General features: G+C 48.5%; 1 pseudogene; it reads left to right on the plus strand.

The window, feature by feature from the left end:
- The first annotated feature begins 13,905 nt into the window (after positions 1–13,905).
- Positions 13,906–52,834, plus strand: LOC141022534 (uncharacterized; annotated as a pseudogene).
- The last annotated feature ends 19,255 nt before the right edge of the window (positions 52,835–72,089 follow it).

The raw sequence follows: 72,089 nt of genomic DNA on the forward strand, positions 1-72,089 counted from the left end.
GATGCTGGAGGGTCGGGTACCCCCACCGATTTGAACTAGCGGCCCTTTCGGCTCACGGTTAGAAGGGGGATTTCGCGTGTCCGGATTTGGCAGCTGGAGGGAGTTTTCGCGCCGTTGTAATTTCGGGATAGCAAGGCACGGGTTGTGAAGGCGCCAGTTTTGGGAGCATGATATCTAAATTTTCGTGATATAACAAGGCCCGGGTTGAATTTTAGGGACAAGCCTAATGTGTAATATTGTACTTGTACATACCAAATCAATTCGCACTTCCCTCAACGAAAAAAACGAAAAAATAAAACTATTCACACCACAAAAAGATAGAGTCGTGTCCCGTTTTACTATACGAATGCTATTCAAAGCTACTCCCTCCTTCCATCTATATAGGGCCTAATGCATTTTTTGAGGCTAACTTTGACCAAATATTAGAGCAATAATATATGGCATGCAACTTACACAAAGCACACCGTTAAATTCGTGTGTGAAAGGAGCTTTCAATGATATAATTTTCACATTGTCCATGTCATGTACTATTAATCTTGTCAATAGTCAAAGGCGGTCTTAAAAAACACATTAGGCCCTATATAGATGGAAGGAGGGAGTATGAATCCATGTTATGTCCAATAAAAAAAATTTGCTGGCTGTATAATGCATGTAACCTACTCATAGCAACATTTTCGTGCATTCCAAATGTCTATACTACCGCTGCAATTCGAACTGAATTTGAATTCGTTTCTCTATTTCAATAAGAATCTACAATCATGATTGTTGCCAACTTCAACCATCATTCGTGTATTACTTTAATAACACACCACATGATTACTATAGAGATAGATATGAACTATGTGTACTATATGAACTCGAATTCTATTTTTTGAATACACTTGATGTTGATTCCAAATAATAGTACATTTGATGTACTAACTATATATTCATAATCTAAACCATGTTGCATACGTACACCGTGTTTATCACACAAAGTATACTGCCCTGCCCCCTACATTATGACAAGTATTTAGCCCTGAGCTGCAAAAGCCACACATTAGCCCAAATTATAATCAATGTTCTACATTGTGATATCTTCTTCAAGTATTCGTATCCACTTTTTTTATAATGAATTATGATCTTTGTTCGTCTTTTACACCTTCACGATCCTCTTCTATTTGTAGCTAGCTAGCGCTAACTTTCTATCGTGCATGCACACGCCCGCCTCCCTCTCATCCTCCCTCAGCGTCCCCTCCATCGCGCACGTTCGTTATTTCTCTTTAGGTTGTTCACCCGCGGTGTGTGTAGGCCCCCCCGACTCCTTGTTTCTGGCACACACCGGTCGATATACTTCTCTAGCCAAGTGTGCCTACCACAAACACATATATACTTCCCCTCTTCTCTTCTCACCGTCCATGCCCCCTATGTCCAATACGGTTCCACGCAGGTGCACACTCCCGCCCCTCTTTTCATTGATCTCATACTCGCACACTCCTCCCCCTCGACATGGTAGGCCTCTCGCACCACCTCACCACTCTCCCCCTGTCTGTCTCTCCAGACCTTATTTGCTTCTAACACATGCATGCATGTATACGTACCAATCTCCCTACATATAGCCAGGTCGACTATAATTCGCTTCCCCCACGCACCGATACACTTACCTCACTAGTTATGTCTCTCCCTTTCTCAGACACACGACGGTTGATCTTCCTATATAGTTACGTATGCTTACCACAACCATATCGTCTCCCCTCATCATCCTCGCATACCTCCCGACCCGTCTCTCACAAGCGCGTGCATAGACAGACAAACATCCGCCGCCCTCTCTTATTGATATTGCACTCGTACCCTCCGTTTGTCTAGCAGGCCTCTCCCACCATTTGTGAGACGCCACTCCACCACCAACCCTCTGACACTCTACCTTTGTCTTTCTCCCAACCTTATTCCTCTGCTACACATATACATGGATGTCGATCGATCTCCCTCAATACATAGCTAGGTCTCTCTCCTTCCCCACACATATACTAGTCGATCGGTCTCTGCCCCCCCCCCCAAACACACACCGATAATCGAATGTTGTAGGTAGGTATCCATGCCATAGAGAAAAACTGCACCTCTGCCCACTCAAATTCCAGTAGGCCAGCCGCCCTGTATCTTTGACGTGGGCAAACACAAATTCGATGGCACTCTTTATCGATCGCGCAGCCACACACTTCATCCCTTATTTCAATTCTATCGATATCTCACATCCATGACTCCGTTTCACACACATTGCATATGTTACTTTTTTTTGTTTGAGACATCATCGACACATTGCCTCTGTTTCGCACAAACCATCTCTGTCTCACACCCACTCTCGTACGTACCTGCACCTAAAGAAGAGGTGCATGCAGGACGCACGTACTCACGTCTCGTTCCCGGCCACACCCGCGCGGGTACACGGTGGTGTTCGTTTATGTACGAAAAGGCAGCCCACTTGATAATTTGACGCGTGTAGCGGTTGTTTACTCAAAGGAGGGTCGGGTACCATGCCTAGACGGAACAAAGTTCGACTTGATGCGTTAGTATTAAATAAAGTTATATATTCCTCAATGGCACGTACAGAATATAAAACGATTGCCATGGGGAAAATGGAAAAATCCGCTCCACTATATAGAACAGAGCCTGCCTGTCGGGGTTTGTCTCTCGTCAGACCATCTCACACAAGGCGGGGGTGGCCTCTCTCTCTTACTGTTGGTCAGTGATCCGGCCGCATCCCGTCCGCCGGTGGAAAGGGAGGATGTGCATCGTTTCTTCGTTCGACGGCGTTGAGGCAGCACGTCCCGATCTGCGGTACCCGCCGTTCTCTCTGACAAAGCTCCGGTGCGGTAGGGCCTTCGCCACTTGCTCGCTGCTGCAGTATGGGCAGATCCCGGCCGCCGGCGCCCTCCTAGTAACATCCCGACGACCCTCAGGTACAGCTTCCTCCGGCCTTGCTCCACTGGCCATCTTCCCACATTGCTGCATGTGGATCTTCTTTAGTTGTTTGCTTAAAACGTATCTCGGCCGGCGTACATTCCATCTTGCAATCTTGTTCTCAAACCATTTTTGAGAAACCACCATGTGCTATCTTTCCCTTATTACATGGAATATGCTTCTTTTTTGTCGGCGTATGTGTCTTCAACTGGTGTTATTGGGCAGTAATTGTTTCCTTTCTACCTCCTCTTGCAAACATGGCTATCCATTTTCACCTCGTTGCTATTGCGACCTTTTGGTGAACTGTACAAATCATTTTCTTCTTAAGAGTGTTTTGTGCAGTTCCGCCAAAATGTCACACAAGCAACTTTTTTACATTTCTGTGGGACTATAGAAAGGGAGATTGGTTTTGCTATCCTCCTCATCCAACTCCGTGCCTAATCTTCTCCAACAAGTAGTTATTCCTAAAGAGAGATCGTAGAGGTGATTGGCTTCTATTTCTATGTGTTATTTTTCATCATCTAGTTCCACTATTATTGTAATCACACTGACTGGATATCTTTGCAAACAGGGATGGTCCGCTCGATTTTAGTGGAGCTGCACAAAATGATCGGATTGTGGTGTCCTCCATACACCTCTTTTTTGGCTACAGAGCTGGGTGAAACTAGCTGCCAAGCAATGAACACTGTGCCCAGGAAATGGAGCCATGCCTACGAACAACATCGATCAATTATATATTTTTCTTTATTTGTACACCTTCTCACAACTTTGTCTTCAGTTGTGATGTGAATATTGGCGTTGATCTGCGAACCATTGAGATGCATTAGCAGCCATGGTAGTTTCATTTGTATTTGATGGAATGTTGTAACGAGATAATCTTGAGGCAAGAGACATGAACCTAAGTTGAAACCTTTTTTTTTCCTGCGGGAACCAAAGTTGAAACCTTCATAGCATCACAGTACAATTTCATCAAAATTATGCGTACATATAAACAAATCCTGAGGATTAATAGCAATGCCAGAAACAATTGAACTTTGTTTCGCCGACATGTGGGACATCCTACATCCGGCTCCACCTGCCATGCAACAATATTGAGTGCACAACTACAGGGAAAGATTCACCCCGGTCGTTGCGCCGCAGTAGTAATGACTAGTGAGCAGTCAAATCACAGAGCCCCACCTTCGCCACAGTAAGTTGCTCGGACGAAGCAACCATCATTTCTCTGTTCCTTGAATCCGCTAGTACTCCCATATTCCCAGAGTAATAAGTTGCTCGAGCGAAGCAACCATCACTTCACCTTTCCCACAGTAAGTAGTAGTACCTCCTTTTTTTACTCTAGAAACAACCACACGCGAATATTGGCGGTAGTAGCACAACAACTGAATCAAAAATCGAAACCAACCAATGAACTACTACTAATGGTGAGCGTTTGCTAGTACGTATCATGTACTCCGTATGTCCATGTATATAGGGCTTAATGCGTTTTCCGAGACTAACTTTGGCCCTGTTTGGATCCATGGGTTAGAGTTAGTTTGAACTAGTTGGGGCTCAAATAGCCCTAAAGTATCATGTTATAGCCAACAACGGGCTATATTATTAACCATGCTCTAAGTTAGTACCACCCATTGTGACTAGTCTTACTTTTTCATCACTGTCTCCTCCACATAGGCAAAAAATGCCATGTAAGCGGGCTATAAGCCCACTATTATACTTGCGGGAGAGAGAGAGATGTGAAAAGTAAGGGGAGTGGGCTCTCATGCAAGAGCCTAGCTATATACGCATTCCTAGGTAAATGCAATAAATGTGAAGAAAGAGATAGAGAGAAGGGAAAAAAGTACTAATGTACTAATAGCCAACCTTATAGCCCACACTATTGCATGAGTGCATATAGATGATGGCCATAGCTAGATGACATGGCGGTTCCTTGTAGCCATCAGTTGGCTATATTATTAACCATGCTAAGGGGAGTGGGCTCTCATGCAAGAGCCTAGCTATATGCGGATTCCTAGACAAATAGAATAAATGTGAAGAAAGAGAAAGAGAGAAAGTTGAAAAAAGTACTACATAGTAATGTTATAGCCAACCTTGTAGCCCACACTACTATATGAGTGACTATAAATGACGGCTATACATGACATGGCAGTTTCTTATAGCCATCAGCTGGCTATACTATTAACCATGCTCTTAGGTTGGTCATAGTGCAGAGTAACTTAGACTAGTATTAGGCATATGACACTAGTCTAAGTTACTACCTCCATAATGCAAAGTAACATAGTAGTAGTGTCATACTAGTTGGCTTCATTTATTACCTTGTAGACTCATCCTCTCTTGGAAAGCGCTATGTTATGATACGTCTACAACGTATCTATAATTTTTGATTGTTCCATGCTGTTTTATTATCAATCTTCGATGTTTTATAATCATTTTATAGTCATTTTATATCATTTTTTGGTACTAACCAATTGACATAGTGCCAAATGCCAGTTGCTGTTTTCTGCATGTTTTTACATCACAGGAAATCAATATCAAACGGAGTCCAAATGCCCCGACACTATTTTTGTGATGTTTTATGGGCCAGAAGGAAGGCAATGGGCCCTGGTTGCACCTGCGAAAAGCCCCGAGGGGAGCACAATACACCAGGGTGCGCCAGGAGGCCCAGGCGCGCACTGGTGGGTTGTGCCCACCTCGGGCATCCCCCGCACCGCCTCTTTGCTCTATAAATACCCCAATATTCCAGAAACCCTAGGGGTGGCGAAGAAATATTCATCCAGCCGCCGTAGAGTCCAGAACCACCAGATCCAATCTAGACACCATCACAGAGGGGTTCACCACTTTCATTGGTGCCTCTCCGATGATGCGCGAGTAGTTCTTTGTAGACCTTCGGGTCCGTAGTTAGTAGCTAGATGGCTTCCTCTCTCTCTTTTGATTCTCAATACAATGGTCTCTTGGAGATCCATATGATGTAAGTCCTTTTTACGGTGTGTTTGTTGGGATCTGATGAACTTCGAGTTTATGATTAGTTATATCTTTTTATATCCATGAAAGTTATTTGAGTTTCTTTGATCTCTTATATGCATCATCTCTTATAGCCTCGTATTTCTTCTCCGATATTTGGGTTTTGTTTGGCCAACTTGATCTATTTTTCTTGCAATGGGAAGGGGTGCCCGGTAGTGGGTTCGATCTTACGGTGCTTGATCCCAGTGACAGAAGGGGAACCAACACGTATGTATCGTTGCTACTAAGGATAAAAAGATGAGACTAATATCTACCCCCATATAGATAAACGAATCTTGTCTACATCATGTCATTGTTCTTATTGCATTACTCTGTTTTTCCATGAACTTAATACACTAGATGCATGGTGGATAGCGCTCGATGTGTGGAGTAATAGTAGTAGATGCAGGCAGGAGTCGGTCTACTAATCTTGGACGTGATGCCTATGTAATGATCATTGCCTGGATATCGTCATGATTATTTGAAGTTCTATCAATTTCCCAACAGTAATTTGTTTACCTACCGTTTGCTATTTTTCTCGAGAGAAGCCACTAGTGAAACCTACGGCCCCCAGGTCTTATTTCTCATATATTTTCCTTGCAAATCTACTTTTCCTTTGCATTTTTATTCAGATCTATTAAACTAAAAAATACAAACATATCTTGCTGCACTTTTACTTATTTGCGATCTATTATTTCAATCTATTACAATTTACCTCACGTCCGTTTGCCTATCTTGAGGCGCCATACCCCGGAAGGGATTAACAACCCCTTTAACATGTCGGGTTGTGAGGCGTTGTTATTTATGTGAAGGTGCCGCTCACATTGTGATTGCTTGGTTCTCCTACTGGTTCGATACATTGGTTTCATAATTGAGGGAAATTCTTACTGTTGTTGTACTACATCATCATCTCCTCTTGGGGAAAACACCGACGTAGTTCCAGTGATCAATTACCAAAGGAATTTTTGGCACCATTGCTGGGGAGGATCTTCAACATAAACAGGTTCATTATCACAAATCTCATCTCCTCGCAATTTACATTATTTGCCATTTGCCTCTCGTTTTCCTCTCTCCCACTTCACAAAAATTTGCCGTTTTATTCGCCTCTCTTCTCTTGCCGTTTTTCCGTTGCCATGGCCGATTCTAAAAAGGCTAGGGGTTCACTCCCGAGTTTTAATGCTTTGGGTAGCCCCTCCGTCCTCTCCGAGCTCATAAACAATGATGCTGTGGAAGGACTTACTAGGGTTGTTAAGGAAAATCTTGACAATTTTGATGAAGACGATCCCGGAATTTCTCGTTACTTACTTGATGAATCTTTGAAAGATGCTTGGGATAGGCTGTTAAGAATTCGAGCTAGCTACGTGCCCCAATATCAGATGGAGATATACTTGAAAAGTTTTTATGCTGGTTTGCCTTCCTCCGTTAAGATAGTTTTGGATTCTATATTTGAAAATGGTTTTCTTGAAGGGGATGCCATTGATACTTACGAAAACCATATTTGGGCACCCCAAGGGAAATCATGTTGAGCCAACTACCCTTCTATGCTTTTATCAGAATGAAACAATCAAAGAGATGAAGGCTAGTTTGGATACGAATTTTCGCAATATGCTTAATCTTTCTTCTGCTATCAATGGCCATGTGCTTTCGAAAAATAGAAGATTAAATACCATTGATAGAAAATTATCTACTTGTCTTCAAAAGGACAAGGATGACAAAACTTAGATCCTTGCCTTATGTAGCGCTTGTTGGGAGGCAACCCAATGAATACAATTTGTTTTTTCTTTTTTCTTTTTGCTTTCTGTTTTTGTGTGTTAACACAATTATGCTACTGTTATGATTGTGTTTTTTGTGTTTTAGTTAGTGTTTGTGTCAAGTAAAGCCTTTAGGATCTTCTTGTGTGATAGTTGTTTGATCTTGCTGAAAAAGACAGAAACTTTGTGCTCATACAAATAATTTTCATAAGTCACAGAAAAGAGATTTTGCCCTGATTCTTTTTGCAGAAGATTAATATACAAATTAACCTGGTCGTCCTAATTTGGTAGAATTTTTGGAGTTCCAGAAGTTTTCGAAAGTTCTACAGACTGTTCTGTTTTGACAGATTCTATTTTCTTTGTGTTGTGTGCTTATTTTGATGGCTCTATGGTTTTCTTTAATGAGTTTTTGCCATAGAAAAGTTGGAATACAGTATATATAATAAAAAAACAAAATATTAATTGGCTTGACACAACACTTATAGTAGTGGTTTGCTTTCTTTTACTAATGGATCTCACGAAGATTTTGTTGAGTTTTGTGTGATTGAAGTTTTCAAGTTTTGGTTTATCTAACGATGGATGGAAGAAGGATAGAAGAGCCTAAGCTTGGGGATGCCCCGGCATCCCAAGCTATTATCCAAGAATGAGCAACCAACTAAGCTTGGGGATGCCCCCGAGTGGCATCCCCGCTTTCTTCCAACAACCATCGGTATTTTACTCGAGGCTATATTTTTATTCGTCACTATGTGTTTTGCTTGGAGCATCTTGTATGATAGGTGTCTTTGATTGTTTTATTTTGTGTTTTAAGTCATCAATCCTTGCTGGACACACTTATTTGAGAGAGCCAAAATTCTATCATGACTTGTTAGAATTGCTCTCTTTGCTTCACTTAAATCTTTTATGTGCTAGGACTTGCTCTAGTGCTTCACTTATATCTTTTTGAGCACGGTGTGCTTTATTATTTTTGAAGAAATGCTCTCTTGCTTCACTTAGATTTATTTGAGAGTTAGCAAAATTTTGAAGAAATTCTCTCTTGCTTCACTTAGATTATTTTGAGAGAAAGAAAATTTGTATTGCTCATGATCTTCACTTATATTTGTTTGAGCTTAAAAAAAGCAACACATAAAAATTAGTCCCAAAGTGATAGATATCCAAGAAGGATAAAGAAAAGAAAATGTCATGAAGATCATTGGACAAAATAAACTTGATTCTTAGTAATAGTTTTGAGATATGATGATGTGATATGTGAGTTATGTTGATGAGTAATTGTGCTCTACTAAGAATATTGGTGTTAAGGTTTGTGACTCCCTATGCATGCACGAAAGTCAGTAATCATGCAGTGAAAATTATATCCTACTTGTGGTGCATTATTCAGTGTTATTTATGCTTAATGCTTGCTTTCCGAAATTATTCGTTTCTTGGTTGGTCGCTTCTCAATCTTTTTGCTAGCCTTCATTTTGCACCAAGTATGATCTCTACTTGTCCATCCAAAATCCTTTAAACCAGTTTTGCCGCATGAGTCCGCTATACCTACCTATATGCGGTATTCTTTTGCTGTCCTAAGCAAATTTGCATGTGCCATCTCTAATTTTCAAAATAAACATCTCTTTTGTGTATTTGTTTCGCTCGCGGAACGGTAACGGGTGGCTAATATTTTCCATGCTAGATGTTTTATTCTCAAACTGAGTGTTTATTCACTTGTCATTGCATGAGAGTAAGGCAAAGGTTTTAGGGATGCCCAGTCCCGAAATGCAAAAAATATTTACTTTATGTTGTCAAATAATAAATAACTTGGAAAGTGTTGGTATGGAGGGCACCCGTGGATACGGTTAGCCATGGAAAGTGAAAGAAATAGTGGAAAAAGGAATAACCTTTATTTTCTGTTTGGGAACCGCCTATGGCATATCTAGCATGGAAAGTGTTCATAGCTCTACGTCGTTTTCGTTGGTGGGATGGATACACCCCCAAAATGTTTTTATCTCAAATTTTTTGCTTTGAGCTCTGGCACCTCTACAAATCCCTACTTCCCTCTGCGAAGGGTCTTTCTTTTACTTTATGCAATTTTTACTTTTGAATTTGAAGTCTCCATGTTCTCTTATAAACGCACCAACTAGGAGGCAATATGATCGTGAGTAAGTATTGGGTGTAGCTAATATGCGAGTGTGTTTCATGAATGGATCAACGTTTGAGCATGATGGGCCAGGGATAACTTATTTTAGCGTTGACATTTTGAAAGACATGGTTGCTTGTTGATATGCTTGAGTATCTAAATTATTATGTCAAAACTAGACTATTGCTTTGAATCACATAAAAGTCCAAATGTCCATGCTATAAAGAAAAGAATATGATATGACTTGATGAACAACACTCCACATCAAAAATTCTGTTTTTATCACTTACCTACTCAAGGACGAGCAGCAGTTAAGCTTGGGGGTGCTGATACATCTCCAACGTATCTATAATTTTTGATTGTTCCATGTTGTTTTACTATCAATCTTGGATGTTTTATAATCATTTTATAGTCATTTTATATCATTTTTTGGTACTAACCTATTGACATAGTGCCAAGTGTCAGTTGCTATTTTCTGCATGTTTTTACATCGCAGGAAATCAATATCAAACGGAGTCCAAATGCCCCAAAACTATTTTTGTGACTTTTTATGGGCCAGAAGGAAGGCAATGGGCGCTCGTTGCATCTGGGAAGTGCCCCGATGGGAGCACAATACACCAGGGCACGCCAGGAGGCCCAGGCACGCCCTGGTGGGTTGTGCCCACCTCGGGCACCCCTGCACCGCCTCTTTGCTCTATAAATACCCCAATATTCCAGAAACCCTAGGGGAGGCGAAGAAATATTCATCCATCCGCCGTAGAGTCCAGAACCACCAGATCCTATCTAGACACCATCACGGAGGGGTTCACCACTTCCATTGGTGCCTCTCAGATGATGCGTGAGTAGTTCTTTGCAGACCTTCGGGTCCGTAGTTTGTAGCTAGATGGCTTCTGTCGGATCTTGGGTTCCGGCAAAACCCTTAAGGTTCGAACACTGGGGTGCCCACGAAGATCTCCCCCTCGCAGATCACGCCCTCTCACGCTTTGTGATCTCTAGGCTAGCCCGACGAACTACCAACACAAGGGACACAAGATTTATACTGGTTCGGTCCACCGATGTGGTGTAATACCCTACTCCAATGTGGTGGTGGTGGATTGCCTCTTGGGCTGAGGATGATCAGTACAAGGGGAAGAACAACCTCCTGAGGAGAGGTGTTCTTGTGCTTGGTGAACTTGTGTGGGTGAGGATGATCTGAATCCAAGATGATCTGATCCCCTCTCTACGGTGGGTGGCTAGTCCTATTTATGGAGGCCCCGGTCCTCTTCCCAAACATTGAGCGGGAAGGGATCCCACAACGGCCAAGTTTGAAGGGGAACAACTAGTACAGCTTATCCTGACAGAAGCAGTCTTCGCCTGCCAAACGCTTTGGTGGTGACGCCGTCTTGGGCTCCACGGTGACCTCCGTCCTGCCGTCCTGCTGTTCTTGGTCTCATTGCACCGATAGGGAAACCTTTGGTTGACGCCTTGGTACTCCTCGCCTGAGCTTGCCCCCTTAGCACCAAAGAGGAAACAAGGACACTGTGCGCGCTGGCGCCCGCCTGGCTCCCGCCTGGTCTCGATCGTCATGGCTCTCGTCACAAGAACCTCGCGAGGTTTGCCTTGCCTTGATCTCTCCGCTCCTCCCGAGCCAGCCTACTGTGGTCGCTCCTGAGGAGGTCTTGTGTTGTCCGCCTCGCAAGGCTTGGCCCGTCTCAAGGGTCTTGAGTGCTTGCTGGTGAAGATGGGCCGTACGGGCCCGCTGGTGGAGCCATGCTGTGGGCCGCAGGAAGGCAAGTCTGGGGACCCCCGTTCCCAGGACGCTAGCGGTAGCCCCCGGGCCCAAGGCGCGCTCGGGCTTGGCTTCGAGGTGAAGCCAAAGGTCAAGTGCGGAGTGCCGCGGGCCCCAACAACCTGCGGCCTTGGTCGACACGTGGCGATTGATTGGACGTGGGCGTCTCCGCTTCCCCACGCTGCCTTGGTACCCGCCTGGCTAGGTGGCCACTGCAGTCTACACGGTTTCCTTCCCCTTGTTTCAAAGCGCTCCCCCAATTCTTCCGCTTCCCCGAAGCTCACCTCCTTCCCCTAATCCGATCTGAGCTCATCTCTCCCATCGCCATGGCGCCAGATCAGATGGAGAAAGGGAAGGAGCCCTGTCCTCTGCCGTAATACATTCGGCCATTGAGCCCACCGTTGGCAGGTCGCTGGTGCTCAACCAAGAAACCATGGACAAGGTGCGCCCCATGCTCGCCTCCAGCTTCAATGAATGGGGGAAAACGGCGGCCTGGCCTGCATCTCGAGCTCGCGTCGATAGGACGGCCACCGAGGTCCCATTCTTCATCGACGCCCTCTGGCCGGCCTGGTTCCTCCTTTTCCTGCCTTCCTGAACGTAGTGCTTGCCCATTACCAGATCCACATGTTGCACCTCAATCCTCAATCCGCGACCCTTCTCTCCGTCTTCGCCTTTGTTTGCGAGGCCATGGTGGGCATTGCTCCTTCCGTGGCACTTCTCCGCCACTTCTTCTCATTGCACCTGACTGATCCTCGACAGACCTCAGGATGCCTGAGATTCCAGGCCGTGGCGGCGACGGCGGGCGCGGGGATTGACTTTGAGCTTCCGCCATCCACGAGCGAATTCTGGACGCGGTGGGTATTTGTTGATGCCGGGGGGCGCAGCCCCTTGCTCTCTTCTCCGTCGGCGCCCGCCATTCCCAACTCCGGTTGGTGCCACCAGAGGCTCGCCGATCCTTGCCTGGCCCCCATCTGGCTCAAGTTGAAGAGGCTGAAGGACCGCGGCGTGACTGCGCCTATGGTGGTGCGGGAGTTCGTTCGGCGCCGAGACGCTCCACTTCAGCGACACTCTCGACCGATGTAGGCCTTGCTCAGCAGCAACGACCACATGAGACTTTAGGAATCCGGGCTCCACCTTGGGGCACGGAGAACGGTGCTCGAGCTCCTAACAGGCGTCCCGTTGCCTGACGACTTGCCAGGGAAGAGTTGTCTTCTGTACCGCTGCTTGAACAAGGCGCAATTGGTGGAGCACATGCCTTCCTTTGAAGAGTGGGGGCTGCGCCCAGTCGGCCTTGTGGGGCCACGTGAGAACCCCATCATTGTGGTCCCTCTTGTTGGTGTCAAAACCGGCGGATCTCGGGTAGGGGGTCCCGAACTGTGCGTCTAAGGCGGATGGTAACAGGAGGCGGGGGACACAATGTTTACCCAGGTTCGGGCCCTCTCGATGGAGGTAATACCCTACTTCCTGCTAGATTGATCTTGATGATATGAGTATTACAAGAGTTGATCTACCACGAAATCGTAGAGGCTAAACCCTAGAAGCTAGCCTATGGTATGATTGTTGTTGTCCTACGGACTAAACCCTCCGGTTTATATAGACACCGGAGGGGGCTGGGGTTACACAGAGTCGGTTACAAGGGAGGAGATCTACATATCTGTATTGCCAAGCTTGCCTTCTATGCCAAGGAAAGTCCCATCCGGACACGGGACGAAGTCCTCAATCTTGTATCTTCATAGTCCAACAGTCCGGCCAAAGGATATAGTCCGGCTGGCCGAGGACCCCCTAATCCAGGACTCCCTCAGTAGCCCCTGAACGAGGCTTCAATGACGATGAGTCCGGTGTGCAGATTGTCTTCGGCATTGCAAGGCGGGTTCCTTCTCCGAATACTCCATAGAAGATTTTGAACACAAGGATAGTGTCCGGCTCTGCAAAACAAATTCCACATGCCACCATAGAGAGAATAATATTTCCAAAAATCTAATCTTCCGACAGCTTTTCATAATGCGACGTACTGCCGTGGACTGGTCATGACGAACCGTATTTCTGAGCCTGCCATTGCACGCGTTGCGAGGCGGTTTTTATTGGCACGTCCTGTCAAAGCAGAGATCGTGTCCCTTTTTTCACGGAATTCTCATCAATACGGGTGTGGGTAACCCCATCGAGCATGTTGGTATGACTCCTCGATTTTAGGCAAGTCCCAAGCGGCCACACGGAGGACGCTTGATATTCATCCCCTTTATAAAGAGGCCTAGGCCTGTCCCCTTCTTCTCGCGCTCAATCGAATCCTTCCCCCACCTCGAGTTCCAACACCCAAGGCTCAGGTTAGGCGCTTCAGACCTACAATTATGTCCGGATCCAACCTTGAAGGTCGGTGGATGCCCTCCTCCGTTACAGAGGAGGACATCAAGAAGCTAAGAGAAGCTAGGTATTTGACCGGCGAAATCTCGCACAGGCTGCCTGCTCGAGGGCAGGTCATTCCCACTCCCGAACCTGGCGAGAGTGTCGTATTTGTCTCCCACTTCCTCTGAGGGCTAGGTTTCAGTCTAGATCCCTTTGTCAGAGGGCTCATGTTCTACTACGGGCTCGATTTCCATGATCTGGCTCCGGATTCCATCCTTCACATCTCGTCGTTCATCGTCGTGTGTGAAGCCTTCCTCCGCATTACCCCACACTTCGGCTTATGGCTCAGGAGCTTCAATGTGAAGCCGAAGGTGATTGAGGGGTGACACGCAAACTGCGGAGGTGCCGTAATAAGCAAAGGCGTTGATGTTCCATGGCCAAAGGGTTCCTTCCCGGAGGTGTCCAGTTTATGGCAACAGGAGTGGTTTTTATTTACAGCTCCCCGAGGTACGAAGTGGGTAGCCGCCCCTGCCTTTCGCTCGGGCCCCCCGCCACAACTGGCGTCATGGGTCAACAAGGGGCTGGACTGCTGGCCAGTAAATGATGTGCCGATATTGCAGAGCCACATCCGAGATCTCCTCGAGAGAGATGTCGGGCTTGTTAAGGTAATGCAAGTTATGCTAGTTCGTCGAGCCCTACCCTGCAAACGTCGACCTCTCCGTATGTGGGAGTTCAACCCGGAAGGACCGTGAACTATTCAGCACTTCTTCGGCGTGACGCTCGAAGAGATGTACAGATCATTCTTCGGATCACAAATAGAGTGTCCGGACACCTCCGAGGATGCGGGTTTGAACTGCAATCGTCCAGACACTCAAGTAAGTAATTCCGCGGCCGAACACGTTGTCTTTTAATTTATCACAACATCATTATGAAAAGTCGCCTTTTAACCAGGACTGGATAAAAAAAGGAGAAGATGATCAGGTGTCCGGCCCCCCTTCCCGAGGGCTCACCGGATCCTGTACTAGCCAGGATGCTTGAGCTTGCGCCTTATCAAGCGCCATCAAGGGGAGGTAAAGGGAGGAACAAAGAAGCCGAGAGCAAGCCTCACTTACTATTCATCCAAACCAGGGGAATTAGTGCCTCAGCGAAGGAGGATAACCGGGGGGAAGAATCTAAAATTCCCTCTCCCCAGGGAAGGAAGAGGACCGCCTCTGAAGACTTGGAAGTAATGGTTTCCAAGCGAGGGAAGAATCCTTTGTCGGAGGGTCCTACCCCGGAGGGCATCCTTACCGCACAGTACCCGCAAGCGGACCAACCCTCTACCGAGCTGTAAGTAAATGAAAGTACTTTATAGTAAATATATCCTGCTTTATTTCCGAGAACGATAACCGAGGTGTGTATCTTGTAGTTTGGATCATAGCCCTTCTCGACATAGTTCGTCTTCGGGGGATCTTCTTCTGGAGATGATGGAGAGCGAAACACCTCCCCGTGCCTCCCCTCCTCGTGAAGCGGGCGACCCTAAGGTGTCGTCACGGAGGATTTCTCCTGATCCGCCAAGCCCAGAAGGTAAACCTTCGGCCAACCGAAGTCCGGGTATTCGGCTCCTAAGGAGAGCAACAGAAAGAATCCGGAACCGTCCGGTGTGCGATCAGACGCACTGATGAATCTTCTGGAGCAAACGGCTATCTCAGAAACGCATCGTGCGCTAATGGGCACGGTGGTTGAGAGGATTTCATCCGCCGAAAGCGGGTTGCATGAAGCATCTATGAGTCTGCTGAAAGGCTTTGAGGTACGTGAAGTAATATATATTTTTTGGACGATACCGCACATGCTGCTAGGTGTGGCCTATGCAGATAGTAGCCCCTGAGACTCTGGTTGCTGTCAAAAAAGACGGCGAATAGAGGATCATAGTCCCAAGTACTAACCGTGCTGCTTTCATGTGCAGGTGGCTGCGGGTCTAGTGGCTAGCCGGACTGGTGAGTTTGCCGAACTGAAGCGACAACTTGATGCGGCAGATGCCGACATCGTGCTTGTAAACAAGCGGCTTGACGAGGCACAGGGTACGTATTCTCCTAGGATCAATACATATTAAGAGGAGCATGATGCTAGTATCTGTAATGTGCTGTGACTGTAGATGGAGCTGTCGCCGTGGAGACCCTTCGGGCAGAACTTGCCCGAGCCAAGGAAGAAGCCAGGAAGAGTGATGCGGCCGCCCTAAAGGCGGTCGAAGAGCTAAGAGCCGAACAGGCTGCCCATTGCCAGAGCAAAGACAAATAGCTAAGATGGCTATTGAGCTGAAAGATGCCGCCGGCCGGTATGAGCTTCTTGAAAAGGAAAGTCAAGTGAAGGCGGCGGAACTGAAGGAGGCCACGGAAACGGCCAAGGAAACCCGCTCGCAAATCAGAGCGGTGAAGGAAGAACTCCTTCAAGCCGGAGATATTGCGACTGGGAAGCCCTTTTTGTTGCGGACGAGGTTTGGAGACCCGAAGTATGCCCCTCTGGACAAATTATGGAGTTCTGCAGACGCATACTTGGATTTAGCGGCGAGTGCCGCTGATGCAACCAAGTTTTTCAAAGATCAGAAGGATCATGTAGTGGAAAGGTTGTTCTGGTCACAGTTCCGCACTCTGACGCGTCCGCTGCTGTTAAATGAACAAATGGCCGAGTGGGCCGAGCTGCATAGGTTCTCCGGACTTGCTATGAGGTCCGTCGTGGATCACCTTTGGCCGGAGGGACCGAGGCCGAATAGTTATTTTGTCCTAGTGCAACAATTCCTTGGTGCTGTACCGCGTATCGACGCTGTGAAGAGGTCGGCGTGCATAGAGGGTGCGCGGGTGGCTCTTGCCCATGTCAAGACATACTGGGCAGAGATGGAGGCCACCACTATTGCATCCCAGAGTTCGGCGGTAGGCCGGGTATCGGTCGAGCACTATTTTGAGGAAGTCTTAGAAGGCGCTCGTGTAATAGAGGCTCAGTGCATGAAGCGTATCATGTTCTAGTGACATGTATCTCAATTGTAAGAACAATGCTTATTAAATTATAAAGGTTGTGTTTATACTTTTGCCTGAAAGTATTATGATGCCTCCTGTGCGGCCGTTTGTGTATATATGTATATAACCTGAAAGTTTGCAGTCGTTGGCTTCAGCCCCCACGCATATAATGCAGGGGTGTTCGCAAAAAAACATGTATTCACACTTGATCCAACGCCTTGGTCCATTAAGGAGGTGATAGCGCAGCGAACGAGGCAATCTGACTATATTGCTTTAACACTTTCACTTAGCCATAGGAGTTTGACGGTGGGACTACTATATAGCCCCTGGTACCTCCGCGCTCATCCGAATACGGGGCGCGTACATACATGACCGGGAAATAGCCCTTCGTTAATGCGGAGGAATCCCGAAGATTCCGCTAAGTCATCGAGTGGTTGACCAGTCTCGCGCTTTATCATGATAGTCGGTTTTCGGCTTTCTCTACTGAGGTGCTCATCCGGATGAACCAGGGCACAATCGCAGTAGTTCTCCCGGTGCCACCTTAGCCGATAGAGCGGAACGTAAGGTAGCAAAACACGGGAGCCGGGCAAACCCAACATTTGACCGAAGACATGATTCAGAGCTGGTGCATATAAGGCCAAACTCGCGACGCCGAACACTCCCTAAGGTATTCGGTCTTTACAACATATGCTGGGCTGAATAACGCCCTGATGTTGATCCCTGAGTGTCCAGGTACGTGCATCGTTCTGACGTGGCGAAATGCCAATGACGTCAGCATCGCTCTCGGTTATGCTGAGTATCCGGAGGATGTGAATCAACAAGAGACAGTAAAAAAGGTTTACGCAACGTCTTAATCTAAAAAGAAGCCTTTGAGCGGGGCCCTGCTACACGTCTGCGCCTGTGTCTCCGTTGTGCCGTATCCTGGAAGGGTGTAGCACGATTACCATCTGTAAAAGAGAAGAACTTAGGTGAAAGTTGTCGTGCGAAAAAGTTGGTTATTCTCAATAAACCGTTATAAATCAAGATAAGTAAGGTCGAGCCGAACTATAGTCCTTTTACATGCGGGAAGCCTCTGGTACGGCCTATGAGGGTAAATCCATCGAACCAATCTTAGGTATATCTAAGCTGTTACAGCTAGTGATGTGCCCGACTCGTCTAGCCGTGTCTGCGGTCTTGACGACCGATCATTTATTCTGGTTGGAGAGGTCGTTTAGTGTTCGGCTGCTAAAGCCGCCGCACGTTCTTCCGCGCATAAGGAACGCTCGATATTTCCACTAATTGTGATGATGACACATGGACCGAGCATCTTAAGCTTAAGAGAAGCGTAATGCGGTATTGCATTAAAACGAGCAAAAGCTGCTCTTCCGAGTAGTGCTTGATAGCCACTTTGGACTGGAGCGATATCAAAGGTTAACTTTTTGCTTCGAAAGTTGTCAGGAGAACCGAATACAACCTCTAGTACTAGAGAGCCCGTGCAGCGGGCCTCTGGGCCTGGTATTACTCCCTTAAAGGTAGTATTACTGTGGCCGATTCTTGTTGGGTCTATCCCCATTTTGCGGACTGTGTCCTGATATATCAGATTTAGACTACTGTCGCCGTCCATAAGGACTCGTGTGAGATGGTATCCGTTTATTATTGGGTCTAACATCAGGGCAGCCAATCCTCCGTGCCGGATACTTGTCAGGTGATCCCTGCGATCAAAAGTGATCGGGCAGGCCGACCAGGGGTTGAACTTAGGGGTGACGAGCTCTACGGCGCGTGTGTCTCGGAGTGCATGTTTGCTTCTCCTCTTCGTCATGTGAATCATGTTCATTGTTTTGACCTCTGGTGGGAATTCTTTCTGTCCCCCAGTGCTTTGCTGGCGAGGCTCGTCCTCGTCTTTGCTTGGTGTCTCCCTCCCCTTGTGTTCGGCGTTTAGCTTACCGGCCTGCTTGAAGACCTAGTATTCTCTGTGGGTGTGATTTGCAGGTTTATCGGGGGTGCCATGAATCTGACATAATTTGTCTAGAATCTTGTTTAGGCTGGATGGTCCATCTCTGCTGCCTTTGAAAGGCTTTTTCCGCTGACCCGGTCGAGAGCCCCTGAATCCAGCGTTTACCACCGTATTGTCTGGGCTGTCTTCGTTATTTCGACGCTTGCTTTTACTGTGTCGTGGTTTTCCATTGCCATCCCTGACTTCGGATCTGCCTGGGTCGCTGGTGCTACTACGGGCTAGCCAGCTATCTTCGCCCGCACAAAAGCGGGTCATGAGGCTTGTCAGAGCTGCCATTGTTCTTGGTTTTTCTTGGCTGAGGTGTCTGGCGAGCCATTCGTCTCGGACGCTGTGTTTGAAAGCTGCTAAGGCTTCGGCGTCCGGGCAGTCGACGATTTGGTTCTTCTTAGTGAGAAATCTGTTCCAAAGCTTTCAGGCTGACTCTCCGTGTTGTTGAATTATGTGACTTAAATCGTCTGCATCCAGAGGTCGGACATAGGTCCCTTGAAAATTAGCCCTAAAAGCATCCTCAAGCTCCTCCCAACTTCCAATTGAGTTTTTGGGGAGGTTCTTCAGCCAGTGCCGAGCTGGTCCTTTCAGCTTGAGGGGCAAGTACTTGATGGCGTGGAGATCGTCTCTGCGAGCCATATGGATATGGAGGATAAAGTCCTCAATCCAGACCCCAGGGTCTGTGGTTCCGTCGTACGCCTCTATGTTCACGGGTTTGAATCCTTCCGGAAATTCATGGTCCAGCACCTCATCGGTGAAACATAGGGGGTGTGCGGCACCCCTGTATTTGGATGTGTCATGGCGTTCTGACGTTTGTAGTGTTTGGTTTTGGTTGTGCACTGGAGCGCGTTTCCTTGATCCGTAGATGGATCTGGTCACACCGGTCTTCTCATGCAAGTCCTCACGTGAATTGTGTGTTGAGTTATGTGCGGCCTTGTTAGCCGCTCTATCGCGGCCACGAGGTGGTTGATCCGACCGGTCGGCCGTTTTGTTTTTCGGCTGTGTGGGCTCTAAGGCCTCATCATCAAATTCAGGCAACAGCTTGCGCTTTGGATAGCTCTTTGTGTGGTAACTACCACCATACTTTTCTTCAGTGTCGAGCACTTTGTTCCATCTACTGTTGAGCGTATTCTGCGCGGCCTTAAGCCTTTGCTTCTGCTTCTTCAGACTCCTCGCGGTGGCAATAAGCCTTCTACGGAGGTTCTCTTGTTCCAAGTGGCTTTCCGGGATGATGTGTGCATCCTCGTCCAGACTGTTTTCCTCTCCGGAGGGAGGTTGATGAGCTTTATCCTCGGCGTCGCCGTGTTCGGACAGCGGATCCATACTATGTTTGTCGTTTGCTTGTTCATCCTGCTCTATCGCTGGGTCAGTGTTGTCGTCGTTTCCTCTGGAGTCGACTGGGGTGTTATCTTCTCTTGCGCTGTTATCGCTGTTTTTGCCGAGGCGAGATGTTGAGCGGCGCCTACGCCAACACTTTGGTTGCTTCTCGAGGGAGCTATCCTTTGCTGCGTCCTTCCGTTCCTCGTCATTGTTTTCTTTGGGTGTATCCACCATGTATATGTCATGTGCTGAAGTGGCTGTCCTGCGCCCTGTGGGCGATGGTTCCTGTTCCTCTCCTGCATCGTCGTCCATGCCGTCGATGTCTTCGGAGTCGAAATCGAGCATGTCGGTTAAATCGTCGACAATGGCTACTAAGTGGGTGGTGGGTGGGGAGCGGATTTCTTCGTCGTCCGCATCCCATTCTACCCGGATATAGTTCGGCCAAGGTTCTCCTGACAAGGAGAGAGACCTTAATGAATTTAGCACATCGCCAAAAGGCGAGTGCTGAAAGATATCCGCGGAGGTAAACTCCATGATCGGCGCCCAATCAGATTCGATAGGCGCGGACGCGGGCGGCTCGGAGCCCATGGCCGGGGACGAATCCAATGGTTCGGCAGCACGGGTCTCGTAGGAGGTGAAGTCGGTATTCGGCACTATCGCCACTGAGTGTGCGGCCTCCGTGGCGGGGTCCATCCACCCGTCCACAGATGGCGCAATTTGTTCCGGATTGAGGGCCGGAGTGGTTGCAGGTGTGATCTCCCAAACACTGTCCGACGCCAGAGCTAAATCATGCTCGTCGTGATTGTGCGGCGCACCTGACATGGGCTCGAATGCGTCAAAGATCAAGCCCCCGCGGATGTTGGTAGTATAGTTCGAGTTTCCAAACCTGACCTGATGGCCAGGGGCGTAGCTATCGATCTGCTCCAGATGGCCCAGCGAGTTGGCCCGCAGTACGAAGCCGCCGAATACGAAGATCTGTTCGGGGAGGAAAACCTCACCCTGGATTGCATCGTTGCCGATGATCGAAGGATCCATCAAGCCTTATGGTGACGGCACAGTGGAACTCTCAATGAAAGCACCAATGTCGGTGTCAAAACCGGCGGATCTCGGGTAGGGGGTCCCGAACTATGCGTCTAAGGCGGATGGTAACAGGAGGCGTGGGACACAATGTTTACCCAGGTTCGGGCCCTCTCAATGGAGGTAATACCCTACTTCCTGCTTGATTGATCTTGATGATATGAGTATTACAGGAGTTGATCTAGCACGAGATCATAGAGGCTAAACCCTGGAAGCTAGCCTATGGTATGATTGTTGTTGTCCTACGGACTAAACCCTCCGGTTTTTATAGACACCAGAGGGGGCTGGGGTTACACAGAGTCGGTTACAATGGAGGAGATCTACATATCCGTATTGCCAAGCTTGCCTTCCACGCGACGGAAAGTCCCATCCGGACACGGGACGAAGTCTTCAATTTTGTGTCTTCATAGCCCAACAGTTCGGCCAAAGGATATAGTCCGGCTATCCGAGGACCCCCTAATCCAGGACTCCCTCACCTCTCCTTGCCACCAGCCTCGATCTCGCCCCAAGAGTGGACGCTGGGGGGCAAGCACAGTCGGAGGCCGGGGGCGCTGGTGCAGATGCGTCGATGCTGCCTGAGGCTTCCGAGGCGTCATCCTCGGGAACCCATGATCCCCACACCGGGGCGGCAGTTGAAGGGGCGACGCAGCCCACTGCTCCTGAGGTCGGAGCTCCCGAGGCATCAGCAGGTCGTCGCGAGGCAAAGCCCGACAGTTCTCCCCAGCTTGGCGCTCCTGCAGCCTCCTGGGGCGCTTCCCCAGTCGCGCCTCGGGATGGTCACCACATACAACGCTTTGGCCGGCTTTGTGTGGACTTTGAGGAGCTCCGCAAGAGGAAGGGATCCCCAAGCTGTAGCAGCGGCGTCTTCGGGCCGTTGAAGCGGAGGAAGTATATCGCCATCGATGAGTAAGTACCTTATCTCTATCATCCCGTGCGCGCCTCTTCCCTTTCTGACGGTTGGTTCCCCAGGATCCCTTCTGCCAAGGCCGCGGACTCTCCTGAGAAGCAACCTCCTCTCGCTTTGCTTCCTTCGCCAGGTTCAAGCACTGCGAGCCCGCGCGCTGCCCCCGGAGCAGGACCAGCCCGGGTGGCTAGCCCGCCTGCCGGGTGCCTTGAGCTCATGCCAACGCTGCCTTCTCTTGGTGGCCTTGTTTGGGGTGTGACCAGTGTGCCAAGGGCCCCTTCCCTGATCGTGGACGGCGGCTGAATCGCTTCGGTCCTAGGGTCCTCTTCAGATGGCGGGTCTTCATTTGCTCGGGCCTCTCGTGAGGCCTGGCCAGCAACCAGGTGGGTGCCAGCCCCCAGCCCCCTGTTAAGAGGGGGTGAGCCGCTTCGGGCCTCCTCTGCGGCCCCCGTGGCAGAGGACGGAGTCAGCAGCGTGCTCAAGTTAGCGCAAGGAGGGAGCATCGTCCGCCACGATCTCTTTCGGGAGGCGTTGGGCGCGATGAACCGGCTTGGTGAAGAGCTCGTGAATGTGGATGCGCGCCTCATGGCCGAGGATCTTCGGTTAGAGGAGGAGCGGCATAAGCTGAAGGTGGCTATCAACCTTGGGCGCCACCAGCGCGAGCTTGATAACGCGAAGGCCGAGGGTTCCCTCTCAGACTCGTGAGAGGCCTGCTCCCGAGCTCAGGAAGAGGCCCAGGAAGCAGACCGCCATCGCGAGGCCGCGGAGAAGCGCGCGTGGGAGCTCCAAGCCTGGAGCGCCTCCTTGGAGCAGCAAGTGGAGGCACGCAGAGCCACCGTCGCATCGTTGAGGGGGACGCCTGCCGAAGAGGAAGAGATCCTGAAGCACGAGGAGGCGTTGGCGCTAGAAGCCGTGGAGCGTAGCCTTGAGCTTGAGCGACTGGAGACGAGGGAGCGTCAGGTTGCCCAGGCGGAGGACGCTGTTGGCAAGCGTCAGGCCAGGGCCCAGGAGGAGGTCGATCGCCGGGTGGCCGAGGCTCATGCGGATCTTGAGGGTTGGTATGACCTGAAGCTGAAGCGCGTCGAAGACGAGGCTGCGGGCAGGACTACCGCCCTCAAGTCTAAGCTGGCTGAGGCGGAGCGGCGAGAGGAGGCCACCGCAACCGCCCTGGTCTCGGTGCAGGCTGAACTAGCTTCCGCCTGCGCCGAGCTGCCCCCTCTTCAGTAGCGGGTTATCGATGCTGAGGCCATTGCATGGTAGAACAGGGAGGAAGTGCTTCAGCGACGAATATTGGAGCGCGTGCACGCCCCCATGCTCCAGGGCCTCAGGAATAGAGCCAACACCGCGCTGGGCCACATCTGTGACGAGAATGCCCCTCATCCCCACGCGGACGACTACGCCAGTCACCTTCGCTTCTTCACCGAGGTGGTGACACGCCTGGAGAACCGTTCCGAGAGGGCTCGCCAGCTTGTTGAAGAGAGGAGTCGCAGCTTGCTCTGGCGCGCGTTCTCCCGCGTCTTCAGCCATCTCCAGAACACCTACCAGAACTTTGACTTTGACGCCGCCATCGCTCCCGTTCCGGAGGCCATCCGGGGTGACCTAGTGCGGTGGGTGGAGGACAATGTGGACGCGCTGGTCAGGGCCTTCGCTTCCGAAGACGACGTGGTGGTGGTCGCGGCAGATGAGGGCGACGTGGTCGACGACGGCGACGGTGGTGCCGTCGAAGGTGATTTGATGCCGGCGGAGGTGACGACGACGCTAGCGACGCGTCCGAAGGCGATGCGGCGAGCGACATGTCCGACTGATTCCCGCGTTTCCCAGCTATTTGTCCTGCACGCAGAGGCCTGGGCGCAGCCCCAGATGTTGTAAGAGCATTTTGGGAGGGGGAGCCCCTCATGTAAACAGATTACTATCTCTATTCCTTAGACCAAGCTGAATATATGTCTCAGCGAGCCGGTGAACCTCGCGGTGAGTTTACTGTTGCGATTTACCTTAACCTGAACAGGTCCTGAACTGACCCGTGAGGTCGCGAGCTTCTGAGAAACTCCTAAGGAGCCCTCCGATTCGTTTGAGGGAGCCTCGCAAGAAGTGCGCGCAGTCGTGGCAGGGTATGCGGGCAGCTCTTGTGTGCCATGCCCAGCCCCCGCTCATGAGGGTCCCGCTGGTGAGAGGCAGCAGGTGCGAACTCCAAGGTAAGGCAGGGAACCAAATCACAAGAAATCACTCGAGAGAATAAACCCCCCGCACATTCCAATGAAAACGCAACTTCATCTTGAATTCAAGGCCCGAGAATGGGGCTACAGAAAAGATATCCAAAGCAAATGGCTGCGTCTGGCGCCTAGTCTAGTCTTCTGGTCTTCTTGTCTTCTCACTAGCGCGGAGCTAAGTGCTGCGACTAGGACGTGGGAGGGAGCCCCCAAGGCCCGAGGGCAGCTCTCCGTAGACTCCGGGGCGTGTACAGCCCCACTCATCATTACGTGAGAGTGTCACGAGCGGAGACCTTCACAGGCGTGAGCCTTACTTCATATTGCCAGACGAGGGCACCGCCTTGCGCCACCCTCGACCACTCTTGAGACGACCGGAAACCAGGGCGGCGCAAAAGGGGAAAAGGGGACGCCAGCGGCGACCACGGGTCCTCTGCCGGGGGGAAGGCTCGCCAACGCCTCCCCGGCAGAGGGCCTACCTCCAGGCGGCGCCTTGCTTTGTGCGACGCGGTGAGGGGTCTTGCTCCTGGCCCCTTCTTCGCTGCCCCCAGTCTGCCTCCCCTGGTGGAAGGGGGGCGCCATGCCGGGGCCGTCGGCCGATGCTGCGACCTGATTCACCTGCGGCCTATGGTTAGCGTAAGCTTGCTCCTGAGAGATTAGTGATACCCTGTAGCTGTTGTGGGTGGCGTGGTTGTCGTGGTTCCCTGGCGGCTCCTGGAAGGCCTCAGCTTCTAGCACCTCCTTGTGCCAGCCTGGCTCGAGGAACGAGCCAGGTTCGTCTTCCAGCGTGTACTCCTGGTCCATCCTGCGGGGCACATAGGCTTCCGGGGCCGTCACCCCAAAAACCTCGCCGTAGTGCCCCACACTCCACGTTGCCCGGTCCATCACACCGTCTTGAGGAGGGTAAGGTTGCGCCCCGTTGAGGCCATGCGGGGCAACACTTGTGCTCACACCCACCGGAGGTGGTGCGGGCGCGAGCGGGTGCCCGGCGCTGCTGGCCGTGCTGATGTCGATGAAGTCCCCTGGCGTGCTCGGGGGCGCGCGGGCGCGGCGAGGCCTGCCGTGGGATCCGCTCGCACTTTGGGGCATAAGCTGGTAGCAGAAGGGTGGTGCTCCCGTGGCTGCTGCGTCCAGCAGCTCGGCGACGCGTTCCAGCAACGCATCCCGGCCGCTCTCCATCAGTCGACACCGCAGCAGCCCCCGTGCCACTGTGAGCGCGGCCCTCATGTTCGCCTGTTCCCGCCGAGTGTGAGGCGCTATTGCTGCGGCGTGGCATGAAGCTCTTGCGGCTGCCCGAGCCTGTCGTGGAGTAAGGGTGGATGCCTGTAACGCCCACGATGCGGCTATATCTCCCACGTGTCGAGGCACGACTTAGAGGCATAACCGCATTGTGGTTTTGTCGCAAGAAGGGTCTAACGGTCAGACAAGAGAGAATCAAAAATCCGGTTAGACTCAGAACGGTCAACGAACGCAAGGGGGGACGCGGACACTACGAGCGGATGCAAGTTTTAAAAACAAGCGGATGCAAAGCGATGATGCAATGATGAATGCAACAAATAAATAAATCACACGGCAACAATGCAAAACATGGAAAGCGTCTGGAGCGTCGGTCTCGGGGCGTTACAACCCTCCACCACTACAAGGGGATCTCGTCCCGAGATCTAGGATGGCACCCGAGAGAAACGGAAGAGGACTAGAAGATGTAACACGAAGTTGCTTCTTTGACAAAAGAGTGAAACCAATGAACCTTGAGAGATTGAACGAACGAAAAGAGAGAATACAAGGGAGATGAACGAGATTGAAAAACACTCTGTTATCAAAGAGAAACAAGGAACATTGCGAGAACCTTTGTAGGTTGAAGAATATGAAACAAGAGCTTAACGGATCAAAAGGAATATGAAAGCACACCGGTAGAAAAGAGAAACAAGGAACACCAAGTGAACTTTGGAGTTAAGCGACACGATAGATATTTAAACCACTCCGGTTAAAACAAGATAGGGAAGGAATAAGAATGATATAATTTGGGCAGCACTCCGACTGTAAATGGAAGGAATTGAACATGAACTTAACAAGATGAGAGGATACATCATGAAATCAACAGCACACTGCCTCCGGAACTATTGAAAGAATGGCACAATGGGTTTGAAAGATTTCAGACAGCACTCCGGTTGAGAAGGGAGGCAAAACTTGATAAGAAGAGAGAAATCAAATGAAAACATGACACTCCGGCTAAACGAATAAGAAAGGAAAAATTACATGATCTTGACAAAACAATATGATTGGTCGAAGAGAGCAACATCACAATGCCTCCGGGACGAACGAAAAGGAGGTAGACCGTCGGAATAAGAGAACGGAGAAAGAAATGATAACTTCCACCACAATTGAATTAGGGAAGCCTCCTTCCAAGAAGGTTTGAACGGAGTTGTTGGAAAACCAACAACGAAAAGAATAAGCTTGTAGTGGGCTTATGGAAAACATCTCAAAACTTGAGGTGAAATTCTGCCACTAACGAAAACAATTGCTTGCTTGAGATCAACGAAGAGATGAAATCTTCTCTCGTCGAGGGGATAGGAGAAAACTTAGATCATTGATAAGCACCACAATAGCAACATTCCTTAGGGAAGGCTTAAGGTGAAACATGACACAAGATAAAACCAACGAAGAGATTGGTGGATTTAAAATATCTCATTCTTGACAACATGTGAATCATGAAACGCGAACTCAAACTGTCAAGAATGTCATAACACCACCTCAAATGATAAGGTAGAACGAATTGCACTTCGGAATGCAAGATGAAGAATGCTTGAACTTCTCAAAACAAACATGTGTTGAGCACCTTGTTTATTTTAGAGTATAGCTTGGCGGATCTTAACTCCGTGAGAAATCTTGAAGAACAATTGAAGAATGAAAAGAATCCTTGACGAACCACCATGTAGAGCCTCCATGAAGAACTCCGATAATAAAAGAATGATCAAACAAAAGGGAAAATTTAAAAGAACTCCGGGAGAAGCCTTGCAATGATTAGATGAAGCTTTGAAATGATATAACCGAGAAAAACTTGGAACTCCGGAAAGAAAGATGAAGCAAATCGAACCGAGAATGTGATATGATGAACAACTCCGGAAAAAGAAATTAATCACTTGGAGGAAACAAGAATAAGAATTACATGACGCGTATCCTTCACCAATTTAGATTGATGACAAGCAACGGATTTGGCATACTACTTATTCTCGTAGAAAAGATTAAGATAGATATTGCGCAAACTTGTGAAGATCTTCATCGAACCACCGGTAGGATTGAAACAACGAATACATTAATATGAGGACATAGGAAAAAGGAATCTTGAACGAAACCACCGTAAGAATTGAAAATGAAAGTAGCAAAGGCACAATTCACCGAGAATAAATAGAAAACGAATAAAGATACTAGACAGAATTTAGATACAAGTGAAACGAAGAGATCATGAATTGATTAGAGAATACTTGAATGATGCACCGATAAGATTTGGAGAACGAGAGCTGAATGTTGAGAACGAATAAATCTTCTGAAATGATGGCCTTTGAAGAATCAAACTGAAAAGACTCATGAATTGCTCCAGATGGGTGAAAAGAATTGTCGCAATCGAAAACAATTATGAGAGGATGGCATCAAGCTAGAACCATGAATCCTCAAGAGAATGGACCAGATTTAAGGGAAACTCTTCTTCGGTCTTCAAATGTTGAGAATGAAGACAAGAAACACCACCATAAATTATTGAGACACTCCGGAATAATGGATAATAGAAATGATGAACCAACGATGAAAGAATTTGAAAGATCTTGGAGAAAGACATATGACTGATGAAAATTCATTCTTACGTCAAACTTTGAAAAGAATTTTAGAAGCTCTGGGAAAATTAGAAGAGTCAGGTAAGATCTTGGAAAAGACCTGTGGGTTAGGGCCCACTCAAGAGAAACACCATTGAAATGATTTAAAAGAGAGATTGCGCTAGTTGAATTAAATGAGTTGAATGAGATAACAACCTCGAAATAGCTTGAACGGATTAGGAATGAAAACATGAATCTCCTGAGGCGTCTTCAGCACTCCGGAACAATTGAATAGCACGCGAAGAATGATTAAGAGTTGCACCAGCATGAGAAAACATTTGAAACGAGGAAAGGATATGGTCGACAAAGCTTGAATTGAACCCACCGGTGAAGAAAAAAAACGAAGAATGATAAACTTGAAGCACATCTTCATGAGAAATCACCGGATAAGAACATTGACGGAAAAGAATGGAGAGACTTCCCATCTATAAGATGGATACTTGATTAAGAAATCTGAGTCCTTGAAGAAAAAGGGTGGGAGGGCGGGAAAAACAAAGGTACCTTGGGACGGATGAAACAAACACCATTGAGAAAACTTAGAGTTGATCTTGCGGATGTTGAAAAGATCGGATCCACTTGAAGAGAAGCACACCGGTTGGAAAAGAATTAACATGACGACCTCGATGATCAAGAAGGATTAGTATTCACATAGCAATATGAGAACACCGTTTAGGAAAGGTATGGATTCAACATTTGACTTCGAAGCAACTCGAATACCACAAAACAAAACAAAACAAAGGATTGGCTTGCAAAATAAGCCCGAACAAACATATGATAGAGATTTCGTCCGAAGTTTTCATGGTGGGGCCCACACGGGCTCGATCGTACAGCACCATCATGTACAAGGCAGTGCATAAGACATACGAAGCGTCCCCGAGTCAATATAGCCAAGGAATCTTTAAGACACTACGAGACCACTGTAAAACCAACCGTGTACAGGCGGACCACTAGACGTCGAACCCCAATCTCATATCATGCATCTGTCGAAAAGATATCCTAAGAGCTACTTGAATTCCCACTTATAAACTCCCGAAATTTTCTAGTTATGCAATTAGGTGTTGGGGATACAGGGGACACAAAATATATCACCCAAACTAACGATACCTAGATCTAGCTGTATCCATCCTTCAACACATAACCAAGAAACCTTCGGAAATCGTGTACCTCAACCTTCGAAAAGCATCCGTTATATGAGTTATGGCAATACTCCCGAACTCCCGCCCCAGTACTGGGTGGCGTCGAGGTGATCTCACCAACAACTGCATAAAAGAGATTTCGATGTCGGCGAAACTCAGGTATTCCAGAACTGCAACGATAAAATTGTGACGACAACACCTCGGAGCTCAACTCCCCGGGACACTGCCACAACCCCTAAATGTCAGGAGGCACCAAGAACAATGTTCTCGTCACAAAACCATCGGAACGATTCGAAGATACCCGCGTGATCCAAATTTTTTTTTTGTGAAATTTGAGGAGAGAAGAGTCAAAACTTCTACGTCAGGGGTCTTCACCAGAGCGACGAAGGGACTGAGGAGTAAAAAGAATCCTACTCTCCGATATATATAATCCTAAGACTCAAAACATTTTTGTTCTAGACTCAACAACGTCAGCGATTCGATCAAGCAGGGGGCTCCTAAGTAGGGGATGGCTCTGATTACCAACTTGTAACACCCATGATGCGGCTATATCTCCCACGTGTCGAGGCACGACTTAGAGGCATAACCGCATTGTGGTTTTGTCGCAAGAAGGGTCAAACGGTCAGACAAGAGAGAATCAAAAATCCGGTCAGACTCAGAACGGTCAACGAACGCAAGGGGGGACGCGGCCACTACGAGCGGATGCAAGTTTTAAAAACAAGCGGATGCAAAGCGATGATGCAATGATGAATGCAACAAATAAATAAATCACACGGCAACAATGCAAAACATGGAAAGCGTCTGGAGCGTCGGTCTCGGGGCGTTACAATGCCACCTGTCCGTGCTGCCCACGCCCCGCAGCGTTTGGCGACGCGTGTGCTGCCTGAGGCGCGGGGTTGAGGTCCTCTTGGGCGGACGATGCCGCCCGGGCCGGCCAGGCTGCCCAGCGGTCAGTGTCGGTCCTCGGGTAGCCGGGCATTGAGATCGTGGAGTGCCGGATGGTCAACGGGAGGAAGAAAGGCTCCGGCGCATCCCTACCTGGCGTGCCAAATGTCGGATCTCGGGTTCCGGCAAAACCTTAAGGTTTGAACACTGGGGTGTGCACGAAGATCTCCCCCTCACAGATCACGCCCTCTCATGCTTCGCGATCTCTAGGCTAGCCCGATGAACTCACAACACAAGGGACACAAGATTTATACTGGTTTGGGCCACCGATGTGGTGTAATACCCTACTCCAGTGTGGTGGTGGTGGATTGCCTCTTGGGATGAGGATGAACAGTACAAGGGGAAGAACAGCCTCCTGAGGAGAGGTATTCTTGTGCTTGGTGAACTTGTGTGGGTGAGGATGATCTGAATCCAAGATGATCTGATCCCCTCTCCACGGTGGGTGGCTAGTCGTATTTATAGAGGCCCCGGTCCTCTTCCCAAATATTGAGCGGGAAGGGATCCCACAACGGCCAAGTTTGAAGGGGAACAACTAGTACAGCTTATCCTGACAAAAGCGGTCTTCGCCTGCCAAAGGCTCTGGTGGTGACGCCGTCTTGGGCTCCACAGTGACCTCCATCCTCCCGTCCTGCTGGTCTTAGTCTCATTGCACCGATAGGGAAACCTTTGCTTGACGCCTCGGTACTCCTCGCCTGCGCTTTCCCCCTTAGCACCAAAGAGGAAACAAGGACACTATGCGCGCTGGCGCCCGCCTGGTCTCGATCGTCATGACTCATGTCACGAGAACCCCGTGAGGTTTTCCTTGCCTTGATCTCTCCGCTCCTCGCGAGCCAGCCTAGTAAGGTTGCTCCTGAGGAGTTCTTGTGTCGCCCGCTTCGCGAGGGTCTTGAGTGCTTGCTAGTGAAGAAGGGTTGTACGGGCCCGCTGGTGGAGCCATGCCGTGGGCCGCAGGCAGGCAAGTCTAGGGACCGCCTTTCCCTTGACGCCGACAGCTTCCTCTCTCTCTTTTGATTCTTAATACAATGGTATCTTGGAGATCCACATGATGTAAGTCCTTTTTGTGGTGTGTTTGTTGGGATCTGATGAACTTTGTGTTTATGATCAGTTATATCTTTTTATATCCATGAAAGTTATTTGAGTTTCTTTGATCTCTCATATGCATGATCTCTTATAGCCTCGTATTTCTTCTCTGATATTTGGGTTTTGTTTGGCCAACTTGATCTATTTGTCTTGCAATGGGAAGAGGTGCCCGGTAGTGGGTTCGATCTTATGGTGCTTGATCCTAGTGACAGAAGGGGAACCAACACGTATGTATCGTTGCTACTAAGGATAAAAAGACGAGACTAATATCTAACCCCATATAGATAAGTGAATCATGTCTACATCATGTCGTCATTCTTATTGCATTACTCCGTTTTTCCATGAACTTAATACACTAGATGCACGCTGGATAGAGGCCGATGTGTGGAGTTATAGTAGTAGATGCAGGCAGGAGTCGGTCTACAAATCTTGGATGTGATGCCTATGTAATGATCATTGCCTGGATATCATCATGATTATTTGAAGTTCTATCAATCGCCCAACAATAATTTGTTTACCCACAGTTTGCTGTTTTTCTAGAGAGAAGCCACTAGTGAAACCTACGACCCCCGGGTCTTATTTCTCATACATTTGCCTTGCGATCTACTTTTCCTTTGAATTTTTATTCAGATCTATTAAACTGAAAAATACAAAAATATCTTGCTGCACTTTTATTTATTTGTGATCTATTATTTCAATCTATTACAATTTACCTCACGTCCGTTTGCCGATCTTGAGGCGCCGTACCCCGGAAGGGATTGACAACCCCTTTAACACGTCGGTTTGTGAGGTGTTGTTATTTGTGTGCAGGTGCCGCTTAAGTTGTGATTGCTTCGTTCTCCTACTAGTTCGATACCTTGGTTTCATAACTGAAGGAAATTCTTACCGTTGCTGTACTACATCATTCTCTCCTCTTGGGGAAACACCGACGTAGTTCCAGTGATCAATTACCATGTTACAGTTACATATTATGTTACTCTAAACACATCTCTCCTCATTAAATACATGCCACATAAGCAAACTTGTCTTGGACTGCGCTATGTTACTACATATGTTACTCCTACTATGAACTACTGCACGTCCACCGCTTGTAAGCAAAAGTTTCTCCTCATGCTCCGAGTCACCACGTACGCGTTGGCGAGGGAGAAGGCGTAGTAAGTAAGCTTCTCATCGTTCTGCGAGTTGATGGGACACATCAAAGTTATTTAGTACGAACTCTCTCCAAAAAAGGGCTGACCATGTCATGGCTACCATCCCGTGCTCCGTCGTTAAGTACGTGCACTATTCATGTGCCATCGGGGAGAAAAAAGATTGCGTAGTAGGTGTCGGTGTCAAAACCAGCGGATCTCGGGTAGGGGGTCTCGAACTATGCGTCTAAGACAGACGGTAACAGGAGGCGGGGGACACAATGTTTACCCAGGTTCGGGCCCTCTCGATGGAGGTAATACCCTACTTCCTGCTTGATTGATCTTGATGATATGAGTATTACAAGAGTTGATGTACCACGAGATCGTAGAGGCTAAACCCTAGAAGCTAGCCTATGATTATGATTGTTGTTGTCCTACGGACTAAACCCTCCGGTTTATATAGACACCGGAGGGGGCAAGGGTTACACAGAGTTGGTTACAAGGGAGGAGATCTACATATCCGAATTGCCAAGCTTGCCTTCCACGCAAAGGAGAGTCCCACCCGGACACGGGACGACGTCTTCAATCTTGTATCTTCATAGTCCAATAGTCCGGCCAAAGTATATAGTCCGGCTGTCCGAGGACCCCCTAATCCAGGACTCCCTCAGTAGCCCCTGAACCAGGCTTCAATGACGATGAGTCCGGCACGCAGATTGTCTTCGGCATTACAAGGCGGGTTCCACCTCCCAATACTCCATAGCAGATTATGAACACAAGGATTGTGTCCGGCTCTGCAAAACAAATTCCACATACCATCGTAGAGAGTACAATATCCCACAAATCTAATCTGCTCACAAATTTCATAGCGTGACATCACGCCATGGCCCGGTCATTATTCGAACCGTTTTTCTCAACCAGCTATTGCACATATTGTGAGGCGGTTTTCTTGGCACGTCTTGTCGAAGCAGAGATCGTGTCCCATAATCACAGGATTCTCTTCAATACGGGTGTGGGTAACCCAACTGCGCCATCAATCACGGCGCTTGTGGAATAAGTTAGTTTACCAGGCAAGTGGGGAGGCGCAGAATCCCTCCTGCCTTTATAAGGGGATAAGGACTCCCTTTTGCACCCACGCTTTCTTCTTCCTGATCCATTCCCCTTCGCTCGAGCTCCAGCGCCCGAGCGTTTGTCTTCTCCGCCCACAAAGGTCTTCCAAAAATGTCCGGATCCGGAGTAGGAGGCAAGTGGATGGCCTCTACCATCCGGGAGAAGGATATCAAAAAGCTTCGGGAGGCCGGGTATCTGGCCAAGAAAATCAGCCACCGTATCCTGACGGCGGGACAGATCGTTCCTACTCTGAAACCCCAGGAGAGGGTTGTATTCCTCCCTCATTTTGTCCGCGGACTAGGTTTCCCCTCCACCCGTTCGTTCGCGGCGTCATGTATTATTACGGGATCGATTTTCACGATCTATCGTCCAATTCCTTCCTCAACATCTCGACATTAATCGTCGTGTGCGAGGCTTTTCTCTGCATCTCGCCACACTTCGACTTATGGCTGAAGATCTTTAATATGAAGCCCAAGGTAGTGAGCGGCAAGCACGCCGAGTGCGGGGGCGCTATAGTGAGCAAGATGCCAAATGTCACATGGCCAACAGGTACTTTTAATGATTTCGTCAAAGAGTGGCAACAGCAGTGGTTTTACATCACTGAGCCGCGCGGCACGGAATGGGCCGCTCCTCCTGAGTTCCGATCTAGAGCCCCTCTGTGGCTTACGTCCTGGCCCAAGAAGGGCCTGAACTGGTCTTCGTCCGACAAACTATCGGTGCCCCAGACGCGCGTTAAGGATATGGAAGACAAGAATATCGAACTTGTCAATGTAGTCCAGGTGATGTTAGTTCGCCGGATCCTGCCTTGTCAACACCGGACTTGCAATTTGTGGGAATTCGATCCGGCCAAGCACCAGACCCTGCGAGAGCTCTTTGGCTCCTCGCACAAAGACATCTGGAAGGTGCTTTTCAAGTCCGGCAAATCATGGCCGGACTCAGCCGAGGACCGCGGGTACCAACTGTCCCGCCCTGCAAGCCCGGTAAGTCATTATACGTTTTATCCGCATAACCCAAGGGAAATGCTTAATGTGTTCTCCACAACTCTCCTAGGGCTAGACGAAGAAGGCGGGGCGGATCCACTCTCCGGCCCCGCTGCCCGAAGAACCGGCCGGCCCAATTCTGACGAAGATGCTGGTCCCGGCGCCTTACAAGGCGCTGAAGAAGAAGGCCGAGAAGGAGGCCAAAAAGACCCGGGGCGGCCTTCGTCGCCGCGGCACTTCGGACACAATATCCGAAGGCTCCAACGCCGGTTCTGCCTCCGAAGAGGACGAGGAGGAGGAGGAAGACGAATCCCCAGCGGGGGGAAGAAAGAAGAGGACTGCCTCCATACACTTGGAGGCCGAGTCGCCTAAAAGGGAAAAAAATCCTCTTCCGAAGGAGTCCGCTGCCGCCGCTGACAGCAGCCCGGAGTGGGATCCCAGGGCCCAGCCCCTGGTGAACTCGTGAGTATATAAAATCCGAACACGTTTATGCATCCAGACTCATCATGGCATAATATTTTAACTTGATCCATACTTTTTGTAGTCCGGCGAGGTCCTGCACCGAACAATCCTCGTCAAAGGATTTGCTGAGCTTGGATGCTATGGAGAGCGGGACGCCCCCGAAGGCCCCTTCCCCTAAATATGTGAATAACACCGAGGTTTCGTCCCAGAAGGACCCCGGCCAAGGAGGGGGGAAAGGATCATGAAGGCGGCGCCTGGAGGTCAAACTTCATGGGCCGGAGACATGGGGGAGAAGATTCCCATGGGAGTCCACGGCGGGGGCCATCTTGAATTCGGCCACTAGCCGGACGCAATTCCGGAGACCAATACGGCTCCAGAATCAAGCAGGCGGCCTCCCTCGGCTGTAGGGGGTGTGCCTGTTCCACCGGCAACCTCTGTCCAACCAAAGGTGTCGGATGCTTTGTTGTTGGCGCTGAAGAGCGCCTCCATCGTCGATGAACACCGTGCCCTTATGGGTGCGGTGATTGAGAAGATTCAGTCTGCTGAGAGTGGACTGAATGAAGCCTATGAACTAACAATGATCAAGAAGTGATCCTGAACTCCTACTTACGGCAAACAAAACCCGGAAACCGTGTTCACTTCCCGGACTCCGCCGAGAAGAGACCATCACGGCTACACACGCGGTTGATGCGTTTTAATTAAGGTCAAGTGTCAAGTTATCTACAACTGGATATTAACAAATTCCCATCTGCCACATAACCGCGGGCACGGCTTTCGAAAGATAAAACCCTGCAGGGGTGTCCCAACTTAGCCCATTATAAGCTCTCACGGCCAACGAAGGATATTCCTTCTCCCGGGAAGACCCGATCAGTCTCGGAATCCCGGTTACAAGACATTTCGACAATGGTAAAACAAAACCAGCAAAGCCGCCCGAATGTGCCGACAAATCCTGATAGGAGCTGCACATATCTCGTTCTCAGGGCACACCGGATTGTCCAAGCTTCCGGTAGGCCAGCCCAGAGTTGCCCCTGGTGGCCACAGGCGACTGACAGGTTGGACCAACACTCGGAGGAGCACTGGCCGAGGGGGGTAAATAAAGATGACCCTCGAGAGAGCGACTCCCAAGGGAAAAGTAGGTGGTGGTGAGGCAAATGGTAAAACCAAGGTTGGGCCTTGCTGGAAGAGTTTTATTCAAAGCGAACTGTCAAGGGGGTCCCATAAATGACCCAACCGTGTAAGGAACGCAAAATCCGGGAACATAACACTGGTATGACGGAAACTAGGGCGGCAAGAGTGGAACAAAACACCTGGCATAAGGCCGAGCCTTCCACCCTTTACCAAGTATATAGATGCATTAATAATATAAGAGATATTGTGATATCCCAACATAAACATAATCCAACATGGAGCAATCTTCATCTTCATCTGCAACTAGCAACGCTATAAGAGAGGCTGAGCAAAGCGGTAACATAGCCAAACAACGGTTTGCTAGAAGGGTGATAAAGGTTAGAGGTTCATGGCAATTTGGGAGGCTTGAGGAGCAAGTGAATAGGTAGCGCAGCACAGCGATAGAACGAAGCAACTAGCATAGCAATGATAGTAATGAGATCCAAGGTGACGGTCATCTTGCTTGAAATCCCGCTAGGAAGAAGAACGAATCCATGAAGAAGATGAAGCCACGAAGACGAACGAATCCAAGGCACGGGAAACTATCGAGAAGAAGCACACAACAAGGTAAACACACCACAGAAGAACAAGGCATGATGCTCAACCAAGTATGATGCATGACATGGCTACATGAAGCTACTCATGGCAATAGATGATGCATACAAGAGCAACACATCAAGGCAAGTTTAAATGAGGCCGGAAACAACACATAACAAATCCGGTAAGTCCTCATATGCAAATTTCGAAATTGGTCCAGAACTGAATAAACATTAAGTTGAAGTTGTTAAACAGCAAGTTAAAGAGCACCATGATGATCTACACGAAATTCTAGTCAGGTTACATATAAAGTTCATTAGATTCGGAGCTACGGTCTAGGAGATATGAGCAAAACAAGTTAAACATGGCATTGATGCAAAATGCATACAAACATCAAGCAATCACCCCAAAACAAGGATGCAACATGTTAATATGAGACTACATGCAAAACTAAGCAAGTTTCATATACAGCATACCCAAAACGGAGCAACGGTGCAACACATACGCTCCAAACAAGACATAGCAACAATCTGCCCAAAACAGCAACTATGCATCTAGCAAGCATCAAAACAAAATGCTACAGCAACTCAACATGAAAAAAAGGCATGGGCATAATGAACAGGTAAAGCACAACAAAACATGAATACTGAGCTATCTCCAGAAATCATTAGAACATGCTCAAAAGGCATGACATGAATCTACTCAAAGCATATAACAAATGTCCCTTACTGACCATAAGCCAAAAGGGACCAGAAGATATGATGGCAACCATATAAACATAGCAAGTTGCGTTATCAGGTTTCAGACTTAGCAGAAAACAGAGCATGGCAGAAATAATAATATGTAGGCCTCTTTGTGAGCTTGATGCACTCACTACAGAGCAATGCATGACAAACCAAGCAGACCTACAGCAATATGGCATGTTTATGAAGCTATCCATGGCAAGGACAAAAGCATATCATGTATGGAACAACTACAACAAGCTTGGCAAAAATAAATATCATGTTAACAATCTGGCAGAAATATTTTATAGCAAAAGTAGAGCAAGATTGAGTCATACTATGGTACTCCATAATTGCAAACAAGGACAGGCATGGATCAATTTCAACAATATCTACAAAACATCCTTACTGAACAACTCCAAAATATGCATGGATCTCTTTGTAGCATCAAGTTTACATGGCAACAAAATTACAGCAGACAAGGACTTGGAGAAATCACTAAGTCTCTGAAAACAGAAACATTACGGGGCCTACTTTGCATTCTTGTGCTAGTCACCACAGAGATCACAAAAATACATGGACTACACCACTGGAAAGATGGCATGGCATACATCAAAACACATGTAGAGCTCATACTCATAAGATGCACAGATTAAATGATACAAAAATGACAATTCTCCAAGTTCTGATAAGAACCAGCAGATAACAGCAACTAGCCCTCTTGCAACAGAGATTTGGGCATCAAGATGACCTCTAATGAACATAGTTCAATTGAACGAAATGTAGAGCATCACGAGGCGAACAATTTTACATATTACACGCGTGAATCCGAGCTACATGCAGAAAGTTACACACAGTTGAACATGCACACTTAATAACAAAATCTGGGGACAGGAATTTTCAACCTCGAGAGGGGCGAAGTCAACGCGGCGGCAGAGATCCAGATCGGGGCTCGGGGTCGCCAGCAGAGGAAGGAGAGGCGCGGCCGGGCGGCGCTGGGGGGGGGCGCCGGCCGGGGACAGTGGGCCGCGGTGGGAGGTCGCCGGCGGGCGGCGTGCGGCGCCGGAGGAGCTCGGGCCCGGCGGGGAGGAGACGCCGGCGAGGGCCCGCGATGGCGGCGGCGGCGCGACGAGGAAAGGCGGCGAGGCGGCGGCGCATGGGGGCGAGGCGCGAGGGCGGCGGCGCGCTGGCCGGCGGCGGGGAAGGCGCGCGGGGAGGCGAGCGCCTCGGGGCGCGGCGGTGGCTCGGGCCCGCGCGGGGGCCGGATCCGGGCCCGACGGGCCGGAGGCGGAGGGCGGCGGCGGCTGCCACATGGCGGCACGCCATTGGCTGCAGGCGGCGGCGCTGAACTGTCCGGAGGAGGGCGGACATGTCCGGCGCGGTGCGAGGGGAGGTTTGCTAGGGTTAGGGTGGATTCATCCGCGAATTTCGGGGGAAGGCACAAATATATAGGCAGAGGGAGCTAGGAGAGTCCAAACGAGGTGCGGTTTTCGCTCACGCGATCGTGATCGAACGGCCGAGAGCATGGCAGGGACTTAGAGGGGTTTTGGGGATGTTTGAAGGGGGGTTTTGCTGCAACACACGAACGGACTTGGCGGATGCCCGGTTAACCGTTGGAGTACCAAACGACCTCCAAATGGAACGAAACTTGACCGGTGGTCTCCGGGTGGTATACTAGGGCCACTTGACATGCCTCGGCCCATTCCGAGAAAGTTTGACACCCGCACACGAGAAGAAGACAAGAGGGGACGCCGGGTGACATAGGAGTGCCGGATTGCAAAACGGACAACGGGGAAAATGCTCGGATGCATGAGACGAACACGTATGCAAATGCGATGCACATGATGACATGATATGAAATGCAGATGATGACATGGCAAAGTGCAGCACGCAAGCAGATGACATGGCAACGACAGCGAATAACTGGCAGACACCTGGCGCATCGGATCCGGGGCGTTACAACACTCCTCCACTAACAAGAGATCTCGTCCCGAGATCTTAGGACCGAGACGGAAGGGAAAAAAGGATGAGGTGAAATAAGAACAAAAGAGATAGGATGAACAAAGTCAAGAACACTCGTGAGGAAAAGAGGAATGTTAAGTGAGATAAGAAGCAAAAACTCGAGGAATAAGACTGAATTCGAAATCACTCCGGTTGGGAGAAGATAGAAAAAGGAATAAGAACGCAGGAGGAAATCAAAGAATCGAGAGCACTCGAGAAGAAAAAGAACGACGATAAAGACGAGAATCGAATGCTCACGGAATCAGATAGACTCTGAAACCACTCGGGTTCGAACGAGATAAGAAACCAATAAGACTGAAAGATTTAGGCAGCACGAGCTCGAGAAATGGGATGATACTTGACTTGAGGAACGACACAAAATCTCCGGAAGACTTGAATTAATAGAATGAGAAGAACGGGGAAGAAAATGACAACTTGTGCCACGAATGAAATAGAGAGCATCCTTAGCAGGAAAACATTGAACGGAGTTGTTGGAAATTCAACAACGAAAAGAATAAGCTTGTTGTGGACTTATGGATAACATCTCAAAATTATGAGGTAGTAACCTACCACAACGGAAATGGTCGGGTAGCTGAGAAGAACGAAGAAATGCAAAACTCCACTTCAAAAGAAAACAGAGAATTATATGCACTTCGAGACACGAGAAGAAAGATACTTGAACTCCACCAACAAAATCTTGATGAACTCTTTAAGAATGAATTAAATCATGATGAACCACCGTGAAGAACTCCGGTACCAAAAGGATGACGATATAAAATAGAAGAAAGAATAGCATAAGCTTTGAGTCTTGCAATGATTAAGATAGAGGTTCCAACGAAATCGGCGGGAAGCTTAGAACTCCGGAAAAGAAAAGATGAAAAACACTTGGAACTAGAATTTATTCATCAAGAACAAACTCTGAAGAAAAGGAATTGCTTGGCGACGATGAAATAATAATAAGAATTACGTTATGCTTATCCTCATCAGATTTAATTGATGACAGCCGGATCTTGCATTCAACTTATTCTTGTTGGAAAAATTAAGGGGGGGATATAGCGCCAAAACTCGAGAAAATCTTCGTGAACCACCGGTAGAATAAGGAAAGAATGAATTAATAGATATGATAACAACAGAAGGAATCTTGAACGCGCCACCGTAAGAATTCAAAATTGACTAACGAAGGGGGATGACTCACCGGGAAAAATAGGAAAAGCACGAATATCCATGAGGGAAACAAGATGCAATTGAAAGGAGAGATCGCGAGCTGATTGAAGTACACTTGAACGCAGCACCGGAAGAATAAGGAGGCGAACGAAAAGGCATGAATATAAAATAATCGGAGAACAGATTAGAAAACTTAGAACGACGAAATATTCTGAAATGGAGGCCTCCGGATAACCGAGACGGAAAAACAGATCCTGAGAAACTCCGGATGGTTGAAAATAAATGCACGGCTAGAAACAATTGGATAGGCTAACATCGAGCTAGCACCGCGAATCTCCATGAGAGCGGACAAGATTTAAGAGAAACTCTTCTTCGGTCTTCAGACGTAGAGAATGACGACGAGAAATAACACCAAAATTGTTGCGATACTCCGGGGTAATGAAAAGCGAAGAGGTTGAGCGGACAATGAAAATAATTTGAAATTGATCTTGGAAAGGCATCTGACTGATGAAATTCATTCTTACGTCAGACTTCGGAAAGGATTTGAGAATATCTCCGGAAAAATTAGAAGAGTCAGGTAAGATCCTGGGAAAAGACCTGTGGGTTAGGGCCCACTGAAAAGAAACACCGTTGAGAAAAGGATTGTTGATGAGATAGATGATGCCTCGGAACAAATGAAATATTTAAATGAGGTGACAACCTCGAATTAATTCGAACACAGACGAATCTCCTGAGATGTCTTCATCACTCCGGAACGATTAAATGACGAGAGGGGAACGAGCAACGGGACACATTTGAGCCGAGGAGAGAATATGGTTACTACCGAAAATTGGAATTGGATCCGCCGGAAAAGAAAAGGGATGAAGAATGTCGAACGAGGCAAAAATTCACCGGTTGAAATAATTGAGGAAAAAACTGAAGATACTCCGCACGAATGAAATAGATGCTTGGATAGCGGCTCAGACTCCAGGAATAAAAAGGTGGGAGGGCGGGAAAAACAACGGCAACTTGGAAGGGGAAAACGACGAATAACTTTGAAGAGAAAACACCGGTTGAAATCATTGAGGGAAGAATGCAAAAACTTCGCACGAGTATGATGGATACTCGATTATAGACTCCGGTTCCAATAGGAAGAAGGGAGGGCGGGTGGGGAAAAACAAGGACAACTTCGGACAGGAAAAACGACATCGGTTGAAAAAGGATGAGGATTAATCTAGCAAAAGATGACGAGGATCGAACACACTCGAAGAGAAATGCGCCGGATTGAAAAGAGGATGGACAACGAACGAAAACTAACCATGTGATCCTGAAGAAAAATTTGAAGGGGAAGAGGAATAGTTCAAAACACCTACGTCAAGATTTCTCACCAGAGCGACGAAGGGGCAGAGGAGTAAAAAGAATTCCTACTCTCCGATATAACTAGACTCCGAAAAAGTTTTCTTCTAGACTCAACAACGGCCAAACTACATGATCAATCAAGGGGGGCTCCTAGGGTCGGTCGAGGCTCTGATACCAACTTGTCACGCCCAATATGCGATACTATCCTAAAGAGACTCGAAAGCCCCACCAAGGATAGAACCGCATATTGAAACGCTTTTGCAAGATGGATATCATTACATCAACATTACATATTATGTGGGGTACATACAAGGCATACAAATCCCGCGAGAATACATCAATACATCATACATAAGCTCAACATCCGACTACGGATGAAACATAAACAGAGACTCAAACGACATCCACCCTGCTAGCCCAGGCTGCCGACCTGGAACCTATCCCCTGATCGAAGAAGAAGCAGAAGAAGAACTCCAAACAAGTAAACATCGCTCTCGCGTCATGATCATCGCACAACCTGTACCTGCAACTGGTGGTGGAGTAATCTGTGAGCCACGAGGACTCAGCAATCCCATTACCATGGGTGTCAAGACTAGCAAAGCTTAATGGGAAAGGAAGGGGTAAAGTGGTGAGGTTGTAGCAGCGACTAAGCAAGATATGGTGGCTAACTTACGCAAATGAGAACGAGCAGAGAAGCAAAGGAACGGTCGTGAACTAACAATGATCAAGAAGTGATCCTGAACTCCTACTTACGGCAAACAAAACCCGGAAACCGTGTTCACTTCCCGGACTCCGCCGAGAAGAGACCATCACGGCTACACACGCGGTTGATCCGTTTTAATTAAGGTCAAGTGTCAAGTTATCTACAACCGGATATTAACAAATTCCCATCTGCCACATAACCGCGGGCACGGCTTTCGAAAGATAAAACCCTGCAGGGTGTCCCAACTTAGCCCATTATAAGCTCTCACGGCCAACGAAGGATATTCCTTCTCCCGGGAAGACCCGATCAGTCTCGGAATCCCGGTTACAAGACATTTCGACAATGGTAAAACAAAACCAGCAAAGCCGCCCGAATGTGCCGACAAATCCTGATAGGAGCTGCACATATCTCGTTCTCAGGGCACACCGGATTGTCCAAGCTTCCGGTAGGCCAGCCCAGAGTTGCCCCTGGTGGCCACAGGCGACTGACAGGTTGGACCAACACTCGGAGGAGGACTGGCCCAGGGGGGTAAATAAAGATGACCCTCGAGAGAGCGACTCCCAAGGGAAAAGTAGGTGGTGGTGAGGCAAATGGTAAAACCAAGGTTGGGCCTTGCTGGAAGAGTTTTATTCAAAGCGAACTGTCAAGGGGGTCCCATAAATGACCCAACCGTGTAAGGAACGCAAAATCCGGGAACATAACACCGGTATGACAGAAACTAGGGCGGCAAGAGTGGAACAAAACACCTGGCATAAGGCCGAGCCTTCCACCCTTTACCAAGTATATAGATGCATTAATAATATAAGAGATATTGTGATATCCCAACATAAACATAATCCAACATGGAGCAATCTTCATCTTCACCTGCAACTAGCAACGCTATAAGAGAGGCTGAGCAAAGCGGTAACATAGCCAAACAACGGTTTGCTAGGAAGGATGTCAAAGGTTAGAGGTTCATGGCAATTTGGGAGGCTTGAGGAGCAAGTGAATAGGTAGCGCAGCAAAGCGATAGAACGAAGCAACTAGCATAGCAATGATAGTAATGAGATCCAAGGTGACGGTCATCTTGCCTGAAATCCCGCTAGGAAGAAGAACGAATCCATGAAGAAGATGAAGCCACGAAGACGAACGAATCCAAGGCACGGGAAACTGTCGAGAACAAGCACACAACAAGGTAAACACACCACAGAAGAACAAGGCATGATGCTCAACCAAGTATGATGCATGACATGGCTACATGAAGCTACTCATGGCAATACATGATGCATACAAGAGCAACACATCAAGGCAAGTTTAAATGAGGCCGGAAACAACACATAACAAATCCGGTAAGTCCTCATATGCAAATTTCAAAATTGGTCCAGAACTGAATAAACATTAAGTTGAAGTTGTTAAACAGCAAGTTAAAGAGCACCATGATGATCTACACGAAATTCTAGTCAAGTTATATATAAAGTTCATTAGATTCGGAGCTACGGTCTAGGAGATATGAGCAAAACAAGTTAAACATGGCATTGATGCAAAATGCATACAAACATCAAGCAATCACCCCAAAACAAGGATGCAACATGTTAATATGAGACTACATGGAAAACTAAGCAATTTTCATATAGAGCACACCCAAAACGGAGCAACGGTGCAACACATACGCTCCAAACAAGACATAGCAACAATCTGCCCAAAACAGCAACTATGCATCTAGCAAGCATGAAAACAAAATGCTACAGCAGCTCAACATGAAAACAAAAGGGATGGGCATAATGTACAGGTAAAGCACAACAAAACATGAATACTGAGATATCTCCAGAAATCATTAGAACATGCTCAAAAGGGCATGGCAAGATTGCAAATAATAACAGGTTCACAGACTTGGCAGGATTACTGGGCATGGCAGAAATAACATCAGGTTGCAATGTTCAGAGCACGAAATCAATATGCTACAGAAAGATAACATAGCAAAGAAAGGAATGACATGAATCTACTCAAAGCATATAACAAATGTCCCTTACTGACCATAAGCCAAAAGGGACCAGAAGATATGATGGCAACCATGTAAACATAGCAAGTTGCGTTATCAGGTTTCAGACTTAGCAGAAAACAGAGCATGGCAGAAATAATAATATGTAGGCCTCTTTGTGAGCTTGATGCACTCACTACAGAGCAATGCATGACAAACCAAGCACACCTACAGAAAGATGGCATGTTTATGAAGCTATCCATGGCAAGGACAAAAGCATATCATGTATGGAACAACTACAACAAGCTTGGCAAAAATAAATATCATGTTAACAATCTGGCAGAAATATTTTATAGCAAAAGTAGAGCAAGATTGAGTCATGCTATGGTACTCCATAATTGCAAACAAGGGCAGTAATGAATGAATTACAAGAATATCTACAAAACATCCTTACTGAACATCTCCAAAATATGCATGGATCTCTCTATAGCATCAAGTTTACATGGCAACAAAATTACAGCAGACAAGGACTTGGAGAAATCACTAAGTCTCTGAAAACAGAAACATTACGGGGCCTACTTTGCATTCTTGTGCTAGTCACCACAGAGATCACAAAAATACATGGACTACACCACTGGAAAGATGGCATGGCATACATCAAAACACATGTAGAGCTCATACTCATAAGATGCACAGATTAAATGATACAAAAATGACAATTCTCCAAGTTCTGATAAGAACCAGCAGATAACAGCAACTAGCCCTCTTGCAACAGAGATTTGGGCATCAAGATGACCTCTAATGAACATAGTTCAATTGAACGAAATGTAGAGCATCACGAGGCGAACAATTTTACATATTACACGCGTGAATCCGAGCTACATGCAGAAAGTTACACACAGTTGAACATGCACACTTAATAACAAAATCTGGGGACAGGAATTTTCAACCTCGAGAGGGGCGAAGTCAACGCGGCGGCAGAGATCCAGATCGGGGCTCGGGGTCGCCAGCAGAGGAAGGAGAGGCGCGGCCGGGCGGCGCTGGGGGGGGCGCCGGCCGGGGACAGTGGGCCGCGGTGGGAGGTCGCCGGCGGGCGGCGTGCGGCGCCGGAGTAGCTCGGGCCCGGCGGGGAGGAGACGCCGGCGAGGGCCCGCGATGGCGGCGGCGGCGCGACGAGGAAAGGCGGCGAGGCGGCGGCGCATGGGGGCGAGGCGCGAGGGCGGCGGCGCGCTGGCCGGCGGCGGGGAAGGCGCGCGGGGAGGCGAGCGCCTCGGGGCGCGGCGGTGGCTCGGGCCCGCGCGGGGGCCGGATCCGGGCCCGACGGGCCGGAGGCGGAGGGCGGCGGCGGCTGCCACATGGCGGCGCGCCATTGGCTGCAGGCGGCGGCGCTGAACTGTCCGGAGGAGGGCGGACATGTCCGGCGCGGTGCGAGGGGAGGTTTGCTAGGGTTAGGGTGGATTCATCCGCGAATTTCGGGGGAAGGCACAAATATATAGGCAGAGGGAGCTAGGAGAGTCCAAACGAGGTGCGGTTTTCGCTCACGCGATCGTGATCGAACGGCCGAGAGCATGGCAGGGACTTAGAGGGGTTTTGGGGATGTTTGAAGGGGGGTTTTGCTGCAACACACGAACGGACTTGGCGGATGCCCGGTTAACCGTTGGAGTACCAAACGACCTGCAAATAGAACGAAACTTGACCGGTGGTCTCCGGGTGGTATACTATGGCCACTTGACATGCCTCGGCCCATTCCGAGAAAGTTTGACCCCCGCACACGAGAAGAAGACAAGAGGGGACGCCGGGTGACATAGGAGTGCCGGATTGCAAAACGGACAACGGGGAAAATGCTCGGATGCATGAGACGAACACGTATGCAAATGCGATGCACATGATGACATGATATGAAATGTAGATGATGACATGGCAAAGTGCAGCACGCAAGCAGATGACATGGCAACGACAGCGAATAACTGGCAGACACCTGGCGCATCGGATCCGGGGCGTTACAAGGCATAATGTGGCACCGCGTTGAATCGAGCGAACGCGGTTCGTCCGAGCAGTGCCTGATAATCACCGTGAAAGGGGACGATGTCAAAGATTAACTCTTCGGCACGGTAATTGTCTGGTGATCCGAAGACTACCTCAAGGGCGATGGAGCCTGTACAGCGGGCCTCCACACCTGGTACAATACCTCTGAAAGTGGCTTTAGTGGGCTTGATCACCGAATGATCGATGCCCATCTTGCGCACTGTGTCCTGATAAAGCAGGTTTAGACTGCTGCCTCCGTCCATGAGGACTCGTGTGAGGTGGAACCCGTCAATTATTGGGTCGAGGACAAGTGCGGCTGAATTGCCCTGATTGGTGTTAACCGAACGATCTGTGCGGTTGAAGGTGATCGGCCCTAGTTTGTATTGTGGGACGACTGGTTCCGTTAAGTCGACATCCCTGAGGGTGCGCATCCAGTCCGGGTTGGGAGTGTGGGTGGCGTTTACCACGTTCACCGATTGGATTTGCAGGGGAAATTTCTTTTGCCCTCCTGTATTCGGTGATCTGGGCTCCTCGTCGCCATCATCGCTTTGAGACCCCTTATCTTTGGTTTTGGCGCCTGACCTGCCGGCTTGTTTGAAGACCCAGCATTCTGTGTTGGCATGATTGGCTGGTGTTCCTGGGGTGCCATGAATTTGGCATGGACGGTCGAGTATGCGGTCCAGACTGGACGAACCCGAATTGTCATTTTTGAGTGGCCCTTTCCGCTGACCGGACTTAGAGCCACTAAATCCGGCATTGACTGTCGTATCTTCGGCGTTTTCACCATTTTTGCGGTGCTTGTGTTTGTTGCGTCGGGGTTTGCCGTTGCTATCTCTGGCCCCTGATGTGCCAGGGTTGCTTGCTGTGTTGTTGCTACGGGCCAACCAGCTATCCTCGCCCGCGCAAAAGCGGGTCATGAGTGTCGTGAGGGCTGCCATGGATTTTGGCTTCTCTTGGTCGAGGTGTCGGGCGAGCCACTTGTCATGGATGTTATGTTTAAAGGACGCTAGGGCTTCGGCATCCGGACAGTCGACAATTTGGTTCTTTTTAGTTAGGAACTGAGTCCAAAATTTCCTGGCTGACTCTCCGGGCTGTTGTGTTATGTGACTTAAATCATCAGCATCCGGTGGTCGCATATAAGTGCCCTGGAAGTTGTCCAGGAATGCGTCTGCCAGGTTCTCCCAACTTCCAATGGAGTTTGCTTGCAATCTATTCAGCCAATGCCGAGCCGGCCCTTTGAGTTTTAGCGGGAGATACTTGATGGCGTGTAGATGATCCCCGCGGATGTGAATGTGGAGGAAGAAATTCTCTATCCATACCGCGGGGTCTGTAGTACCATCATATGGTTTAATGTTCACGGGTTTAAACCCTTCTGGGAATTCATGATCCATTACTTCATGGGTGAAGCATAGGGGGTGTGCGGCACCTCTGTGCCAGGCTATATCACGACGCAGTTCATACGAGTCTTGTCTGCTGTATTCGGCCCGACCGGATTTTCTTTTAGTATATCTGGCTTGACGGTCGTCGTCACACGTTGCGGCGTGCCCTCGTGATCCTTAGATCGATCTTTTATGTCCTGATTTATTTCCAATACGTCTCGCAGGTCCTGCGTGTTGCCCCGGGCCTTGGTGTTTTTGTTTGACTGTCGGCGGGGCGCGGGCTAGACTTCGGGCTGATATGCCGCTTTGTCTCGGCCACGAGGTGGCCTGTTAGCCGCATCATACGCTGGAAGTGTAGGCTTTAATGCCTCCTCCTCGAGTTGGGGTAGCAACCTGCGCTTTGGGTAACTTTTGGTTGGGCGCTCGAGTTTGTATTCTTTGGCCGCAAGGACCTCGGTCCATCTATCCGCTAGCAGATCTTGGTCAGCTTGAAGCTGTTGTTGCTTTTTTCTTCAGGCTTTTTGCTGTGGCTATAAGCCGGTGCTTGTAGCGCTCCTGCTCAACGGGATCCTCGGGCACGATAAATTCTTCGTCGCCGAGGCTCACCTCATCTTCGGAGAGGGGCATGTAATTGTCATCCTCTGATTCTCCGTCTGCTGCCTGTTCCTTAGGGCTAGCTTACCCATCCTCCCGCTCGAAACCTGGCTGGAGGGGATTGTCTTTGTCTTCGGCACTATCTGCAACGTTATTGTCTCTTGATACGCTATCGCTGCTTTTGCTATGGCGGGGCTTAGAGCAGCGTCGATGACACCGGTGCTTAGATTGCTTCTCGGGGAGATTATCCTTCGTTGCCTTATTGCCATCGCTTTCTTTGGTGGTGTCCACCATGTATATATCATATGATGAGGTGGAAGTCCAGTGCCCTGTTGGTGGTGGTTCCTGATCTTCTCCTGGATCGTCGTCCATACTGTCGATGTCTTCGGACCCGAAATTGAGCATGTCGGTTAAGTCGTCGATAGTGGCTATTAAGTGGGTGGTGGGTGGGGAACGAATTTCTTCGTCGTCCGCTTCCCACTCAAGCCGGACATAGTTCGGCCAAGGGCCTCCTGACAAAGGAGAGAGACCTTAATGAATTTAGCACGTCGCCCAGGGGCGAGTGCTGAAAGATATCCACGGAGGAAAACTCCATGATCGGTGCCCAATCAGATTCGATAGGCGCGGACGCAGGCAGTTCAGAGCCCGTGGCCGGGGACGAATCCAAGGGTCCGGCAACACAGGTCTCATAGGAGGTGAAGTCAGTATTCGGCTCTATCGACGCTGAGTGTGCGGCCTCCGTGGCGGGGTCCATCCACTCATCCTCGGACGACACGATCTGCTCCGGATTGAGGGCCGGAGCGGCCACAGGTGTGATCTTCTGAACACCGCCCGACGGTAGAGCTAAGTCATGCTCGTCGTGAATCTGCGGCGCACCTGACATGGGCTCGAATCCGTCGAAGATCAAGTCTCCGCGGATGTCGGCAGTATAGTTTAAGTTTCCAAACCTGACCTGACGGCCAGGGGCGTAGCTCTCGATCTGCTCCAGATGGCCAAGCGAGTTGGCCCGCAGTACGAAGCCGCTGAATACAAAGATTTGTCCAGTGACAAAAACCTCACCCTGGATCGCATCGTTGCCGATGATCAAAGGAGCCATCAAGCCTTTATCGTGACGGCACAGTTGAGGGAGTCCTGGATTAGGGGGTCCTCGGACAGCCGAACTATATCCTTTGGCCGGACTGTTGGACTATGAAGATGCAAGATTGAAGACTTCGTCCCGTGTCCAGATGGGACTCTCCTTGGCGTGGAAGGCAAGCTTGGCAATACGGATATGTAGATCTCCTCCCTTGTAACCGACTCTGTGTAACCCAAGCCCCCTCCCGTGTCTATATAAACCGGAGGGTTTAGTCCGTAGGACAACAACAATCATACCATAGGCTAGCTTCTAGGGTTCAGCCTCTACGATCTCGTGGTAGATCAACTCTTGTAATACTCATATCATCAAGATCAATCAAGCAGGAAGTAGGGTATTACCTCCATCGAGAGGGCCTGAACCTGGGTAAACATTGTGTCCCCTGCCTCCTATTACCATCCGCCTTAGACGCACAGTTCGGGACCCCCTACTCAAGATCCGCCGGTTTTGACACCGACATTGGTGCTTTCATTGAGAGTTCCACGGTGCCGTCATCATAAGGCTGGATGGCTCGCCTTGTTGTCAAGGACAACATCACCTCCGGGGGAGCCCTGGCTGTAGGCCAAACTCTCCGACAAGGCAGTTTCGTCATGACCGCCTGTTCGGCCGCTGCACCGACGATGACTTCCCGGGTCATCGAAAACAGCCTCCACGTCAGCTCGGGACTCGCCGAGCAGTTGGATCCAATAGAGGTCTCTTCTTTGAACGAGCTCTTGGCTCGCATCGCCGCTTTGGGAGTCGCTACGGACTATGATCAGATCGGGCTTAAACCCGACCAAAGGGAGATTAACTCCCCGCTGGTCACCCATCAGATAGCGGTGGTGGAGGAGCAATGCGGCGATTCTTCCTCTATCTTGAGGACAAACTATGTCCGGATTCCCGAGCTCTCCGAGCCGGATACCCGTCTACGGGAGGACATCGCCCAAACCCTGAACCTAGAATCAGGCAGTGGGCCAGACCTATCGGGCAACATCCCGAAGCCCGAACTGCCAAGATCGGAAACTCCTCCGCCCCTGGGTCTCAGATCAGGTCAAGGTTCGGACTTAAATCCACCCACCCACCCTGATATAAATGATCTTTCCCACATTAGACAAGAGCCCCAGGAGACAGTACACCACTATTGGGCCAGATTCCTCCTTGTAATGAACAAGGTCAAGGACTATCGCGAGGAAGACGCAATTTCATTTTTCTGCAATAATTGCACGGACAAGGGAATCCTCAACGCCATAAGTCGCCGTGACATAGCACACTTCGCTGACTTGGCGGCCATAGTACAGGAGTACTGTGCAATGGAAAGCGCGTGGAAAACCCAAACTAAATTTTGGGATAATCCGGCTCTGACAAAACCCCCAGTCCGAACTAAAAGGGTGCACTCTCGTAAGTCGCCCGACCCAATTACAAAGAAGAAAAAGCCCACTACAGGGCGTGGAACCGTATTGGAGGGATGGCTTAATGGGCCATGCAAAATTCACAGTACAGCAGATACCATACCAACACATAGCCTTAGAGCATGTTGGGTACTCCGGCAGGTGGCCAAGAGCGGTGAGGATCTCCTCATTAACAATACCGCAGAGCACCATCCCGTGGATAACAACAATATAGTATTGACAGTCTTCGAGACCTTCGCCTCAAATAATAGGCGTAAGCGAGCACTCCGCAGCCTTGCCGAAGTCTGCCACGTGGCAGCAATAAATCCATGGAGCGATACAGCTATCACCTTCAATGCCAGTGACGAACCTAAATTCTGAACAGCCCGAGCACCAGCCGCCTTGGTCCTTAGTCCAATTGTGGATGGCTTCCGGCTTACTAAAGTGCTCATGGATGGCGGCAGCGGATTAAACCTCATCTATGAGGAGACTCTTCAAAAACTGGAAATAGACAGAAGCCGCATTGAGCAAAGCAGCACGACCTTCAGAGGAATCATCCCCAGTCGGGAGGCACGATTCGCTGGGAAAATCACACTAGATGTGGTATTCGGCATGCCGGAGAATTATAGGTCCGAAGAAATCACATTCCAAGTGGGCCCGTTCAATAGCGGATACCACGCCCTTCTAGGGCGGGAAGCATTTACGATCTTCCAAGCCACACCCCATTACGGGTACATGAAGCTCAAAATGCCCGGGTCCAATGGAAACATCACTCTAGCTAGTAATCCGGACATAGCACTCCGCGCCGAAAACAAAACAGCTGCACTGGACCTCGAGGCGTTATCCGAAGCCCTCGCGGCCGAGGAATTAATGGCGCTGCACTCCAAAGTGGACAGGGATGACGTGATACTCGACAAAAGATCCATGTCCACCTCTTTTAAACAAGCGGATGAAATAGTCAAATTCCAAGTCCACCCAACGGACCCTACAAAAACAACATCCATCGGGGCACAGTTAGACCCCGCTATAGACGCCGCACTACGGGAGTTCCTGCGTGAGAATTGGGACATATTCGCCTGGCATCCTTCAGACATGCCAGGAATCCCACGCAGGGTGGCCGAGCATAGCCTTAATATTCTAAAGGGATTCAAGCCGGTCAAGCAGACTCTTCGGCGTTTCTTTGAACCTAAGCGACAAGCCATGGGAGAGGAGCTAGCCAAGTTACTGGAGGCCGGATTCATTAGAGAAATAAGACACCCGGGCTGGCTAGCAAACCTGGTGATGGTACCAAAGAAGGATAAATCCTGGCGCCTATGCGTCGATTTCAAGGACCTCAACAAGGCTTGCCCCAAGGATCCCTTCCCCCTCCCCCGCATCGGTCAAATTATCGACGCTACCGCAGGACACAACTCATTGTGTTTCATCGACGCATACTCCGGATACCATCAACTCAAGATGGCGGAGTCCGACTAAGCCGCAACGGCATTTATCACCCCATATGGCCCCTTCTGTTTTAACACCATGCCTTTCGGGCTTAAGAACGCTGGTGCAACGTATCAACGCATGATTCAGCCATGCCTGGAAAAACACATCGGCCAAACAATGGAGGCATACGTAGACGATGTGGTCGTTAAAACTAGACACGTCGAATCCTTAATAGACGACTTGAGGCTCACGTTCGATAATCTCCGAATATACGACATCAAGCTCAATCCGGAAAAATGCATTTTCGGCGTGCCCGCCGGAAAGCTCCTGGGCTTCATCGTCTCCAGTAGAGGAATTGAAGCAAATCCGGCTAAAATCCGAGCTCTATCATAGTTGGCTATCCCAACTGACCTCAAGCAAATCCAGAAATTAACTGGATGCGTGGCGGCCTTAAGCCGCTTTATCTCCCGATTAGGAGAAAAGGCACTACCCCTTTATCACCTTCTTCGACGCACCGAACACTTCGAGTGGACGGATGCGGCCATGGCCGGATTGGAAGAAATAAAAGCCATCCTGGCCACCAACCCAATCTTGGCCGCGTCAAATGTCGGCGAACCAATGCTGTTATATATAGCGGCAACTCACCAAGTTGTAAGCGCTGTGCTCGTGGTCGAACGAGAGACGGACGGACATAAATTCCCACTTCGAAAGCCGGTATACTATGTATCCACTGTCCTCACTCCATGCAAATCATGGTACCCACATTATCAAAGATAGTTGTAACGCCCCGAGACCGACGCTTCAGAAGACTTCCTTATTTTCGTGATCGCCGTGTGTTTCTTCTGGTGCTTGCTCTTTTATTTTTTTCATTGCATCATGTCATCATGCCATCATGTCATTAATTTTTAAAAGTCAACTAAATAAATTGCATGGATCTTCGATCCATTTAAATCGAGCGAATTCACATGGTGATTTCTCTTTATAACATATCCTCCTAATATTTATGGAGCTATTATTAATATTCCATTCGTTGGAGTTCACCATAACACACTTGCAAATATCCCAATGCCTTTGTTATCTTAATTCTTGGTCTCCAACCTCGCTTTATATTTTTTCATCTTATTCCGGAGCTCCACCAAAAATCCGAACATTTTTGGACCTTCCCAACCCTCACTTTCTTCAAATCATTTGAATTAAATTCAAATGCATTTGAATTTATATCGTCCAATCAGGCCACTTCTATTTTTCCTGGAACAAGCATATTTTTGTGAGTCCGGGAAAATTACCCGCATGTGCAAATTCTTTCCCTAACCCCTACCTTTCTTTTTCTTCTCTCTCGTTCTTTTCTGCTAAAAGAAATTAGAGAGAGAGAGAAGAGAGAGACCCCAGCCGGCCCAGCTGGGCCTCCCAACAGCAGTTGGCCCAAGGCCCACCTAAGCCTAACCCTAGCAGCCAGGGACTGAGCCCATCCCTCCTCTCGCTCTCTCCCGATCCCCATCTCTCCCTCTCGCCCCTCCCTGCGCCGTCTCGCACACGCACACAAGCATCGCGCCAGCGCTCCGCCTCCTACCGCCGGCAACCAGCGCGAAGTCCGTCGTCGGCCGCCCTCTATCTTCTTCCTTCGTCTTCGCCCGCGCCTCGTGCGCCTCCTCCCGTCGCGAGCTCGTGCTCGACCGAGCTGCTCCCATGGCGATGCCGCCTGGCTCCGGCCACCCTCGAGCACCGCCGCCTTGCGCCGCCCCTCTCCCTCGCGTCCTCGCCGTGGTCCTGCACGCTGCCCGGTGCCCCGCCGCCGAAAATCGCGAGGCCGCAGCCTCCACCTCGTCCAGAGACGCAGCGCCATCCCTTCCTCGAGCCGGCCTCCCCGCCTCTGGCAACGGCCGCCGTCCCGTGCCCAAGCTCTGCCGCTCGCGAGCCTCCTCCTCTGCTTCGCCCCCTCCTCTGCTCCCTCAGCCATGGCGCTCCGCCGCCCCTCGCCTGGACCCGTCAAGCCCCGCCACCGGCTTGTTGCTCTGCTCGACCCCGACCTCGCCGGCTTCGCGCGCCTGCTCGCGTCCAGCCCCGTGGCCCGGGAGCTGGTCGTCGCGCCGTTCCCCGACCTCCACCATCCCGCAGTGCTCCGTCTCGCGCCGCGTCCTCCCTCTGCCTCCTCGCCATGGCCGCCGCGTCTCCCTCTGCAGGACCAGGCCGCACCGCAGGACCTTCTCGTCGTGGCTCTGCCTCCACTAGCAGCCTCCTGCTGCCTGTCATCTTCATGGCCTTGAGCAGCCCAAGCCGCCGGGCGTTCTGGCCTTTGCATATTGCTGTTGACCCGAGGAGACCACCGAAGTCCAAGGACTATCCCCAAAGATTTTGGATGCGCCAAGTTCCACGACGCCGCATAAGTTTCTTCTCGAACGTGGACGACTACGCAATTTTGCCAAGTACCACGACATCCGGAGCCCCGGATACACCAAGACCGTCCCGGATAACGTCAAGAACCTCTACCGACGACCCCGAACATCTACGAAAACGTGTACCACTACCGTCGCCGAAGACCCGTGTAACGGAACCGTCAATTTCGACAACCTTCGTGTACCACTACTTCCCTCGGCGACCCGTGAACAACTACTTCCACTACCGTCGAACCCGACCCACTTCGTAAATGCATACCTCGAAGGTATAACCCGAGACGACGTCCGTGGAACGAAAGCATGTGTTGTTTGAGTTGCTTGCGTTTGCACCGTGCCCGACTTGTTCGTCGCACGCTGTCACTCGTTTCCTTGCCATGTCGTACCGTGGGAACCCGGTAACCGGGATCACCCCCACCATTCTCTTGCGTGTTTCACACATCCACATCTTCGTTTGCACCGGTCGCTCAACCAGTTATCGGAACCGGGACGTTGCCATGGCATCGTTTCCATTTTCATCGCCGTGGCACCCAATTCTTTCTGCCATGGTGACCAAATGCTCCTAATCATCTTCATGTCAACATTTTTATATAATTGCTTAAAACTTGCATATGTCATTCGCATCATGATAACAACATTTAAATGTTTAAAATTGTGTTTGCTTTCAAATTGGTATTTGACATGAGGATTTATCGGAAATGTCGTTTATTATTTCCGGCCTCATTTAAACGTGCCTAGATAGGTTGTTTAATTATGCTTCACCTCTTGCCATGGTTAACAACATTTAACATTGTTGGGTACATAATCGAGAGAGAACTAAATAATTGATGTGGTGTTTCGTCAATATGCAACTCGTTGCATATTGAGCTCCACTTAATCTGTAGTGTTGTTTGTTGCATTTTGCCATGCCATGCCTCATTAAACCGGACATGCATCATATTTGTTTTTGCATCATGCCATGTGTATGTGGTGGTTGTTTACTATGTTGTTTGTTTCTTTCCGGGTTGCTTCTCTCGTTAGCTTCGGTTTCTTTCCGGAGTTGTGAGGATTCGTTCAACTCCGTCTGTTTGTCTTCTTCATGGACTCGTTCTTCTTCCTTGCGGGATCTCAGGCAAGATGACCATACCCTCGAAATCACTTCTATCTTTGCTTGCTAGTTGTTCGCTCTATTGCTATGCCGCGCTACCTACCACTTGCTATATCATGCCTCCCATACTGCCATGTCAGCCTCTAACCTTTTCACCCGTCCTAGCAAACCGTTGCTTGGCTATGTTACCGCTTTGCTCAGCCCCCTCTTATAGTGTTGCTAGTTGCAGGTGAAGATGAAGATTGCTCCATGTTGGATTATGTTTATGTTGGGATATCACAATATCTCTGATTTAATTAATGCATCTATATACTTGGTAAAGGGTGGAAGGCTCGGCCTTATGCCTGGTGTTTTGTTCCACTCTTGCCGCCCTAGTTTCCGTCATACCGGTGTTATGTTCCTTGATTTTGCGTTCCTTACGCGGTTGGGTGATTTATGGGACCCCCTTGACAGTTCGCTTTGAATAAAACTCCTCCAGCAAGGCCCAACCTTGGTTTTACCATTTGCTACCACCTATCCCCTTTTCCCTTGGGTTCTGCAGACTCAAGGGTCATCTTTATTTTAGACCCCCCCCCCGGGGCCAGTGCTCCTTCGAGTGTTGGCTCTCAATGAGTAGACTGCGGGGCCACCTCGGGGAAACTTGAGGTCTGGTTTTACTCGTAGGATGTCTCATCCGGTGTTGCCCTGAGAATGAGATATGTGCAGCTCCTATCGGGATTTGTCGGCACATCAGGCGACTTTGCTGGTCTTGTTTTACCATTGTCGAAATGTCTTGTAACCGGGATTCCGAGACTGATCGGGTCTTCCCGGGAGAAGGAATATCCTTCGTTGACCATGAGAGCTTATAATGGGCTAAGTTGGGACACCCCTGCAGGGTATTATCTTTCGAAAGTCGTGCCCGCGGTTATGTGGAAGATGGGAATTTGTTAATATCCGGTTGTAGAGAACTTGACACTTGACCTTAATTAAAACGCATCAACCGCGTGTGTAGCCGTGATGGTGTCTTCTCGGCGGAGTCCGGGAAGTGAACACGGTTTCTGGGTTATATTTGACGTAAGTAGGAGTTCAGGATCACTTCTCGATCATTGCTAGTTCACGACCGTACCGTTGGTTCTCTTCTCGCTCTCCTTTGCGTATGTTAGCCACCATATATGCTTAGTGCTTGCTGCAGCTCCACCTCACTACCCCATCCTTTCCTATAAGCTTAAATAGTCTTGATCTCGCGGGTGTGAGATTGCTGAGTCCTCATGACTCACAGATACTTCCAAAACAGTTGCAGGTGCCGATAATACCAGTGCAGGTGACGCAACTGAGCTCAAGTGGGAGCTCGATGAAGATCTTGTTCGTTGTGTTGTTTCTTTTCATGTTGATCAGTAGTGGAGCCCAGTTGGGACGATCAGGGATCTAGCAGTTGGGTTGTCTTCTTCTCTTTTGGTTCCGTAGTCGGACCTATGTGTGTATCTTGAATGATGTATGACTTATTTATGTATTGTGTGAAGTGGCGATTGTAAGCCAACTCTTTATCCCATTCTTGTTCATTACATGGGATTGTGTGAAGATGACCCTTCTTGCGACAAAACCACAATGCGGTTATGCCTCTAAGTCGTGCCTCGACACGTGGGAGATATAGCCGCATCGTGGGTGTTACAAGTTGGTAATCAGAGCCATCCCCGACTTAGGAGCCCCCTGCTTGATCGAATCGCTGGCGTTGTTGAGTCTAGAAAAAAAATGTTTTGAGTCTTAGGATTATATATATCGGAGAGTAGGATTCTTTTTACTCCTCAGTCCCTTCGTCGCTCTAGTGAGGTCTCCTGACGTAGAAGTTTTGACTATTCTCTCCTCAAATTTCACTAAAAAAAATTTTAGGATCACGCGGGTATCTTGGAATCGTTCCGATGGTTTTGTGACGAGAACATTGTTCTTGGTGCCTCCTGACATTTAGGGGTTGTGGCAGTGTCCCGGGGAGTTGAGCTCCGAGGTGTTGTCGTCACAATTTTATCGTTGCAGTTCTGGAATACCTGAGTTTCGCCGACATCGAAATCTCTTTTATGCAGTTGTTGGTCAGATCACCTCGACGCCACCCAGTACTGGGGCAGGAGTTCAGGAGTATTGCCATAACTTGTATAACGGATGTTTTCGAAGGTTGAGGTACACGATTTCCGAAGGTTTCTTGGTTATGTGTTGACGGATGGATACAGCTGGATCTAGGGATTGCTAGTTTGGGTGATATATTTTGTGTCCCCTGTATCCCCAACACCTGATTGCATAACCAGAAAGTTTCGGGAGTTTATAAGTGGGAATTCAAGTAGCCTTAGGATTTCTTTCCGACAGATGCATGATATGAGATTGGGGTTCGACGTCTAGTGGTCCGCCTTTCCACGGTTGGTTTTACAGTGGTCTCGTAGTGTCTTAAAGAGTCCTTGGCTATGCCGACTCGGGGACGCTTCGTATGTCATGTGCACTGCATTGTACATGATGGTGCTGTACGATCGAGCCCGTGTGGGCCCCACCACGAAAACTTTGGACGAAATCTCTATCATATGTTTGGTCCAGCTTATTTCCTGAGCCAATCCTTTGTTTGGTTTAAGTTGTGGTATTCGAGTTGCTTCTATGACAAATGTTGAATCCATACCTTTCCTAAACGGTGTTCTCATATTTCTATGTGGATGATAATCATTCTTGATCATCGAGGTCATCATGTTAATTCTTTTTCCAACCGGTGTGCTTCTCTTCAAGTGAATCCATCATTCTCCCCATCCGCAAGATCAACTCTATGTTTTTTTTCTCAACGGTGTTTATTCCATCTACCCCAAGTTGCCTTTGTTTTTCCCGCCCTCCCACCCTTTTTCTTCAAGGACTCAGATTTCTTAATCAAGTATCCATTTTATTCATGTGAAGCCCCTTCATTCTTTTCAATCAATGTGCTTACCCGGTGGTTCTCATGAAGTTGTTCTTCAAGTTTATTATTCTTCGTTCTTTTCTTTTCCGGTGAATTCAAGTCAAGCTTTCAGTGTTGATCGTATTCTTTCCCTCGTTTCAAATGTTTTCTCATGTCGGTGCATCTCTTAATCTTCCACTTCTCGCTATTCAATTGTTCCGGAGTGCTGAAGATATCTCTGAAGATTCGTGTTTCCACTCCGCATCAATTCTAACTATTTTGAGGTTGTTACCTCATTCAAGCCATTTAATTCAACCGGTGTAATCTCTCTTTCAAGCAATCTTTCCAACGGTGTTTCTTTTCAGTGGGCCCTAACCCACAGGTCTTTTCCCAGGATCTTACCTGACTCTTCTAATTTTTCTGGAGTTATTCTCAAATTCATTTCAAAGTTTGACGTAAGAATGAGTTATCATTAGTCATATTTCTTCTCCAAGATCGCTTTCAAATTCTTTTCATCGTTGGTTCAACCTTTCTAATTTTTCATCCCGGAGTATCTCAACAATTCATGGTGGTGTTTCTCATCGTCATTCTCAACATTTGAAGACCGAAGAAGAATTTCTCTTGAATCTTGGTCCGTTCTCTTGAAGATTCATGGTTCTAGCTTATGCCATCCTCTCATAATTGTTTTTCGATTGTGAGAATTCTTTTCATACCCATCCGGAGCATTTCATGAGTCTTTTCAGTTTGATTCTCCGAAGGCCATCATTTCAGAAGATTTATTCGTTTTCAACATTCAGCTCTTGTTCTCCAAATCTTACCGGTGCATCATTCAAGTATCATCTAATCAACTCGTGATCTCTTCGTTCTCGTGTATCAAATTCCCTTGAGTATTTTCACGTGCTCTTTAATTCTTACGGTGATTCTTCTCTTTTCTTCATTCATTTTAAATTCTTATGGTGGTTCATTCAAGATTTCAATTCCTTCGTTATCACATCAATTTATTCGTTCTTTCCAATCCTACCGGTGGTTCGTTGAAGACTTTTCTCAAGTTTGCGCAATATCTATGTTAATCCTTTCTACGAGAATAAGTAGTATGCAAGATCCGTTGCTTGTCATCAATTTAAATTGGTGAAGGATACGCATAACGTAATTCTTATTTCATCCAAGTGTTTAATCCTTTCTTTTGGAGTTCGTTCATGATATCAAATTCTTGATTTCAAGTTGTTCATCTTTTCTTTCCGGAGCTCCAAGTTATTTCAATTATATCATTTCAAAGCTTCATCTAATCATTGCAAGGCTTCTCCCGGAGTTCTTTTCAACTTTCCCTTTCGTTTGATCATTCTTTTATTATCGGAGTTCTTCATGGAGGATCAACATGGTGGCTCATCAAGGATTCGTTTCATTCTTCAATTGTTCTTCTAGATTTCTCTCGGAATTAAGATCCATCAAGCTATACTCAAAAATAAACATGTTGCTCAACACATGTCTTGTTTTGAGGAGTTCAAGCATTCTTCATCTTGAATTCCGAAGTGCAATTCTTTCTTCCTGATCTTTTGGGTTGGTGTTATGTCATTTTTGACAATTTCCTTCATGTTTCATGATTCACAAGTTGTCAGGAATGAGATAATTAAATCCATCATTTTCTATTTCGTTCAAGAGATCTTTTCAACCAATCAATCTTTTTGTTGGAGTTATATTGGGTTATATTTCACCTACAGCCGTCCCTAAGGAATGTTGCTATTTGTGGTGTCTATCAATGATCCAAGTTTTTCTCCTATCCTCTCGGCAAGAGAAGTTTTCATCTCTTCGTTGATCTCAAGCAAGCAATTGCTTTCGTTAGTGGCAAAATTTTCACCTCATGTTTTGAGATGTCTCCATAAGCCCACGAGGATCATATCCTTTTGTTGTTGGTTTTTTTCCCAGCAACTCCGTTCTATCCTTCTTTTAAGGATGCTTCCCAAATTCAATTGTGGTAGAAGTTATCATTTCCTTCTCTGCTCTCTTATTCCGACGATCTATCTTCTATTCGTTCGTCCCGGAGGCATTGTGATGTTGCTCTCTTCGACCAATCATCTTGTTTTGTCAAGATCATGTAATTTTTCCTTTCTTATCCGTCTAGCCGGAGTGTCGTGTTTTCAGTCGAGTTCTCTCATCTTATCAAGTTTTGCCTCCTTCCTCAACCGGAGTGCTGTCTGAAATCTTTCTTACCCCTTGTGCCATTCTTTCATTAGTTTCGGAGGTAATGTGTTGTTGACTTCATCGAGTATCCTCTCATCTTGTCAAGATCATGTTCAATTCCTTCCATTTACAGTCGGAGTACTGCCCAAATTATATCATTCTTATTCCTTCCCTATCTTGTTTTAACCGGAGTGGTTAAATATCTATCGTGTCACTTAACCTCAAGGTTCTCATGATGTTCTTTGCTTCCGTTTACTACGGAGTTCTCTCAATTCGCTTATCTCCGTTGTGTCATTTCCTCAAGCTTTGCGACCTCTCAAGGTTCTTTGGTTTCACTCGTTTGTCAAGAAGCAAATTAGTTTTACCTCTTCTCTTCCTCTCCCCTTTTTCTCCGGTGCCATCCTAGATCTCGGGACGAGATCCTCTTGTAGTGGTGGAGTGTTGTAACGCCCCGAGACCGACGCTTCAGAAGACTTCCTTATTTTCGTGATCGCCGTGTGTTTCTTCTGGTGCTTGCTCTTTTTTTTTTTTCATTGCATCATGTCATCATGCCATCATGTCATTAATTTTTAAAAGTCAACTAAATAAATTGCATGGATCTTCGATCCATTTAAATCGAGCGAATTCACATGGTGATTTCTCTTTATAACATATCCTCCTAATATTTATGGAGCTATTATAAATATTCCATTCGTTGGAGTTCACCATAACACACTTGCAAATATCCCAATGCCTTTGTTATCTTAATTCTTGGTCTCCAACCTCGCTTTATATTTTTTCATCTTATTCCGGAGCTCCACCAAAAATCCAAACATTTTTGGACCTTCCGAACCCTCACTTTCTTCAAATCATTTGAATTAAATTCAAATGCATTTGAATTTATATCGTCCAATCAGGCCACTTCTATTTTTCCTGGAACAAGCATATTTTTGTGAGTCCGGGAAAATTACCCGCATGTGCAAATTCTTTCCCTAACCCCTACCTTTCTCTTTCTTCTCTCTAGTTCTTTTCTGCTAAAAGAAATTAGAGAGAGAGAGAGAAGAGAGAGACCCCAGCCGGCCCAGCTGGGCCTCCCAACAGCAGTTGGCCCAAGGCCCACCTAAGCCTAACCCTAGCCGCCAGGGACCGAGCCCATCCCTCCTCTCGCTCTCTCCCGATCCCCATCTCTCCCTCTCGCCCCTCCCTGCGCCGTCTCGCACACGCACACACGCATCGCGCCAGCGCTCCGCCTCCTGCCGCCGGCAACCAGCGCGAAGGCCGTCGTCGGCCGCCCTCTATCTTCTTCCTTCGTCTTCGCCCGCGCCTCGTGTGCCTCCTCCCGTCTCGAGCTCGTGCTCGACCGAGCTGCTCCCATGGCGATGCCGCCTGGCTCCGGCCACACTCGAGCACCGCCGCCTTGCGCCGCCCCTCTCCCTCGCGTCCTCGCCGTGGTCCTGCACGCTGCCCGGTGCCCCGCCGCCGAAAATCGCGAGGCCGCAGCCTCCACCTCGTCCAGAGACGCAGCGCCATCCCTTCCTCGAGCCGGCCTCCCCGCCTCTGGCAACGGCCGCCGTCCCGTGCCCAAGCTCTGCCGCTCGCGAGCCTCATCCTCTGCTTCGCCCCCTCCTCTGCTCCCTCAGCCATGGCGCTCCGCCGCCCCTCGCCTGGACCCGTCAAGCCCCGCCACCGGCTTGTTGCTCTGCTTGACCCCGACCTCGCCGGCTTTGCGCGCCTGCTCGCGTCCAGCCCCGTGGCCCGGGAGCTGGTCGTCGCGCCGTTCCCCGACCTCCACCATCCCACAGTGCTCCGTCTCGCGCCGCGTCCTCCCTCTGCCTCCTCGCCATGGCCGCCGCGTCTCCCTCTACAGGACCAGGCTGCACCGCAGGACCTCCTCGTCGTGGCTCTGCCTCCACTAGCAGCCTCCTGCTGCCTGTCATCTTCATGGCCTTGAGAAGCCCAAGCCGCCGGGCGTTCTGGCCTTTGCATATCGCTGTTGACCCGAGGAGACCACCGAAGTCCAAGGACTATCCCCAAAGATTTTGGATGCGCCAAGTTCCACGACGCCGCATAAGTTTCTTCTCGAACGTGGACGACTACGCAGTTTTGCCAAGTACCACGACATCCGGAGCCCCGGATACACCAAGACCGTCCCGGATAACGTCAAGAACCTCTACCGACGACCCCGAACATCTACGAAAACGTGTACCACTACCGTCGCCGAAGACCCGTGTAACGGAACCGTCAATTTCGACTACCTTCGTGTACCACTACTTCCCTCGGCGACCCGTGAACAACTACTTCCACTACCGTCGAACCCGACCCACTCCGTAAATGCATACCTCGAAGGTATAACCCGAGACGACGTCCGTGGAACGAAAGCATGTGTTGTTTGAGTTGCTTGCGTTTGCACCGTGCCCGACTTGTTCGTCGCACGCTGTCACTCGTTTCCTTGCCATGCCGTACCGTGGGAACCCGGTAACCGGGATCACCCCCACCATTCTCTCTTGCGTGTGACACACATCCACATCTTCGTTTGCACCGGTCGCTCAACGAGTTATCGGAACCGGGACGTTGCCATGGCATCGTTTCCGTTTTCATCGCCGTGGCACCCAATTCTTTCTGCCATGGTGACCAAATGCTCCTAATCATCTTCATGTCAACATTTTTATATAATTGCTTAAAACTTGCATATGTCATTCGCATCATGATAACAACATTTAAATGTTTAAAATTGTGTTTGCTTTCAAATTGCTATTTGACATGAGGATTTATCGGAAATGTCGTTTATTATTTCCGGCCTCATTTAAACGTGCCTAGATAGGTTGTTTAATTATGCTTCACCTCTTGCCATGGTTAACAACATTTAACATTGTTGGGTACATAATCGAGAGATAACTAAATAATTGATGTGGTGTTTCGTCAATATGCAACTCGTTGCATATTGAGCTCCACTTAATCTGTAGTGTTGTTTGTTGCACTTTGCCATGCCATGCCTCATTAAACCGGACATGCATCATATTTGTTTTTGCATCATGCCATGTGTATGTGGTGGTTGTTTACTATGTTGTTTGTTTCTTTCCGGGTTGCTTCTCTCGTTAGCTTCGGTTTCTTTCCGGAGTTGTGAGGATTCGTTCGACTCCGTCTGTTTGTCTTCTTCATGGACTCGTTCTTCTTCCTTGCGGGATCTCAGGCAAGATGACCATACCCTCGACATCACTTCTATCTTTGCTTGCTAGTTGTTCGCTCTATTGCTATGCCGCGCTACCTACCACTTGCTATATCATGCCTCCCATACTGCCATGTCAGCCTCTAACCTTTTCACCCGTCCTAGCAAACCGTTGCTTGGCTATGTTACCGTTTTGCTCAGCCCCCTCTTATAGCGTTGTTAGTTGCAGGTGAAGATGAAGATTGCTCCATGTTGGATTATGTTTATGTTGGGATATCACAATATCTCTGATTTAATTAATGCATCTATATACTTGGTAAAGGGTGGAAGGCTCGGCCTTATGCCTGGTGTTTTGTTCCACTCTTGCCGCCCTAGTTTCCGTCATACCGGTGTTATGTTCCTTGATTTTGCGTTCCTTACGCAGTTGGGTGATTTATGGGACCCCCTTGACAGTTCGCTTTGAATAAAACTCCTCCAGCAAGGCCCAACCTTGGTTTTACCATTTGCTACCGCCTATCCCCTTTTCCCTTGGGTTCTGGAGTCTCAAGGGTCATCTTTATTTTAGACCCCCCCGGGCTAGTGCTCCTTCGAGTGTTGGTTCGAAACGAGTAGACTGCGGGGCCACCTCGGGGAAACTTGAGGTCTGGTTTTACTCGTAGGATGTCTCATCCGGTGTTGCCCTGGGAACAAGATATGTGCAGCTCCTATCGGGATTTGTCGGCACATCGGGCGGCTTTGCTGGTCTTGTTTTACCATTGTCGAAATGTCTTGTAACCGGGATTCCGAGACTGATCGGGTCTTCCCGGGAGAAGGAATATCCTTCTTTGACCGTGAGAGCTTATAATGGGCTAAGTTGGGACACCCCTGCAGGGTATTATCTTTCGAAATCCGTGCCCGCGGTTATGTGCCAGATGGGAATTTGTTAATATCCGGTTGTAGAGAACTTGACACTTGACCTTAATTAAAACGCATCAACCGCGTGTGTAGCCGTGATGGTCTCTTCTCGGCGGAGTCCAGGAAGTGAACACGGTTTCTGGGTTATGTTTGACGTAAGTAGGAGTTCAGGATCACTTCTCGATCATTGCTAGTTCACGACCGTACCGTTGCTTCTCTTCTCGCTCTCCTTTGCGTATGTTAGCCACCATATATGCTTAGTGCTTGCTGCAGCTCCACCTCACTACCCCATCCTTTCCTATAAGCTTAAATAGTCTTGATCTCGCGGGTGTGACATTGCTGAGTCCTCGTGACTCACGGATACTTCCAAAACAGTTGCAGGTGCCGATGATACCAGTGCAGGTGACGCAACTGAGCTCAAGTGGGAGCTCGATGAAGATCTTGTTCGTTGTGTTGTTTCTTTTCATGTTGATCAGTAGTGGAGCCCAGTTGGGACGATCAGGGATCTAGCAGTTGGGTTGTCTTCTTTTCTTTTGGTTCCGTAGTCGGACCTATGTGTGTATCTTGAATGATGTATGACTTATTTATGTATTGTGTGAAGTGGCGATTGTAAGCCAACTCTTTATCCCATTCTTGTTCATTACATGGGATTGTGTGAAGATGACCCTTCTGACCGGTGGAGCGTACCGTCTGCGGGATGCATCGGACAATCGACTCGAGCCAAACCCATGGAACACAGCCAGACTCTGAAGGTTCTACGCCTAGTGCCGGACTCTATGTTCGTCTCCTTACCTCCGTCAATTTTTTAAATATCCGTTATCTGTCTTTTATCTCTTTCTTTTTTCCCTTTCTTCAAGGCCTTAAAAGGCTAAATTGTGTCTTGACTACACAATCTTGACGCGCTAACCGCGCTCATTATACCTGGGGGCTTCTTATACAGAAGCTTAATATAACTATTCTCCGGGCTCTATGCCCCACACATGTGTTATTCTTCCACATGTACCTTTTTTTGCCATTATATGCATCGATATGACTTAAGTTTTGGCCAAACTGGGTTGCCTGGCTCTTGTGTTTATGCCCTACGTTCCCGTTAATTCGGCTAGGGCATAAGGGGAGCACCTCTGCGATTGTTACTGCCGGGTCAGCCGGATGTGTACCTCAGACTGGGTGAAGCCGAAAGCTAGCGTTCTTAAGGGAATACTCGGTCGGTGAACAAAAGATGACTTTTAATTATTTTAATACATGCCCCCAGATGTTTATAGCCTGCGTCTCTTTTCGCAGTTCAGACATGCACATTAGGGCATGCGTACCCTGGGAAAGGAACCCTTAACGGAACTATTCTCCCTGGAAGATGTTTCTTACTATCCATGTAATATAACATAGCTAGTTGGGTACTTGTCTGTTCAAGCACTTATGACCCCTACGCCTGGTTTCCACGCGTACCCCGGTTTTTACATAACTGAGCGGGTATTCGGATACACTCCGGACTATCGGGTCTAGAGGTCAAAGCGAAAAGGTCCGCCATGACAAATGATTTACAATCCGGCTAGGGACAATATATGTCACTTGAAGTACACAGTCACTTAGACTGACTAAATTCTTCTTCTATACCATCCAACGGGCTGTCTAGCCTACAACGCTATTGGGAATACTTTGTGGCTAATTCTACTTGGTCATACACCAAACTGACAGGGATCTCCTTCCCGTCAGGCCCCACAGGTCCGACCTCGGCCATGTGGTTAGGGTCAGCCTTGGTATACCGCGTCTTCACCATGGCCCAGGCTTCCCTCGCACCTTGTCGGCAGGCTGATATCTTCCATAATCGGAAGCGCCGCCGCGCTCCCTTGAGCTTATCTACAAGCTCCCCCATGCCTCCTGGCAGGGAGACGGATGGCCACAAGGCTTGGGCAATGCCCTGCATCACCTGCCGAACTTGTTCGTGCAGTTGTGAGAGCTCTGGCAGAAGATCACCCGCGGACCCGGGCATCTCCTCCTCGGGACGACCCGTCAGCATACCTGCAGATATAAGTCTGTTAGCCAGTTTCTTCGCCGAACTCTTTAAAAGTTCGTTCAAGCACTTACTGAAAATGCCGCGTCGAAGCCTCTTATTCTCCTTTACGGAGTCAGCAAGCTGGGCCCGAACATCCTTCAATTCCACGCCCAGCTGGATATTGGCATCTTGGAGTTTGTTTTTCTCCTGCCTAACCTTTTTAAGCACGCGCTCACCAGCCTTTAGCTGTCGTTGGGCATGCGGCTCGTTCCCTATCACAACCTTCAGATTCGCTCCGGAGTCATCTGCAGAATCTATTGCTAGATTTGCATGCATGCCGCTGGTACCTATCATTCTTTGCAATAGAGACAAGTGTTACCAGAGGGGGCCTTCTCCGACTCCTTCAGCGCGGCAACTGCGGCCCGTAGTTGGGCTTTGCACTCTTCAAGCTCTTGAGACAATTGGGTATTCTTCTATGTAAGAACCTGCACAAATAATGATCCTTAAATCAGTTGTGTCAACTGTTTCAAGTCTCAGGGGCTACTGATATATATAATTATCAGATTTTCTTACCCGTATATCCTTTACATACTGGCCCGTGGCTCTGGCAAGACCATTTTGAGCAGCACGGATGTACGCGTCTCCTAAGTTGAAGGCATCAAACGCCTCTTGGGAGAAACAAGCGTCACGGAGTACGGCCCGGCGACGCCTGTGATTCATAGCGCTCTCCACTTCGGAATTTGTAGCGGATAGCCTATCTGCATCCTCTGTAGGAGGAACATCCGGCGTCCGCCCCATGTTAGCTTCCGCCTCTATGTCCGGCCCTGGAGCCCGACTGGTGGAGGCGTGATCGGCAACCTCTCCGGATATAGTCCGGCGAGCGTTGTTCGTACTAGGAAACATGGACGTTATTATATTTTAAAAGACGTCAACCATGGAGCGAGGTTCTGTATCATACCTCTGTGACGGCGTCTCAGTCCTGACCGCCTTCCTTTTTAGCCTACCCGGCCTCGGTGCCCCTTGTTGGCGAGTCACAGCGGGTTCGGCATGGCGTCCCGAGGGCCTTCCCTGTAAGACACCATATGTGTACGGTAGGTGAAGTGCGGAAAAGGGATTCTTCTCGGAAGCTGGGACTCCGGTTTTACTTACATGCGACACAGGGAGTAGTCCAGGATAGTCGGCTATGATGGCCACCATGGCATCATCGCAGCTCAATTGATAGAATTTCCTATTGATAGAATTTCCAGGATGCCATAAATACCGCGTATGCTATTGTAACACCCACGATCAGCTCAATTGATAGAGTCCCACCCGGACACGGGACGAAGTCTTCAATCTTGTATCTTCATAGTCCAACAGTCCGGCGAAAGTATATAGTCCGGCTGTACGATGACCCCCTAATCCAGGACTCCCTCAGTAGGTGCCATCGAAGTGCACGACTCACTTACGCACTGCTTATCTGATTATCTCCATTTTCTTGCATGACACGTGCACCTTGATGCTAGATGTCTCGCTGTTGGCAAAAGGATGAACAAAGCTGACGTAAAAAAAAGAGTGGAAGAACATAGATTCCCGATGACCGAGAAGGAGCAAGGGACCTCGTGGTGGAGCATCTGCACTCATAATAGTTTATATTATTCAGCGATATAAAATCAACCAATCATCTCCACAGTGGACTAGCAGAGTACGAAACACGGCAACCCAGTGTAGTTACATCATACTACATGGCTAACCCACGCTATCACCATATTTCTTGGCTTTCATGCGACACCTAGCTCTAGTAATCCAGCAGCACTTACTTCTTCTCGCTCCTCGTCTCTCTTAAAGTGCGGCGGGCTAGGCGTTTTGCCGTCTATTGGGGTCGGTTAACTCATCACATGTTAGCGACATGCCAAGATCATTCTAAAAAAATACCGTACTCTATTGTTATGCCAAGAAGAGGAAGCGCTTTGACCGACGGACCAAACGAGACAGGCATGTTGTGCCGTGAGTGGGTCCAATTTCTTGTTTTGAACTCGTTTTGAACACTTGGTTTTGACCATTGATAAGATTTTATATAGGGCCTAATGTATTCTTCGAGGATGCCTTTGACTATTGATAAGATTTTATATAATTTGAAAACTATATCATTCGAAGATCCTTTCACGTTCCGTTTTCAAAAAAAAGATCCTTTCACGTACGAATTTGACTGTATGCTTTGAGCAACTTGCATGTCCTATACTGCTCCTGTTTGGATACTCTAACTTAGATAGAGGTTAGACTAACTCATGACTAACCCTGAACTAACTGTAGCCAAAGAGGTGTTTGGGTGACAGGGTTAGATTGACAATAAATGCACTTGATGGAGAGAGAAAAGTGATTTTTCTATGGGCCCAATGAGAACTATCTCCAATTATCACCTCTTGGGTGGGATAGTTTTTTTTGGTGGGTTCGGTGCAACTTGCTCCAATTTAACCCTCATGCTTGGATACTTTAGGGCTATTTGAGCCCCAACTAGCTCAAACTAACTCTAACCCATGGATCCAAAGAGGGCCAAAGTTAGTCTCGGAAAACGCATTAAGCCCTATATACATGGACAGACGGAGTACATGATACGTACTAGCAAACGCTCACCAGTAGTAGTAGTTCATTGGTTGGTTTCGATTTTTGATTCAGTTGTTGTGCTGCTACCGTCCAATATCCGCCTGTGGTTGTTTCTAGAATAAAAAAGGAGGTACCCCTACTTATGTTACTCCCACTATGCCTAGCCTAAGGTTAGTAGGTGACCTTGCACTTGGCTCTTCGCCTCTTCCGGAAGTCGAACAGTAATGATGGTATACTACAGTAGTACTTCTGGCAATCTGACACCAACTGAACTACTGCACGTCCACCGCTTGTAAGCAAAAGTTTCTCCTCGTGCTGCGAGCCACCGCGCACGCGTTGGCATGGGAGAAGGCATAGTAAGCAAGCTTCTCGTCGTTCTGCGAGTTGACAGGACACATCAAAGTTATTTAGTACGTACTCTCTCCCAAAAAGGGCTGACCATGTCATGGCTACCATCCTGTGCTCCGTCATTGAGTATGTGCAGTATCACGTGCCATCAAGGAGAAAAAATATTGCGTAGTAGGTGCTAAGTGCATTAAATGGCTTAGCAACTCAAGTCTCCAATGCATAGGTGCTTTGTTTGTTGTTGCTAAGCTTGCTTCATTTAATTAGCTATAGACTCAAAACTGTCTTTCCACCATTTCTTCCTAGGGTCACCAAACTCTGGTTGACAATGCCATTACGTTGGAGAATGAGCGCCGCAGTCTGGAAGATACCCGTAAGCGAAAAAGGGACAAGACAACTCTTGCTCGCAACAACCGAAGCAAGACTGATGTTCAGAGGAATGAAGCAAGAAAATTCACAACCACTGTTCTAAGGCCAACCAGACAATTTCACTCAAGGGACAAGGACTTTACATACCGTCCAGGGGTCACTTGCTACGCTTGTGGAGAGGAAGGGCACTACGCCAAACAATGCCCAAAACCAAGGAACTCGGCCCCCAAGCCGAACAATGGTGGGAACAATCTAGCCCCCAAGCGTAACAATTTCAATCCCAACAACAATCACAGGAAGGGTCACCTGAACCATGTGACCAAGGAGGAAGCACAGAATGCCCTAGACATCGTACTCGGTACGTTCCCTGTCAACACAGTACCTGCCACGGTTTTGTTTGATTCTGGAGCTTCTCACTCGTTCATTTCGAAGAGTTTTGTTTTGCAACATGGTTTTCCGATACTTCCTTTGGAAAAGTCTATGATTATCAAGTCCCCCGGGAATAAGCAGATCACTCAGAGTTACTGCCAAGGAGTGATTATTGAATTCGAAGGACTAAAGTTTCAGGCCAATCTCATCGTGTTGGAAAATAAAGGACTGGATGTTATTCTAGGAATGGACTGGATGACCACCAACAAGGGATTTATCAACTGTTTCAATCGGGCTGTGATTCTCACTCATCATCATTGCAAGACAATAAAAGTTACAGCTCAAAAGAGACCACGGTCATGGCAACCAAAGTTGAACAAAGTGGACATTTCAGAGCTGAGAAAAGTTCCAGTAGTGTGCGAATTTCCCGACGTATTTCCTGAAGAACTACCAGGCATGCCACCAGACCGAGAGATAGAGTTCAGCATTGAACTAGCACCTGGCACCACCCCCATCTATAAGAAACCCTACAGAATGGCACCATCCGAGTTGGTAGAATTGAAGAAGCAAATAAAGGAGTTACTGGACAAAGGATTTATTCGGGCCAGCTCCTCACCTTGGGGTTCACCAGTATTATTCGCCAAGAAAAAGGATGGGACACTGAGATTGTGTATAGACTATCGAGCTCTCAATATGGTCACCATCAAAAACAAATACCCGATGCCAAGGATAAACGATTTGTTTGACCAGCTCGCACAAGCCAAGGTGTTCTCAAAAATTGATTTAAGATCGGGATATCATCAATTAAAAGTACGGACAGAAGATATCCCTAAGACAGCATTCACCTCCAGGTACGGATTATATGAGTTCACAGTAATGCCGTTTGGACTGACGAACGCTCCCGCATATTTCGTCCACCTCATGAACAAAGTGTTTTTGAAATTTATGGACAAATTTGTCGTGGTGTTCTTGATGATGTTTTGGTATACTCAACGACACCAGAAGAACATGTTGAACATCTCAGAATCGTATTGGGAGAATTAAGGAAACATCGGTTATACGCCAAATTTAGCAAGTGTGAGTTTTGGCTAAGACAAGTTGGTTTTATGGGCCATATATTGACCCAAGAAGGCATGGGCGTAGACCCAGAAAAAGTCAAAGCCATACTTGACTGGAAACCACCAGCCAACGTAACAGATGTGCGGAGTTTTCTAGGAATGGCTGGATATTACCGGTGGTTTATTGAAGGATTCTCCACTGTGGCAAAACCA

The sequence above is a fragment of the Aegilops tauschii genome, chromosome 5, assembly GCF_002575655.3.
Source record: "Aegilops tauschii subsp. strangulata cultivar AL8/78 chromosome 5, Aet v6.0, whole genome shotgun sequence".
Lineage (NCBI taxonomy): Eukaryota > Viridiplantae > Streptophyta > Magnoliopsida > Poales > Poaceae > Aegilops > Aegilops tauschii.